General features: G+C 41.2%; 1 protein-coding gene across 1 annotated transcript; it reads right to left on the bottom strand.

Annotated features, from left to right (window-relative positions):
- Positions 1–23574: 23574 nt before the first annotated feature.
- Positions 23575–40631, bottom strand: LOC311152088 (opsin-5-like; the record flags this gene model as incomplete). Its single annotated transcript, XM_084202883.1, has 6 exons — positions 23575–23638; positions 24893–25128; positions 27287–27621; positions 30005–30175; positions 34137–34256; positions 40493–40631. 6 exons carry the CDS (start codon positions 40629–40631, stop codon positions 23575–23577), a joined length of 1065 nt encoding a protein of 354 aa, XP_084059009.1.
- Positions 40632–59242: the final 18611 nt, after the last annotated feature.

The following is a 59242-nucleotide window of genomic DNA, read 5'->3' as shown; positions in this document are numbered from 1 at the left end:
CAGGACAACTACAAACATCAAGTAAGACACATCCTGAGACTTGCCTGAAGCCTAGAAACAAGAGTATTTTTATGACCATTAGGGGGCTTTAGAACAAGCCTTCTGAGAGAACAGTCTGAGAATGTGTTGACAAAGGTATCTCAGAAGAAGTTTGGATACATACAGGGGAATCAGCAATGAGGTGTCTACCAAGAAAAGCTGCATTATTGCTATGTTCCTTGCTGATCCCAACCTTGAAATAATTATTTTCAGTGGAGCTTCCATTACAACCCAGACTTAAAACTGTATGTGTATTTGTAGCCTGGGGGGAGGGGGGTAAAATCATGGAAAATTTTCTAGATAGTGTCTAAAAGTTGGTAATTTAACAGTGACTCTTTCAGACAGTGCAATATACTTGCTCAGTGTAGTAATAAATTATGTGCAGTTTGCCAAGTAATTTACCCAGTCCTCTTTTCATCATTTCAGCTTCAAAATGCTTTAAATAAACTGTGACATTATGTAAATGACTGTGTATTTATTTAACTGTTTCTCTTAGACTCTAATCATGCAAGTGAGAAAATACCGGGTATTAAATGGACTATGCAAAATAGATACAAAATCCCAGACTTTAGACTCTGTTCTATTAATTAGATATGAATGATAAACTGCTCATCATTTTAATGAGGAACATAAGGCAATGTAGATATTGTATATTCATTTTTCATATGAGATTTCATTCCACCGCTCAGAATTCCTCTTTCTAGGGAAGCAGCTGCTTTGTAAACATGCTGTAAAGAAACTTTGGGCCATTTCCAAGTGCCCTTGCATGTCGGTGCATGGGTGAGCTCAGCAGTGATCACATCATTTGATGCAGCTCTATAAAAATGTCCAGAACAAGTCCTGCACCTTTAGTCAAAGCCTCTTTGTGTTGTACCTGTGTGAATTCTCCTGGAGCACCCCGATCCATGGGCATGCCCACAGCTCCTGGGCAGCCCAGTACACCAGCACCACCTTAGCAGCACCCAAGTCAGGTGCCAAATCTGTAACATAAAACTGCAAGCTCGACTGTGTCATCGATTCAATGTTTTCATGCCAGTCAGTGCTCAGAGTTTTCTTTTTAAAAAGACAGTGTTAAAATCATCGAGTTTGGTGTGTGCTCCCCTGCAGGTTGTTGTTTTGCTGAGTTTAGAACACTAAAATTCCATGTATGGGTTAAGAACTAAGCCTGCTGTGTTTCCACTCCTGCCATTTAGTCACAGAAAATGATTAATAAATCATCAAATATTAATATCATCCCTTCAAGTCATAAAAGGCTGCAATATACATCTATGGTTTTTAAATAAAAATTGATGACTATAAGTTTTTTTGTAATTGGGAACATAGTGGGAGGGGGGAGAGATAATCTGATGAATGCTGTTATTTATTTTAACTTTTATATTAGGTTCATGAAAAAAATATTCTCTCTATAACCTACCAAGATTTATCAGCCTGTGAAATTTTATAATAAAGAAAAGACTGATTTTCTAATTAAAGATTTGTCAAATAAAGAAAATAAGTGTGCATGTGTTTTTTGACTTTGGGGGAAAGTCATGTGAAATGAAATAATTGAGTTGCATTTGCAAAGTGCTGTGACAAGGCATTCCCTTGCTCTGTGCACATCCATTCCCAGTGCCATGTGCTGGAAGTGGTGGTCAGTTCATGTGGATAAAATACAGAAAAGGGCCATCTCTCTAAATTATTAACATGGCATTAAATTCAAATTTAGCCTCCCCATTATTTGATGCATGTGCCTGATGCTCTGAAAGCAGCAGAGCTGTGCCAGGGGATTATGCCACTGTTACACTGGTGCATGGCAGATTATCCCATCCTTATCTCCCTCCACCAACTGCCCAGAGAAACCAGGGATGAGGTTTGTGCTTCAAATTTTGCTCTATAAGAGATGGGATGAATCCAAGTTCAGGGTTTCCATGGGTGAGGTGAAATTCCTTATCAAGTCCTACTGAAAACACAGAGGTGCCACATAAGATTTTTCCTGTGGGAGGAACTTGTAAATGCCATCAAGAGTGAATTCCCAGAAGGTACAAATTAAATGTCTAGAAGACAAGGTTAAAACCCTTGACAAAGGCAAGGGGTGTTTTGTTCTTATTTATTAGAATTTCTCTTGCCTTTTTTGTTATCCTTGCAATAACTCACTCCCTCTTTGAAGGTCACTATGGTCCATATAGTGCTGCTGAGAGCAGGAGTTCCACAGACCATAAATCATCTGAAAAAAATATCCTACTCCAGGGTGTGAAATTTGCCACTGCTTGATTTCAATGACAATCCTGTTGTCCTTGTGATGTAGATTTCTCTTTTGCTACCCTGAAATCAGTCACTGACAGCCCATGTCAGAAACTCAGCCTTCCAATGGGATCATGTTAATCAATAAAAACCCTCAAATTCCTATTCTTTTCTTTCCTTTAACAAGGACAGAAAATTCACTCCTGTGGCTCCTGAGACAGAAAGGTAATTTTCAGAAGGACCTGTTTATTTTGAGACTCTTGGACACATTGGCACTTTTGGCCTTTCAGAGAAAGGTTAATCCCATTTTCTATTTTTTGTTTCACTTTTCCTACATCTCTCTGCTCTTGCTTACTTCATCTTTGAAACACACAGGATCAGCCTCATGTGAAAGCCATATCTTTGCAGACACAAATGTCCATTTACCCCACTTTAGAGCACCTGCTATCCCTTATCTCTATCCCATATCTCTGTAAAAGCAGCACAGCTCCATAAACATTCAGGCAGGAATCTCAAAGGAGATGATTTCCCCACACAAAGTTTGGTGTGATGAATTCCTAAAGATGGTCTCTAAATCAAGGGATCTGGTTCCCATCTGTGTAATCATGGGGGAAAGCACCCAGACAGAGTCATATCTGAATCATTTGAAGTTTTTTAGCTCAGTCACTTTGCACCATGGTAAGTGAGGAAGGATTTTTCAGTGGTTGCAATCCTGTGTCTGTAATCTGCGTTGGACACCAGGCCAAGGGGACAAGCAGAGGGACACAGCCACTGCCCAGACTCCCCTGCCAGCTGAGACACTGATGGAAATGTATGTTCTTCAAAAATGAGATCCTCTTCTCATACAGTGCTCTGCTGTCTGCATTTATTAGTGTCAGCATTAGTAAATGTAGGGAAAATTGATAACAGAGCATTTGTTTTCAGCACACCAAATCACACTGCCTCCAGTAATAAGGGCTGCAAATGAAAAACTGGTTCAATGAGACTGCTCAGCACAGCTTTGGTGTGATGACTAAATTCTCTAGGATCTCCAAAGGACCCTAAAATCCACATTTTTCTGCTATGCATTATGTATAAATATGAATTTCTAATCAAGATATGCACTTTCTTCCTGGTATATGTAGAATAGTCCTGAGTTAGTAAGAAATAGCTTTCTGCTCTCTTAAAAAATGAGATTCTTCTCTAGTGGGTCTTTAAATCTTTGTTCCAGGAATTGATCATCCTGTTTTGACGTCAATGGCCCATACTGAGGTTATTGAGTACAGCAATTTTATAGCCAGCTCCTCTCTTTGCCTTCATGTTTTACAATTAGCCAAAGTTTTAGCAGAAATATCAGCTGGGAAGAGAGCCTCTTGTCATTTCAGATTCATCAGCTGCAGAAGCACCAACAAAGGTCAAAACCAAAAGCAAACACGTGTCTTCATATTTACATTTAAAGCAGGCAGCCCAAACAGCAGAGAGCTCTATGCCTTTGTGAAGCACAAACAAAACCTTCTCAAGTAGTGAAGTGTGAAGGTGACTGGTAAATCAACCAACAATATTTTATGTTGAGTGTTTACAAAAAGAATAATTTAGGATGGAAAACACCACTTCTCCCTGAGAGTATCCTGTCCATGACTCCACCTTGAAAATGGCTCCACTTTAAGAAGAAGAAGGAATTATCATAACATCATCATTTCTTTGCTTCTATTGTTTATCTAGGTGCCAATTTTTCCTTTTATTCCATATTTTTACCTCTGAAGATGAACCTTCTTTCCAGATTGATGCCTTTTTTTTTTCTCTGACATTCTTTTCCTTCTTCCTCAATACATAGAGCTACACGGTTGATAAACCAGAGAAATTTTTACCTATTTACCCATTGTTTTATTTTTGTAACTTTTTTTTACCTATTGCTTTATTTATTTACCTATTCCTCTTTCATAAAAAGTCACCCCCAAGATAAATTCCACAATTCTTCTGTTCACATGAAAAAATTGTGCATACCTTTCATAATCTGGGTTTAAACTTGCTGACGTTCTGCAGTGGCCCAAACTCTGACTGAAAAATATTTTCATTTTTTTCTCTCTAGTAGCAGAGCCCATTGCCTGAACCATTTGCACCATGAGAGTTCTGTGGCTGCACACAGCCATGGCTATAAGGTTGGCTCAGGCTTGCAGCACAGTAGGAGATAAAAATGTGATGCATTTGATGGAAATCAGATTGTGTAATGCGGAGTTATATATCTCCCCTTCCACTAAAACAAGGTCATTGCCAAACAGGGGGGATTGCAGTTGAGTGTCACTGAGATGTTCAGGGGACCAGGGATGCGTTTGACATACAGAGACAAACTGAAGGAATGGGGTTTATTCAGATTATTATGAAGAAAACTACATGGTAGGTGTCACGGGAGATTTCCATAGACTAATTTGGGCTAAGGAATTTAGATAAAGTCTGAATTTACAGAGAAATAAAATGAGAGGACAAGAGACACTGGGCATAAAACACTACAAAGGAAACTTTGATGAGAGACAAGGTAAAGATGGTTTCACCATAAGGATAGTCAAATGCAGAATCAGGTTGCTCAGGTAAGTCATGGAATTGCCATCTCTGGAGACACTTAAACTCACGTGGACAAGGAACTGCCCTGTGAAACCCAAGTGGCCTTGAAGACAGCCCTACCTGAGGTTTGGACCACCTGACTTCCACCTTACTGCTCTCCACAGCTCCCTGGAAGGAGCTGGGGGCTGGTCTCTTGTCCCAAGCAACAAGTGACAGAACGAGAGGACACAGCCTCAGGCTGTGCCAGGGGAGTGTCAGGATGGACATCAGGAGGAATTTCTTCATGTCAAGGGTTATTTAACATTGCAATGGGCTGCCCAAGGAAGTGGTAGAGTCACCATCCCTGGAGGTGTTCAAGAAATGACTGGGTGTGGCACTAAGTTGACAAGGTGGTGCTCGGTCAAAGGTTGAACATGGTCTTGAAGGTCTTTTCTGACTCAAAAGATTCTGTGATTCTGTGTGGCTCTGTGGGCTCCAAAGCTAACCCAGCTGAAAATAAAGAAATAGCTACACACATATAGCTTGTGCATTAACCTACACAGACACATTATTGGATTTCTCTCCCCAGCTCTTGTGCCATGAAGGAGACAACTTCTCTGGGAGGGGTTTGGAGCTCTCGTTCCCTTACCACATGGCCTGCAAGTCAGAGGATCCACTGCAAGAGATCTTAGAGCACTCAAGTCCCAAAAACCACTTTGTGTACAACATGGAAACAGAGTATAGAAAAGCTCCGTTACAACTTGGAATTATTCTATGTTTATTATCATTGAGATATTATTTTTTGGATATACCATAATTTATTGACACCACTTAGCTCAATCTTGGAATTATTCTAAGTTTATAATCACTGAGATATTATTTGTTGGATATACCATAATTTATTGACACCAATTAGCTGACCTTGATTCAGTTAAAACTGGAATGACAGAAACATGGTATAGAGCTTTCATGACTTTTTCTAAATGAAGAGTTGGTCACATGCATTGAATATTCAAGAACATAATCATGTGAGATTCTGGGTTTTTTATTCTTTTTAATTTTTTTCTAAAATAGAAAGCAGCACTTATGAAAGCCTTTGTGGTTTTTTTTCTTTTATCTTTTAATCGTGACCAAAAGTTTTCAGAAGGAAATAAAAATAGAAAGACCCTTGCCTAATAATGTAAAAATCCCTTCTGTTCCACAAAAAGGCTTATTGATGCAGATTTATACTTTATATATGTAGTTATATATATAGTTCCATCTATAGGCATTGTGAATAGTCACAGAAGACACGGAAGGAAAAAATAGTCTTCTGGCACCCAGTGCCTAATTTTTTGAGCAGAAAGTCTCTATCTGTACAAGGGTTAAATAGTGTTAGGGACCATTTTCGACTACAGAAGTCAGCTGACACAATCTGAAAAGATCTATGATGTTAAAACAAGGTATTAAAACATAATATTGATGTAGGATGACCCCCAACCAGGGAGTAACGTGCAGTGACTCCAATGATTTCAGAAGGCTGTTCAATTGCTTTATCAAGCTATACTATATTACACTACATACTATACTATACCACACTATACTAAAGAAAAATCCATGACCCCTTACAGACAGTCACAACACAGCTTTGACCTAATTGGTCAATCAAACAAAAAGACCATCACCAATTAACAAATCACTTTTGGTAAACAATGTCTATAACACATTCCACGTGTGCCAAACAACAGGAGCAGCAAATAGAGATAAGAATTGTTTTCTCTTCTTTCTCTGAGCTTTCTCACTGCCTTCCCCAGGAGAAATCCTGGGAAAGTTGTGCCTGCTGCTCTTTGTGAAGAGAGCTGCAGCCACAATATAACGTAAACACTCCCTGACCCACTTGTGCTCCAGACCCTTCCCCAGCTCCATTGCCCCTCCCTGGACTCACTCCAGCCCCTCAATGCCTTTTCTGAAGTGAGAGGCCAAGGACTGGCCACAGTAGCCAAGGTGCTGCCTCCCCAGTTCTGAGCACAGATGGCCATGGTAAAGTGCTTGTCCCAACTTCCTCTTTGTTTTCCTCTTTGCTCTTATTGAGATCAATGTTAAATTTTCATTGGCTTTACCAGGGGGAAAGCTGGATCCACCACAGCTGGTTTGACCACATCTGGATCTACCACAGCTGCATCATCTACCATGTGCAGAACACCTTCAGTGCCTGAAGAATCTGTAAGCTCTCTCATATGTATATGAAGACACACATCCAAGTGACCATTTAAGTCTTTCCCTTCCTGATTAAGACCTGAATCACTGAGGTGGTTAATATATACAATAACCTCTGTGCTGTGCCTCTATGCCCAAGGAACAATGACTGTGATTCATAAGGTCCATTCTGTGCTACATTTGGCACGTTGTCAACAGTGCTCCCTTTTCAAGAGCCAGGATAAAGGGTAATGAAATGGAAAATTTCCTTTTATCCCGTCACTGGGTCAGTCTGGGTGTATCCCATGTATTAACTTGCAGCCAAGAGGCAGAGTGTGTGTCTTCAAATCACATGCCCATTGGGAATTTCTGAAGGGAATACTACTGACACAAGGGGAAAGGGAACAAAGTAATGTTCAGCAACTTGAAAGATTTATTTTCTTTCCATCTTCTTTTCAGTTGGCCTTTCCAAGTTCTTACTAAAAGCATAATTCAGTCAGAGGCTGTCTTCCTTTGTAGTGCCAAATATGTGAGTTGAAAAGCACATATTGTCTGGAATTTGGGGTTTATCATGAAAACCATTCACCTTCCTTGGACAATGCAATCAGTACCTGGCAATAGAACTTGGGCTGATTTTAGAAAAGACTGTAAGAATTGTTTTTAAAAAATCCACCAAAAACCAAAGAGCTTTTTTTATTCAATCCTGAATTTTCAGTCCATCCAAGCCAGTATTGCCATATCTCAGTTATTATCTATTTTTATCTCAGACCTGGCAAACCTCTTTCCCAAATTGCCTGTTTACCCTGTCATGCAAGGCAGTCCAACATCTGTGCCATCTACAACATCACACCTGCAGGCTTGGGCTCTGGGATCAGTTGTTGCTTTCCAGCATTCAGCTTAAGACAGAAAACTTAGAACTGAATTCTCAAATGTTCTAAAAATAAGCATTTTCAGCAATTTAACATTTTATACAAACTGCACTTTTGCCACTGCTGCAGCTTTAAAGATGGAGTTGAGGGCAGTATGGATACACTGGCTGTTGAATAGTCACACCAACAGGTTAATTTCAAGAATTTTGCACAAAATAAACATTGGTGAACACTGATGACTCTGTGGCAGAAAACAACTGGAAAAAAATACCCCAACATTTCCAACATTTTGAAGGGTGTCCTACTGTCAATACTTCTATTTTAGGAACCAGCTATTCCACACCAGGGAAAATGGCATCCAAGACCGTGCCCTTGTTTTTTTTCTGTTCATTTTGTTGCATTTGCTACAGGCAGAAGCGACTTCACATCCAGTCCTTGAAAAATACTGTTCCCTTGTCTTTTCTTTAGCTTTGTGGTAAATTCTCTGCTTCTCTGTCTTTCTAAAATAATGTGCATGGCCTTAGGAATGTCTTTATCTCATTCCTACTTCATGCTAGGCCATATTCCATTCAGTTGGCCTGATCCATATGCATTTCTATTTTCCAGATAATTACATTGTTCTACTTGTATCATTAGTTTTATTGTTGCTTTTTCTAAGAGGCTTTTCTTATCTAACTGATTTCCAGGTTTTCTTTTTTGAATTTTTCTGAGATACTGAGTTAGAGGAGAAGGCAGCAAACCTCTTCTGCTCCTAATCATAATCCCCAGTCTCTGAAACCTTGAGGCTTTCTCATTACTACTCCTAACAAAAAGATTTAAAAGTCATTATTTCCCTTCTTGATGCATTGTAGCAAAAAGTGGCTTTCCCCATATAAAAATTCCAGGTTTGCACTAAGGTCATCAAGGAATGGGGAATCCACCCCTTGCCATCATTATTTGTTTCAACTCATAGTCAAGATTTGTGCCTAAAGCAGACTATGCTAGTTTTTATTATTTATTATAGTTATTTTTTATGCTCTCTATTTGTATACTGCAGACTCAGTCTTCTCTGAAACATCTGCCAGACTCCATAACTGGACAGAGCAGCTTTTTGTTCTGGGGTGGAGGAAAAATGCTCACATCCTGCTCCTGGAAAAAATGTTGTTGTCACCCTAAAGTCCTAAAGTTAGGAGCCAGCTGCCACTGTTCAACCTGCTGGTGTGTGTTGGTGTCTCCCCAGGCAGGAGCTCAGACTGGCTGAGGGTTGGTGTGCCCAGGACGTGCCCATGGCCTCCTCCATCAGTGATGGATCCAGCCCTGGAAGGAGCTGATACACAGCCCCAAGAGCATGGCAGACTTTTCTGGCTTTGTGGCTCTTGCAACACAACCTCCAAAAGGAGAAATGTCATTTTCATGGAGACCTGAGAACATCATCTGGGGTCTGGTGTCACTTTAATCTGATATTAGTCCAAATTTCTAGCTAGCATCCTAAAGGGGCTGCTGTTGGTAATCACATGCACATTAAATATGGGTATTCCCATCTTTGGGAATGATCAAAGTTCAGCTGATCAAAGCTCAGCTTTGATCCCATCTACTTGGCAGCATTTTAACATCAGTGCTTGAATGAACACAGCACTCCCTGTGGTATTCCTCAAAATTCCTTGGTGCTTCCTTTGCTGCTGGCATACACATGCCATTAATGGCAGAGGAGAAAGGAATTTATTTGTGACTAGCAAAGGGGTTTTTCTCTGACAATACCTTTCCATTCTTAAGCACTTCCATAGGCTTGGGAGTATAGATTTTTCCCTTGCAGAAAGACTTTGCCAAGTATCCTTCTTTTAATAATACAAATCTATCAGAGGTGTCACACCATTCCTAACTTGAGCTGAACCTGACCTTGCAGGAACACAAGGCTCCTTTGGGTATTTGGAGACAGAACAACACCCTGTCCTTCCCTAGTTGCCTCCCCACTTCCTTTTCATCCAGTTGCCTTCCTTTTATAAGTAAAAGAATTTCACATGAAGGCAAACAAACAAATATAATAAACCAATATCTTTGAAGATTAACTGTGCCTTCTTTTTATTTTTTCTTCCTGTGAGTCTTCAAGACTGAAATTCTAATAAACAGCTCCTCATAAGATATCTCCTGTCACTTTTTATTTGTCTGGAACATTTTTTCCCCATTGGTATATCTTTCAGCATTTACCCAAGCCAGAAAAATGCTACTTACTGACATTAACAGGCTTGCAATATTTAAGTAAAGCAGATAAGCTATTTGCAAAAACCAGGTTGACAGCAACATTTCAAAAATGAGACTATAATGTAATAAAAACATTATCCTGGCCTGTGTCTGATCAGGGAATAAGAAAATGAATGAAATATTGCCACAAATGAGAACTGGGAGAATTTTCCAGAGAAGGGAAAAATAAAAGTGGAGCTACAGAAAAACAAGGCAAAACCTTCTGAAAAGGCCTTGTTTGACTACAAGAATTTATGGCTTCTCTTCTTATCTCAACGCACCCTCTGTGAAAGCACTCCCCATAACAATCCTGAATGATTTGCCAGCTGCACACTAAACCCTTTTTCTTCAAAGGGCTTAACCACAGTTACATGCCCACTGTATTTCCACAGAATGGTGCATCCATGTTTCAAGCAGCAGAGCTTAATACATCCCTGGAAGTGTCCCTGCCACTGATGTTAGCAGCAATAAATGTGGCAGACTGAGGAGATATTCCCAGCAGTGACAGTGCTTAATATAGATCCCTATATGCCCACCTGTGTGCAAACAAATCTGTTGCTTGATGATGCCTCTTTCTATTCAGCCATTCAGGTGCACACCTTCCTCTTGCTGTCATTCCCTGGTGAGATGTTCTGTGAATTGCACCACAGGCTGATTTCTTCCTTCTGTTCCTTCAAGTCCTGAAGCAAAATCTCTGTAAGCAGGAGGCTCCGGCACCAAAAGTGGGTGAAGTTTCTGATGCCCAACATGACTTTTGTTGTGCTCTGCCCCACCTTGGTGCCATGAAGCCCTTTCTGGCATCAATCCCAGCAGCGTCCCTGGAGAGCTGTGCATCTTCACCCAATCTCTTTATATGCATGGAGAAGAAATGAGAGATAGGAATCTGCACAGTTACCTAGCAGCACAGCCAAGGGACTGTTCCCCAGTCTAGCTGCACAGACAAGTCAAACTGACACTGAAACCGAGAAGAACCTTTGGAAAAAAGGCAGAAGCCTGAGGAGATGGAGAAAATGGCAGCCAATAAGAAAAATGGGGGTGTTGGAGTACAGCTGGAATATTGATGTGCTGCAGATATTTTTGCTTGCCTGTCTTTGAGAGTCACTGGGACCTTGGAAGAGTTTGCAATGGCAGGAAGCTGTCCCACCCTTCTATGCACAGGGCAAGAATAAACTGATGCTAAACCAGCTCAGTGTGTTTTTATTTCTGCTCATCAGAGCTCAGCCAAGCATACCCAGGTTTCTCTGTGCAGTGGGGCATCAGGGAAAAGAGGGGGGTGGTGAGTGTGCAGCTCCTGCACATGCACCCCTGCCCTGCTGGCAGACCATGAAAGGTAGACCAGCAGATAAGGAATTTCATTTTGCTATTTTAAGCCTCAAGTCTAGTTCAGCACACCATTGGATTGGGCATCATCATTATCTCACTCTTCTCTCCCATGAGACTGGGCTCACTGTCTGCTCAAAGATGACTGAGATTCATTAGAGCACTAATGCCTACCAATTTCTATGCAAAACTCCACATGACTGAAATCCAGTGCATATTTTACACCTCTGGAAGATTATGAATTGGATGAGACTGGAGCAGGAATAGAAAACTTCAAAGCTACAAAACTTCAAACTCTCTTATTTAAAGCTGGTGATTTTATCTCTGTCATTCATGATGCCTTTAGCCTTTATCCTACTTCCTTTCAATAATCAAGACTTTAATTTTTTTTTTTCTCTTATCCCCAAATCTACCTTGCTGTACATGTGGACAGAGCAGCAAACTGCTTGTAAGTAGAGTATCATTTTCATCTTTTTTCCCCTCTTCATTCTTCTTTCTTTTTCCTGCTTATTTTTTTCTGTATATAGTAGGTAGTTCATTGTGGGTTCCTGAGATAGGCACAAAACTACATCCTGTGGCTATTGATTTATACAAAACCCTAAACACAGTTCCAGGCACTCCACTAGGGACTTTCAAAACCTACACAGTTATTCCAGGAGAAATTCTAAGTATTGCAAGATTCATCTCTATTTAAATGAATTAGTCCCTTGCTAAAAGACTTTTCTTTCACCTTGATAAGGAAGAACCATTCTAGGAAATAATTCCAGCAATAACTGATCTCATAGTTCAAGATACTGACCATTAAAGTGAATCTGGCAAAAACAACATTCAGAGAAGTAGAAATTGAGCCTCACTACCGTATGAAAAGAGTTTACCTGTGGTTTTGGGGTAGTGGTTTCAAGTCTAGTTCCTTGGACAAGAACCCTCCTTGCAAAAGAATAGTTATTGGAAAGGCATGGATATGCATCCCAATTTCTCCTTCTCAGTCTCTTCAGGTGGGAAACTCACTTTGTCTAAACAGTTAAAGAGCAACTGGGCCAGACAAAAATAGAGAAACTGATGTCACAGGCATGTGACCAAGAGTCTTTGAAATACAGTAAATCCTGATTAAAATCCCTTTTCCCAACAGGAGGAAAAGGACACTTGGACCTCCATCATCCCCTTCCTCTGTGTGCACCCCTCACTGCTCAGCACTCTGGATCCTGAGTGAAGCTTTCAAAAGTCATAATAGAAAATGGGGGAAACATCATTAATAAACTTGGTGTTTAGGTGAGGTATTTAGCCTAAAGTCTGACATTTGATTCCCACTGGATGTGTGCAGCCTTGAAGTCCATCACAGCTTTCTTTCTGGCTGTCATATTTTAAGAAGGAAAAAATTCTGAAAAGTTATTTTTAACCAGCGTCACTGGAATCAAAAGTTGTCCCTATCCATCAGCACAAAATCAAAATTAGAAAAGTCAAAATATAAAATATAATCATCCAGAGAAACAAGATCAGTGACTAACCAACTTCAGACTTTGTCCAATTGAGCCATTCCACTTTCTGATTTCATTTTTGTTCTTTTTTACTGTTAAAACTAAAGAGAAAGAATTGAGGGGGAAAAAACTAACACAAAACTTAATTGCTGTCAATCACCCAGAAACATCCTAAAAGGGAATTACCTTCCACGAGGTGAATATCCATCTGCTTTAAATGCTAGGTCCCTAGGAGAAAACTTGCATTACCACACCACCATCCTTTCTGCATGCTGAACACCTGGAAAAATGGCAGTAAAACTAAAGATGGGTTCACACAAACAGCAATTTCATGAGCCTATTTCTGGCCCATACAGATTGCCACAAACCACAGCCCTGCACCACCAGGGAGTGCAGCTATAGCCAAGCTGGGCTTTTAAAATCTCAGGGGTAGCCCAAACCACTGACCCTGTGAGACTCAGGGCTGCCCCAGCACCCTGTCATAGAAGTACTCATGGTTGACAGTATTTTGTACCTGAAAATCAAAATCAGATAAAGAACAAGTCTCAGTTTAATACAACAGTGAAACCAGTAATTCATATTGAGATTCAAACCCCTGTTTCATTTCTAACTGCAAACCCTGGCTCTTTTAACATCCACATGTAGGTGTTAGATGCACCAGAACCACTTATTTTTTTTTAAATCCTCATTTAATTCTTTTCTTTTCAGCTTCAACTGCAGAAAAAGCTTACCATAAGCAGAAAGCTCCTCGTTAATCTCCAAATCTCCATGGAGAGTGCATCTGTTATGGTGCTCCCTCTGATCTTATAGTTTTCCTACTGATCTAAAAATAAATATTTGCTCATAATTTATTTTAAAAAACCAGTTTCTTTTTCAGGATATCAGAGTAATGTATATGAAAAAAGGGGGAAAATCTGTTCTTTTATTCTGGCTTTGAAGAAAGCTAACAGAAATAACACCTGATTCACTCAGAGAGCTATTTTAAAGTCATTTATAAGCACGACCTTCAAAGAAAGACAAAATTCCTTCTTCAGTGCCTGTCATTGGATCTAAACCTGCCTCAATGAAATCAAAGTGCTCTGTTTTGCTGGACCCATAGGATGTGGGCAGGACCATCCCTCCCTGGGGTCATTAAAAGCAGTCTGTTTCAACATCCTCACCTGCTTTTTCAGGTAACACTCTTTATGTCACCTCTGTGGGACAAGACCCTGCCAGGAAGGACTCCTGTGGCTCCTGCAGAAAAGCCACTTTGTGTCTTTGCCTTTGTGTGATCACAAAGTGCCTCTGCACAGTCAGCCAGCAGCCCGAATTCCACTGCTGGAAGAATGCTCCCTCACCACTTAATGATGTGCTGCCAGGACAAAGCACTTCCTTCCCTTTCCCTCTTGCCTGATGTTTTACACTGGGATGTTTTATTTGGTGCCTGCTTCACCAAAAAAAAAAATCTGTAAATATGATCCTTTCATCTTCTCCATGCTCCTTGTGGGAGCATGGCATCCCATCAGATTCCCTCTCTTTCAAGGTGAGTCCATTTAACCTCCCATTGTAGAGAAGCTGTTCCATGACTTTCACTGGGTTTTGCTGCCCTTAAGCTGTTCTTTCCCTCTTCTGCCATTTCCTGGGACAGTGTGCTGGAGTTGTGCAGGGCTGGTGCAGGTGTGGTGTGCCAGGACTCCTGGCACTCTTTCCCAGCTCAATCCCAGCTCCTCCTACCGAGTTTTTTACTCTAGCCGAGCTCGCTGTGTGGGCAGAGTAAAATGGGATTGAAGCAGTGCCAGTCCCAGTCAGTACCACCCAGCACTCAGGTTTGCACTGATGGAATCTGCAGTTTCTGAGCCTTGGCTGGTCAGATTTACAGGCAGGTTCCTGCTGAGGGGGGCAGGATGAGTCTGGGAGGAAAAGCCTCCCCCTGCCTGTATCTCTGCACCAGCTGCCAGCACTGCCTGGCAAGGCTCTCCAGAGTGCACCTGTTGTCAGATGAACAGAGAAAAGAGGGTGAATCCTTCTCTCCAGTTTCCAACTCTCCTCAGGTGTCTCAGAATAACAGGACAAAGTTACCAGTAAGGAGAAGATCTCACTTTGGTGTCCTCTCAGGTAAGAGCATGTTAAAAGCCTGTCCATCCACTGGGTCAGGATGCCCAAACCATAGCAATTCCCAAACTTTGATTTGTAGGATATATTTGCCAGAGCTGCCAACTATCTTTTGGGGCTGGGGAGAAAATAGGTGGAGACAGTATTTTTTCCTTAATTTAGAGAATCATTTTGATAAGAATCATTTTATTTGCAAATAACTTCTCAAGTGGATGTTTTGCTTGTTTCTCATTAGACTGAAATGGTCCCCACATGCATTTTGCAGCCACTCAAGACATAGAATCATAGAATGGTTTGGGTTGGAAGGGATCCTAAAGATCATCCCATTCTAAGTCCCCTGCCTTGGGTAGGGTATCTTCCACTATCCCACATTGCTCCAAGCCCCATCCAGCCTGGCCTTGAACACTTCCAGGGATCCAGGGGCAGCCACAGCTTCCCTGGGCAACCTGTGCCAGGGCCTCACCACCTTCAGAGGGAAGAATTTTTTTCTATTCTCTGATCTACCCACAGTGAGAGCAAAAAATTTTACTACAGAGAAGTGCAGGTAAAGGATTGCAGTTAAATGGTGCCAAAAGCAGCCTTGATGTAAAAACATACAATTTTGTGATCAAAACCCAAGACAAAACCACAGGTAACAGCATTGATCCATTCTCTTGCTTTATTTGAAAGCACATTCAGATAACAAAGTGCAGAAAATAAAGTCTGCCCATGATGTCATCTATCTGGTTGTGTGTTTAGGGGAATAAAAAGGGCAGAGAAAAATTAAAATCACCACTGTTATACCAACACAGTGACAGTAAAGTGTCCCCTGATGTTAAGTGCAGCCAGTAAGTGAGGTTATTTACTGCTTCATAACACAGTGTTATATATTAATAACATATTAACTCAGCAACACCGCTTGAGAACTTACACAGTTATTTACAGGCTCGCTCCATAAATTTTCTCTTACATTGCTGATTGCAGTTCCAGGACATTGCACTGACACACAAAGTGTTGGAAACATTGATGGACACAAACAATTGAATTTTATACCATGAGTTACAAAATTATAGTAGCTAATGAACTCTCCCACTGCTCTGACCTCTGAGGTTCATTAATCACCATGATCACATCCTCCATTACACTTTGAGCTCCAACCTGCTGAAAAAATTCAGTAATAAATATTCTAGGAAGTTTTCTATTAGTTTAATACAGCTTTGAATGTTGTTTACAACACCAGCATGCTGTGACTGACACCTCAGCTGTGTTCCCAGGGGGTCACTGGGAAGGTCAAGTGCTTCTCTTAAAGACTATAATGAAGCAGAAGGTGAAGGAAGCCAAAATCACTCAAAGCCAGGTGCAAAGTGGCCTTCAGCCTTCCTCACCTTTGTGCTACCAGCCAAGTTAAATTTTTAGTGCAGACCTACTGGTCTCCTTAGCAAAAAGAACCATCTCAGCTCAAGGTCCAGTTGTTCACACCAAAGTTGGAGAACCAGCTCCCAGAGTGGTCAGTACGTCTAGCATTGCTTGGGCCCCAAAAAACTGAAAAGATATTTTCTCCTTTAATTTCTATCACAGTTTCAGAGAAGTATCCTGATTTATTTCTTCTTTAACTGAGAAAGGAGCACACATTTTCCCTACTTTGCCCTTTCCCTATGGACCAGACTCCCTGCTGTGGGCTTTGTTAACCAGGTGTAACTCCAGGAAGGCTGCTGAGGCTGCTGTGGTGGGAGATGAGCAAGGCAGAGGAAACACAAGATCCTTTTTTTACATTAGACACTGGAAAGAGATGTAGACCATGGACTTCCAGGCAGGTGTGCATGTATTTTCAGCAGGAAGGAGTCTGATCCCCTAACCAGAACAGAAATCTATCTAATACATTTCTGTGATTTCTTGCTCTATAATATTAAGCATAGACCAGTATCAGGACATTAAATGTGAATACAGTCCTACTGCCAACAAACTGGAACAATAAATACAGCACATTTACACAAAAAATTACACTTCAAATTATTTCTGAATAGGACACAACTTCAATAGCAGAAATATATTTCTATACAATTAATACAACCAAGCTTTGAGATAACAATCATATTGTAGTTATTTTGGGGTCAGTATCACTAAAAGTCTCTTGGTATCTTTGTCAATTTAACTCTATTAGAAATATAATTCCTAAGAATGAAAATGTAGATCACAAACCACTAATATATGCTTTGCTGAAGGTAATTTTCTCATGTAATTTCCCTGTGGTTGTTTGGTGTATTTTAATTTAATGACTCTGGGATTCCAGATTTATTATCATGTGCTCAAAAGCTAAATAGCACAGCTGAAAATATTTTATTCCAACAAATTGTCCATGGCAGTAATTACAGCACTTTATTTCAGCTTGAACTGCAAGTGTTGCAGAATGATACCTCTCTGAGAAGCTCATCTTAATAACTGTGAAAGCAAAGCTTCTTCTTTCATAATAAAGTTTAACTCTGCATCTGCACATGACATTGCAATGCACCAACTTTGGATTTTGAAATCACTTCATCAGAAGTGAAGTTTCACGTTGTGAGGGATCTTTTGAAGCCAGTTCCAGTGTAAACCATCCAGCTGCCTGTACAGCAAGGCCAGCACTCGTTGCTTCAGCAGCACAGACAGCTCCTAAGGTGAGCTCCTACCAGTGTTTAAATTAGGGAAATGCTCAGAAATTCAGATATCAGGACTAAAAATGACTGTTCAGAAATATTGCCGAATTTTGGCAGTAGATTAAATAATCTATTCTTGAGTATCTAGTTAATCATGTCCCAGCTTCTCCCCTTCAGACCTCTTCCAAAATCTGAATGCTCCTGCAGTTTAGAGTCCCAATCCAGCTTTTCCAGCCTCAGCTTCCAGCTTTGATTTCTCCTCCTTTGTGATCACCTGAGATCACAAATAACTCCCTTCTTTCATTTACATTATTATTTCCTCCAAGTTATTTATAGACTGACATCATTTTCTCTGACCTTTCCTCTTTTAGACTACTTTGCTTAGCCCTGCCACTCCCTCACCTCAGTTTCTGTTGCTTACACATTATCAATTTTCTCTCCTCCCTGTTACACTTTCTCTAAAGCTTCCCTTAGCTTTGGGAGCCAGAACTGCAGACAGACAGGCATGTTCTCCACCCAGTGATAAATCCCAGACAATGGTTGGCAATTCAGAAATGAGGATCTGCAGGTGCTCCAGGAATCACTTTTTGGTGTTGCAGACTGCCTCCATGAATGCAAAGCCCTCAGGTAAGATCCCTTCCTTGGCACATTCTGCAAGATTTGTGCAGAAAGAGCAAGACTTTCACACCAGCCTCTGATTTTAGGATGGTGAGCCTCTGTGCAGCCCCTTTTAGAGCCAAAAACATCTTCCCATCTCTATTTTTATACCTATTTTCTACACATAGCTATTTACTAAATGTTTCGTATTTTCACTAATGTAAGATTATGCTTGATGCAATGTAAACATTATTTATCATTTAAAATGTATTTGTAGCACACATGTATCCACCATCTATACCTGAAATAGTTCAGGTTTTGGTCAGTGCAATGTTCATTTGTTATTTTACAAATTTATTAGCTATACTCCACAAAGATTAGGAGATCTACTCCCAAAACTCTCTTCAGGTGTTGTCTTCAAAATGCAGACCAATGACCACCTTACTGACCCAGGGAAACCTTTATCAGGAACTTCCATTCCTTTGTTGCAGCCACCTGATTTGATACTGGATGTGCCTCAGAACAGATCTCTAACAAACCTGGTGGGTTTTCTGTTCTACCCAGCTGAGACACAAAACTGCAGTCAGTGACTGAAAAAGGCTCCTTATTTAAAACTAATGAAGCATCCTGTAAGTTCAGAAGTAATGAGAGCATGAAAACCTGTAGCTCCACCTTGTATTTCAAAAGGTTTTGCTCTGGTTTGTATGTCCAAGACCCTCTCCCCCAGCTGCAAAGTGAAGCAGGCATAATTGGGGAAGTGAAGATCATTCCAGACAGTTACAAAAACAGCCCTCACCATGTGCACCATGTTCCAAGAGAAGGAGAACAGGAGCCATCCTGAAAAGTAAAGCATGTAGACACGAAAATGTCATGATGAGATGCACCAGAGCTCCAGAACACATGTAAACATGGTGATGATGATGGTGGCGCTCATCACCAGCTCTCCAGAGAATCTAGTTTCAGATAAATGAATGTTCTACATGTTCTTCCTTGGGCCCAGAGACCTGCAAAGGCCTGTGAAACTTGGGAAAATACAGATCTGGAGGGAACCAACCAAACCTTCCTTGAGAAGAGGGAAGAAGAGAAATTGGTGTTATGGTGGACAGCATTTGTCAAGAGCTTCTTACCCAGGGGAAGACTCATGTGGGGACATCCTGAGCTGGAAAATGTGACTAAAAAGATGCCAAAGCTGCTTTCCTGAGGGATACAGACTGACGTGTCTGAAAGTTCCCTGGTGGGAAGAAGAGGTAGAAACACAAACATAACATGAATAATGTAGAGCTACAGGGGAAATAAGTGCCTGGTCATTTAGCAGCTATTCAGGTTGATTCTCATGACCAACAACATCCTGTGCAGTGGAGGTGGGGGAAGCTCTAAAAGACATTGTCAGCCAAGAGAAAAGTTCCACCAAGGAATCCAATTCACTATCATTGTGCCTGTCATTCATTAATCACACTCTCTTTGTGTGAAGACACATCAATTTTCTCTTTCGCTTTCGATGCCACAAAGCCAAAAATCTTCTGCTATCAGCAGTCTTGTGCTGTGGGTGATAAATATTTTTAGCAAATCACTTGTTGGGTTAGAGTATTTTCATTTTTATTACAGGTCTAGAAATAAAATTTGCTACAGCTGTATTCACGTGCGTGGACAAATGCTTCCTACTCTCTTTCAAAACCCCGCAACCATAACTTATATTTTTAGTACCTAATTCTTTTCAACTTCCATCATAAAACTTTGTTAAAATCTCCTATTTCAAGAGTCTCTTCAGGCATTATAAATCTTGGTATTTCTTCATTGTCAACAGATTTCCAAGTCTTCTGAAGAAGGTTTATAGTCATTCGTCATCTATGACTGAAAATGACAAATAAAAAATTTCCATACCATGCTTTGCATAATTTCACTGTCCCTTCAAAATACAGTATTGCTCTCATTACTCTCTTACTCTCAATCTTACTGTCCAGGTCACCTCACTATCTAATTGGAGTCTTAGCCTGTGTCAATTGCTTCCTTCAATTCATGGACAGTAAATTCAAATAGAATTTTGCCTCTTGGCAGCTTGGCCTGAATGCACACAAAAGGTTACGTAATAAAAGATCCTCATTTATAGCTATTATCCTTGATGGCACTATTTTCATTGAAAAACATTTAGCTTAATGTTTATACATAAAAAGAGGAAAATTAGTAATATAACAAAGAGGATGAAATATTGAAAATGCAAGAAAGAAATCTTCCTTCAAAGTCTTATTCCTTACTCATTCATCACACCAAGTAGGTTTGATAATGTTGGTGCTTTGACAAAGCCCAGATCACAAAATGGCATAAGTTTGAAATTTGTAAAACATTTAGAAGTTTTCTAGAACAGGAAAGTGAGAGATTCATTGTCTTTTGATGACCTCAGACTGAGCTTACATATCTCAATTTTATATAATAATCAATTATCAGCCTCAACACAGGAAGAGGAAGAAATTCTGTCCTGAGCATCTGTGGCAAGGCATTATCTTTAGAACCATCTGGCTGCAACCTTCAAATCAATTCAAAGCTGACCTTGAAAATTTGAATCCATAATAAGAGCCCTCATTCCTCTACCACTGTGATCCCAAACAGAGCAGAAATTGTGTGAGCTGCTTTATATACAGGTGAACAAAGAGAGTGCTCCAGTTCTCTTTTGTCATTGAATCCAATGAGATCCATTTGCTCCTAGGTTCAGATTCTGCATTTAAATTAAGCACTGCATGCTGAAATGTGCATGTCCTGCTTGATTCAGGGGAACATCTTCCACTTGAACACATGCTCAGCATAAACTTGTCTCTTAACTCCTGCACAAGCTGGACTCTTGAAGTTTCTCCTGGAGCAAGATACTGTTCAGTCATGGCAAAACTGAGTTTTCAGACAAGAATAGTTACAGCATTGAATAAAAAATTAAATAAATGTAAATAAGATGAAAATAAATAGCTTTAAGTCATATGAAATTTTTGTCATTATTCTGAAAGTTCACATTTAGAGTTTATTTAACTTCTGAATTCTTTAGGTAGCACATGTATCTAGTGTATTCACTATAGTGGAATCCAAAAATATCTTGCACTCTTTAAAAATATAAAATTCAGCCCTACCACAAGTGTGTATCCACTTCTGGGATGAGCCAGCAGCAATTCTGAAGTAAGTACATAATTTTAACAAATAAAGAGAAAAGCCTCCCCAATTTAAATTAGAGGAAAGGCTTGTGCAACAACTGTGAGTTGATCTACCCCTAAATCTGGCCAGAGCAATTCCTACAATTTTACCAACAGTGCTGCTCCAGCTAATCTCATTTATAGGGCCACTGTATGTCTGGCTTGCATCACACCTCAGTTATGATAAACACCTGTAGATACAAACAAAAGCTTGCCTGGATGAAAATAAGAAAAGCCTCAGGATAATGCAGGCAAGGTTGTTAATATCTTCAAAACCAAGCCTGCAGATATTGTAAAAGATGCCTTCTGCTCTGGAACAATTTGTGGACTCAATTTGCAACCAGAGTTAAGGAATGAGTTGGCCTTCTGCTGAAAGGTCTGTAGAAATGAAAGAACTCAACTTCTGGGGAAAAATTAACAGAAAACCATGCATAGGTAACATGGCAGCTCTTTGTACCTCTGCAAGTCCTCTGCTTTTATTCAGACTTCTTTTGCTAAAGCATTGCAGAAGAGGAAGCAATACTTTAGGAAAATTCAACAGAGATCTACTTCTGCAACGTGGTCTGAATATCATTTGGTAAAACAGCAACTGCAGAATGGGAGTGCTGGGACATGCCAAAAAACATCAGATTAAACCTTTATGACATTATTGTATAAAGCAATATTAACATCACCATGGATCAGCTACAAAAGGAGTTCAGTTCAGGGTGGCAGGAAATGCATGTTAAACACAATTCTGAAATAACACTAGAATAAATTAATGTTAAACAGGAAATATTAAACAGGAAAGTAATATAAACTCTTTCACAAATGCTTTCTTTCCTTGAAGGAAAAACTCAGAAGAAATCTTTGCCCTTGTAACTTTGGGGTTTTTTAAACAGTCAGGATAAATGTGTGTGGGAGACTCTTTGATTTGCAATTATCTTATTTTTAATAGAATCATATTACTCTTGATGAAATTACATAGAAACATCAAAATCATTATTTTAAGCATTAAAAATCTGCTTTTACTGAAATGCTAATTTTTGATCTGGAGTGATTCCTTCACCTTAAGATAAATCCAAAGGAGAAAAAGGAGATATTAAGAATAATTATGTCTCCTATCCAACACAACTGTTTCAGATTCCTTACTCTGAAGGTCATGCCAAGACACATTGTTTTTCTGTTGAATGCATTAGGAAGTTGCAGAACTTTGTTCTCTCAAATTGTTACTAATCCTCATCCTTCCAGGACTGAGTGTTTAAAAATCAATCTGCAGCTGCACTTTGGAAAGACTCCTCTGTTACCAGTACTGTAACAACTTCTCACAAACACACCACGTTTCAATCTGGTTTCATGGTTTGGATTGAGGAACTTTTTTCCATTTTATATCTCATTAATTGATCTGATAAAGAATTGTGATGAGTAAAATACACAGTGAAAAATGTTTCTGCTTATTGCCATCATATTTCATTGTAATTTTGGCCAGAGAATGATAAAAATGTGTGAAATATTGGTTTGTTCAGTTTGGCTTGGGCTGACTTCAGTTCTGCTTTTTTATTACAAAGTTATTTATAATGAATCTAGAATTTGAGCAAGAGACTTTTCCCCTCTCATTCACAACTGAGAAAGGATTTGTTATTCTGTATCTCATCAAGTGATCCTGTGTATGAATGTGGCACCTCTGACTTTGCCACAACTAAAATCAAAATATTTCTGAATATTGGAGGACTGAAGTCAAAGTGGGTTTAACACAGCTTGTAGCCTCATGATTTGGGAAGATGCTCACCAGGGAAATCCAGTCAGCTAATGTTTCCCCACTGTGTAATTCAGAGCCCTGAGAAATGAAGCTCTGACTCAGACTTTTCCTCTAAGGAATCCTTTCTCTCATGCTCCAGGTCTCCAGTGGCTGCAGCAGGAATTTAGGGAGATTAGCTTTGGTAAACTAAAACTGGTCTTTGTGAATACTTTCCTTCCCCTGAGGGAAAATATTGCCCAAACTATCATTTCTGTTAGTGCTAAGAACAAAAAAGGGCACTTTAAAGCATCTCAAGCAAATGAAAATTTTTAATAAACACAAATTTTCTCTGTTTCTTCTGCCTCTCAGTACTTAGAATATTTGCCCAACTCTAATGCACTACTTTGGTCAGGATGGAAAGAAATGAACATTGTACGTAGGAATAAGGAGTAAAATAAACCTGTCACCATGCTGTAATTCATTCACAGAAAGAGGAACTTGAGCCAGTAGGGTTTCTTTCACCAGGTTTTCATTTGCTGTAGGTGAGATGTGCCCTCAAGCTTCCAGCTGGGTTTCATTCATGGCTGTGGAGTCCCTGTGTGCAGATATTGTGTATGTCCTGTGGGCAGAGAAGGTACCATGGTCATTTTGTCCCACCAAGATGGAAATTAAGTTCCTACTTCTGGGAAGTGATTCCTCCAGATCATTTTGTTCACTGCACAGCCTAGAGAAGCCAACTTGCATTCAGCTTGAGGGGCTGGGTGAGACCTCCTTCAGATGTTAAACACAAATCCAGCTACCAAAAATCCACAGAAGGCTCTTTGAATATGTGTCCCATTCTGCACTAAAACTGCAGAAGGGATTTTGGCAAACTATAAATTCAACACCTTAGACATTTACAACATATATAAACCCTGCATGTTCTGCAGATTAAATAAATCTTAGTGCAAGACTATGGAATGACCTGCTGCAAGAAGCTGTGGAAGCTCAAGATTGACTCACTGAGCAACACACCAAAAATGCTGGGATTGGTAGAGGAATAACACAAATGATAAAATGGTCCTTCATGCTTCTATCAAGGCACCTGTATTTTAGACCTTTGGAGCAAATTACTGGAATTCTATTGTTTCACAGTCACTTATGTGTGCTATGGTGTTTGTGACAGTCTACACTGTCAGATTGACATCCATCATTATCTCGTTGTTCAACCACAAAAGTAAGGCACTTGTCTGGCATAATACAGAACTACACTTTTCCTCCAAGTGCATAATTAGTGTTTTCAGGAATTCCACAGGTGTGCACCACAAACTTGGCCCAAGGGTTGTAAATGAAAAGAAAAAAAAGGAGACATTCTTATGAGATAATTACACTTTGATTTGTCTGGTTTGAGGTGAATTTTCTTGGTGTGAATGGTACCTGAAGGGTGGTTGGGGAACTACTGTCTCTCCCTGTTGATTCTGTGGCTGAAATGTACAGTATTAACAGGTTAATTATGGAAGGAATTAGCACAATTCTCTTCCATGTGCTTCACTGGCAATAGAGGTCATCAACACCTTCTGGAGGAAACTCATATGATGATGTGAAAGAAAAGGATTAGGAAGACAGGATTGATCCAAAACCCATTAAAACCAATAGGACTTTTTTCCAAACTACATTAATGGCACTGCAGCTGGATCTAAAAGTAAGGACTGGCTTCTTTCTTCTCCTTATACACCTACAGTGACATTACAAATTCTCATGGCAAGAAAAATCCCAAATCAAAATGGTCATGGTGAAACCCAAGAAATTCAATGAGCTGTGATTCTTGTAGGATCTCATTTTTTTTGTAACATGGTGTTCTTAAAGGTATCCCACTCCCCAAAGAAGAAATTACCTTGATTTCTTGAAAGAGCCCTTGGCCTTCAGCCCTCCCGGCCGGCAGCAGGCAAACTTGCAGTCAATGACCTGGTAAATGATGGGGTTGTACATGGCTGCTGACTTTGCCAGCAGTGTTGGGATCACTGAGAACTGGATGGGGACAGAGTCTGGCCGTCCAAAGGCTGACCAGACCGAGACCACGGCGTAAGGGATCCAGGCAATGAGGAACCCTGCGCAGATCACCATTGCCACCTTGTGAGAGCAGAACAGAGACAGCAGGGTTTATGCAGAGCAGTCAGACACTGGCAGAGCAGCACAGAGCCAGGCAGAGTGCAAGGGAATTGCATTCCACTGAATGGAAATGAAAAATGATAACTTGCTTTTTCATGTAAATTTACAATATGAACAAAATCTGCCTCTTTATCTCGTGCCTGTGTTTCTTTTGCCTGACACAGAGCAGTTAATGAGTCTGCTATCAGACCTTTAAAAATACAGTAAAGTCTGGCTAAATATGAGGAAACTAAATGAGATTTCAGAAAATAATAATAGCTTGATATTGAATTCAAATTATTTAAAGAGGGGATTCCTTTCGAAATGCAGAATCTCCTTTTTAGGATAATATACTGACAATAGCAGAGCGTGAAGGTTCTTGAAAAAAGATCTTTTGAAAATTGGGAATTCAACTGAGAGTGAGAATGCTAGTAAAATGTCTAGATTTATCCCCCCTAACCCAAATCACGGATTTTCACTCCATTAGAATATGTAAATACTTTAAAAAGCAAATTTATATTAAATATTTTAGTTCTGATAAATGAGTTCCTGGCAAATTAGTAAATTACCTCCATATAATGTAATAAAATGTAACCATAAGAAATTTTAGTATAAATACCAAAGAAAAACTGTTTGAGGCCAAAATCTGTGATTTGTATACTTTACCTGAACCAGCCTGTCTGCTCTTGGTCACAGCCTGCTATCACTTCAAATGATGCCAGGCCATCATACATCCTGAAAAACATCTGCCTTTATTCTGCTGCCATTGACAGATTAGTGCTGCACCCACACTGGCAGCAGCACATGTGCACTCATTTGGAATAAGGCGATTAGCAGGATTAGAATACAAAAAAAAAAAAATCACCAGAAGGCACAAGGGGTTTGGACATTGCAGAACCTCTCCTGAAGCCTGTTCTTTTTGTTGTCTGTCACTGAAGGAACAGTGCAGGTGAGCCAAGGATCTCAAACACAGCCTGTTTGTTATGAATTGTGCTGTGGAGTCAAATGGGTTATAAGGGAGACGAATTTTCCATTTTTATATTTACCCCAACATCATGTTCTCCAGTGTAGAGCCAAGACAGGAGGGAAAATTACTGGTGTTTCTACTCAGATAACATTGAATTTCTACATGATCCTTCCAATATGCAAAAAAACCACCCCAAACCTGCAGGCTCAAATTAAAAGTTTCCATTTCTCTTCCAAGGAAATTTGATGAATTACCACCAAAAAACATAACAATTTGAAACATCCTTTTGAAAGGCAAGTGAAGTTGTACCAGCTGTACTGGCAGCACTGTCTGGGCAGGTACATAGCTGAGGTTTTCAGATATGTTTAGACAAAATGTCCCTTATTGCTGCATGTTATATAACTCTCAGTTCAACTCAGAAAAATTGTAATAAAATTTGATCAGCCAAGCAAAACTTGCTGCTTGTCTCGCTCTTGGCCTGTCTTACAGAGGCTGATGAATAATTTTACAGCTAAGGAATCTGATTTTGTTCAATACAAGCCTTTATTTTGAGAGATTTCCTGGCACAATAACCAGCATCAAGGATCATGGCTGTCACCACTGCCAAACAGAAAATAGATTCAATCAGAAAGGGAAAACAGGATATGGTCTGAGAAGGAAAATTAATTTTGGCAATTCAGTGCATTTTTATCAGCAGTTCATGGCTGAGCCTAACTGATAAATTATTTACATAAAAACAATTGCAGTGTCACAGGACCAATTTTGGTTTATATCTTCATTAACAGAGGAACGTAAACTGTCTGAAAGTTTTATTTCCCTGCTACAATAATCTGCTCTCTATCTGTTTTCTGTTATAATTCCTATGCATATCAGTCACCTTAAATTACTGTTTGCAACTGTTTCTGAAGGCAAAGGATGTTTTATGGCGGGGAGCCGGCCACAGGGAGATTATATGACTTGTAAGGTCATAGGGGAAAGCGGTGGCAGAGCTTCAGAGTGGATCATGATCTCAGTGCCTTAATCAGCAAATTATGTTTCCACTCCTGTTTTTTCCCTATCTTGACAGTAACAGAGGAGAAAGCTACAAAAACCACCTTCAGAGCATTGTGAGATTGTCTCCAAATCTGCTTCTATGACCCAACACAGCAAACTGAGGAAAATGTTCCTACCTACCTTGGTCAGCTTCATTTCAAGTATGTGGCTGTTCTGAATCCTGGTATCGTAGTGAGAAACTTCTTTGGTGGATGATTTGACTTTTAAAATTATTTTGACGTAGGAAAACACAATCACTGCAGTTGGGAACAGGAGGCAGAAGAAAAGGATGCTCAGAACAAAAACCTGTCCAGCCACTGAAGCCTGTGCCAGCCACCAGTCCAGAGTGCAGGAGGTCCCAAAGGGCTCGGGGGCGTAGTTCCCCACCCCAGCAAAAGGCACTGTAGCCCAGAACGTAGCATAGGCCCAGATTATTGCCAGGCAGATAAATGCATGGTGTCTCTTAAGCCAGGTACCTGGAGGAAAATTCAAGAGTTACAAGTTCATGTCCAGATGTGTTTGGCACCATGGAATATGCCGTGTCACGTGGAAGGGTTCGAGGCCAGGCTGGATGGGGCTGTGAGTGATCTGCTCTCCTGGAAGCTGTCCCTGTGGGACCCTTGGAACTGGATGGTCTTTGAAGTCCCTCCCAACCCAAACCAGTCTATGATTCTGTGAAATATGAGGTTTTCTGACTGTTTGACAACAACTCTGTCACATGTTCATCTCGGCTCTTTCCAGGTCCACAGGGACCCTGAGCTCACATTGTGCCTCATGAAGACAAAGGCACACTCACATGGAAGGCTCCACCTGTCCTTATTTCAGATCTTTGCTTTAATTTGTGATGAATTTCAACTGAGAAGAGTCCAAACTAAAGAAATCCAAACAACCAGCTCAGCAACAGTCATGGGAATCTTGTCAAGTAATTTTAATTCTTCAATGACACTTAGGTTTTTTCCTGTTCTTTCTTTCCTGTTACTTGACTAAAGCTCAAACTCAGTGACTGAAAAGCAATGCTTTACAGTGGAAATAAGATATCTAAGATTTAATTTTACTTTTTCATTCTTTTCCAGTATAGAAAATCACCATGTGTATCCTGTCAGAAGTATCTGTAATATGTGTTTTCATGTATCCTTACCTTTTTTTTTTTTAATTAAACACAAATAGAACTCCTGGAGATCAGAACATTGTGTCTCTGCTTATCTTGTATACAGCTCTAATTCATCTATAAAAGTTTCAGTTTGCAGGGTTTTCATCACCATCTACATGTTCAACATGTAGGACTCAGATAGGACTAACAAATTTAAATCTTTCATTTTTGCAGAAACTCGTGATATGGTGTAATAACATCTCCTTCCATCTTGGAACCCCCAACTCATTTGTAGTTTCTGACTCACAGGGGATTTTTCACTCATTTCACACTAAAATTAGGAAGATTTCTTCATGGTTTCAGAGGGATTTAAAATAAAATCAAAGCAAAGAAACCCCTGTCATTTGGATGTGCCCCCTTCCAGCTGATTTTAGATGTCGAGATCACTGGAAGGAAAATGAACATTTCCTGACAAATGATGTATTCATGTATGATGGCTGAGAGACAGAAAGGTGCTTTGTTGTTTTCAGGGGTAGAAAAAGCAACAATAGCACTTATTAAAAGAGAAGCATTTTAAACCACCTAGACCGAACATGATAAACATGCTTGTTTATTGCCCTCCATCATTTTGTATGGACCACCATGATCAAAACCCTTGAGATTAAGGGTTTTGAAGAGTTTCTCTCTCATGAACTAAGATGACCACAGTTGGTGGCACAAATGCAGCCAGCCATGAAATATTCACTTCAGGTCTCCACCTGTGAAAAATTGTCTGTGATTTGGGTTGCCACTGAATTATTTTGATAAGACTTCAATAGAAAAAACTGAAATCCTGCTTAATATTTTTGGTGTATCTAACACTCAGCTAAGGAGACCTCCCCTGTACTTCCATTTAGGGTAAAAGTATGGACACACAGGGGTCTGTGATAGCACATCTTAGCACAGTGCCACAGCTTTTATCTGCTTGCACAGCCTGGCTTATTTACACTTCCTAGCTGCAAACCTTCCTTACAGCTTAACATGATCGATATTTCATGTCATCATAAAGAAATCTGTTGTGTCCCTCAAGTCACATGGGCAAGGTGTTTATTGCTTTAAAGTCACCTTGAGCATTCCCTGTATTTGTATGGGAATTTAGTCCCTTACAATGCAAGAGGACCATCTTTTCTGAACTGTGACAATATCATTTATCTGGAAAGGATTAAGCATATAATACATCATATTCCAGAGCTACAAGATACTGATGGATATGGTGGCAACACCTTACACTGCAAAATTCATTTCATCCTCTCAGGTTCCATTTCCATATTTGAGAGACTATTTCACATTATGACTTATTGCCCTTCCAAATCTCTTAGGTGCTTTAAATAGCTTGCCACACACCACAGAGGAATTTAGGCATTTAATAAGGAATATTTTTATGTTTTGGTACATAAGACCCTGCAATATGTGCATTACTTGCATCTGTTAATGCAGATAGGCCTTGATAGACGTAAAGTGATTTATCTGTGAGGGGTTACAAAAACTCATGACTTCAATAGACTGCAGTGGAACAACAGTGAGGGTATTATGTCCAGCAAAATTAATTTAACTGGGATTTCTTGGATCATGATAACATGTTTCTCTTCTCTGTGTACTCCCCTCTATATTTAGGGAAAGTATTCTGAAGAGCTTAATTACTTCAGTGTAGTAAACCCCAGCACTTAAAACAGCTTTTCTACAGTCATAGATAATACAGTTATCCAAATATAGATACATATTTGTCTTACCATAGGACAAGTGGCAGATTTTCAGGTACCTGTCCAGGCTGACAGCTGTCATGGTGATGAGGCTCCCACAGCCAAAGAAGAAACCAGCCCACCCATACCAGCGGCAGCCCATCCACCCAAACATCCAGCGGTGGGAAAAGAAGGAGATGATGCTGAAGGGTTTGCCTACAACTTCAAAAGGAAGAGAGAATGTCAGAAACCCATCCTTGAGAAAATCTCCTTTTATCAGAAAGGCAAACCCTCTCCCTTGTGAAAACTAATACCCATAAAAGTGCTCAACCTGGAGAAAGGGCTTCAGGCAGAGTAGGTGATGACTTTAAGCTGGAGAGTAAATTTAGATGGGATATTTGGAAGAAAATCTTTACTCTGAGGGTGGTGAGTCACTGTCATGGGTTGCCCAGAGAAGCTGTGTATGCTCCATCTCTGGAGTGTTCAAGGCCAGGTGGGATGAGGCTTGGAGCAACCTGGTACACTGGAAGGTGTCCCTGGCCATGGCAGGGGTTGGAACAAGATGGTCTTTAAGCATTCTGTGATTCCATGGCTTGTGAGCCACCCATGCACAGGACTGAGCCTCAGGCAGCTGTGGCTGGGTCCCATGATGAGGTAGGATGAGCCAAGCCTGCAGAAGGGCTGGAAAGAGGTGCTTTTGTATAAACCACAGGAACCAGAGGTAAACAACACTCTGGAACCAATCATGGGCAGGGTCTTCTCATTATGAAACCTTCAGAGTATGTGTTAGGTTCACAGGCCAGCATCTAAACACGATGGGTGAGTCAGAGCCTGAAACAAGCACAAATCTACTTAGTCTACATCCCTGTAGCAGAGGTGGACTAGGTGAGGACACCCAGCTAATCAGGTGTCTTCAAGCACAAGGTAAAGAAATTTGCCTTCAAAAAGGACTTTTTCAAACCTGTCAAGGCCCAGCAGTAGGATACACAGAGAGGTAAAGAGTTAGGTGGGAAAGACATGGACACTTGAGCTGCAGAAGTGGTTTCAGCTCCTCTGCACACCACACATTACTTTGGTGTCTCCTAGTAAGCCACTGCACACAGATATCAAAACATTCTGAGCTTCCCCAAAGAGATGGGAAATGTGTAACTATTTTGAGGCTTTCTCCTGGTGGCACTTTATCTCATTCCTCCACAGGTAAAAGTGAGTGCTGCATTATGGAAGAAGTGAAGTTTGGTCAAATGATATTCCATTAAAGCAAGTTTACATTTTCCATATTCTTTTTAAGTATTGTGACAAAGAAAAAGTTTGAAACTTTTAATTATCTATTTGCAAATCTCCTTTTTTTTCCCTCCCAGTTATTACCTTTTTCTTGGACTCAATTAGGCAAAGAAAATAAACCAACTTTAATGGAACAGAAAACTCAAAAATTTACAATCTAGGGACATCTGTTTTCCAAACACTTCAGTTTTACTTACCAGCCTGATCTTAAATTCTCCCAGGCCTCAACATTCCAACTGCAATATTCAAACAACATTAAATATTGAACTCCACATCCCTGTGAGTGCATTCCTTCCTGCACAGGAGCGGCCAGAGCACCTCAAGGATTTGAAAACACCTTAGCTTCCTTGGGCTGGTTTCCCTGGCTGAACCAGGGTCTGTAATGTCATAGAAGCTCAGTGAATTGATTTATGGAGATGACAAAAATGATCTTGCAAACTGTATTCCCCACATGGTAGCCTATTCATAGAAACCAGGACAAAAATCTCTATTTTGCTGAAGTGATCTTTTACCTAAAAACATTCAATTTCACATTGAGCTGATGTAAAACCATGCATTCTCTTTTCTTTCTTAACAGAAAATTAAAGCATTTCTTCCGAAACCAAATCTTGCAGAAAATTACCTTTGTTCCATCTTCTATGCCAGAAGCACCAGGATTGAAAACCTACCTTTTTAAAAAAGGTATATTTGGATAAGCCTAAGTCTGTAAGGAAAGTTCTGCCTGGACCTGCAGGATGTGCTCAGGTCAGTGTATGACGTGCTTTTCTCCATTTTTAATTTTTCAAGCAAAAGCTGGCCTCAGTGATTAAGGTGTCAAGAAAAACATTAAATATGGCAATGTCTAGGTGATGGGCTAACAATCAAGTCAGCAACTTTAGGCACATAAGTGACTGACAGCTTTAAAGGCTCACACATTTCTTGGCACAAAAATCGAATTTCCCTTCAGCAGCAGGACAGAGCAGCCCGGAGCACGATGTCAGTGCAAAATCAGTCTGATGCAGCTTTGAACAAGGCGCTGGTGCCACCCTGTGGAAATCTGCAGGAAGCAGAACTCTTCAAAAAGTTGTTAAGACAAGTGTGTGAAATATGAAGATTTTGTGAAAAAAAATGTCTGTCTTCAGTTTGTTCAGCAGACAGAACCCATCACATTTCTCTACTTAGCACGTTCTATTAATTAAAAATAAAATAAAAATTAGAGAATGGAAAAAACCAAGCATGGCTCTGGGAACCACTGTTTTTACTTCCAAAATGTAAACCCCAGATAGATTGAGATCCCCATGGAAGAAAGCAAGGTGACCAAGCAGTGTGCTGGTGAGAGACCATAACAGGGACATCTCCAGCCCTCACACTAAGAGGGGTCCCAACAAGCTGTAGTTTTTGGTTGGGGCACAGTTTTATGGTTAGGAGATACCTAAATTAAAATTCATCCAACCATAGAATCACAGAATATTTTTGATTGGAAGAGATCTTAAAGCCCATCTCATTCCACCCCTGCCATGGGCAGGGACCCCTTCCACTGTCCCAAGTTTCTCCAAGCCCCATCCAACCTGGACTTGGAAACTTCCAGGGATGGGGCCACAGCTTCTCTGGGCAAATTTCAGAATATAATGGTGGGGAAATTCTCCTGAAACACTCTTTCTCATTGGAATGACTAATATGAGCCTTATAATACAAATTCTTAAAACACAAAGAAAATGGGAGCGTCACAGAGGAGGGAAAAGCCAGTCTGGGGTTTCTCCTTAACTTCTAAGTGGTGAGAGATGGAAGCAGTGTGTCCATGGCAGAAATGCCAAAGAAATCATTGGGATTTCTCTGTGTGGTAGAAGTGATATTTATACTAACATCTTTCTTCTACTGAATTAGTACTTCCTTCAAAAATCCATGTTTACTGACCAAAACTACTGGAATCTGCAAGGATGAGCAGATCTTTGGTCTTGTGCTGTGAGAGTTCAAAAAAGCATCAGTCTGGGGAGGCTGGGAGACATAATTTCATGTGATATTTTTGGAATTTAGATGAGAGCAAAAGCATCTGGCAGAGACAAGGGTAGGAAAAGGGTACACTGGAGCTGAGGGCAGAGGTCTCAGTTTATACAACACACAGGGGACAGATGACCCTGCAAGCATGGGAATATAATTCCATTTATATGGCAGCGGGGAGATCCCATGGTCAGCTGGGTCCTGATACCCATTGGACTGTCTGCCATCCAAAATATCCTTTTCTAAAGGACATCCAGCCCTTTCCCTGAGAGCAGCTGAATCAGTCTCACGTCAAGAGCCAAAACAACCATCTCTGCAACTCTGGCTAAACCTCTCCAAAGCTCCCTCCTCCAATGCCAGGACGTCCAGACTGGGGGGTTGAAATAAAAATCCTCCCAGCTGGCTCATACTCTACAGACTGACACAAAGGTTTGATCCAGAGACAAAGGAGGATGGCCACCAGAGAGAAAACTATTAGCTTTGATGGGCTGATGGCCGCTGGCATTTTCCAATTATTTGGCTAAACTTGTATTTTTGAGGCATTTAGATCCATTCTATTCACCCTATGGCAAGAAAACCATCATTTTCTGCACCTGTAATACTGAGCTATTTTGTGGTTATTGTGCCAGGGTGCACATGGCAGCTGCCTTTGGAGACCTGCCCAGTGCTGGGGGGAACAGGAGCTCTGCCTGTTTGAAAAAAATCAACCCTAATTTTTCCTCTGTACTGTTCATTTCTTCCCATCAAGTTGTTTGGGAATGTTGTTTTCCATCCTCCCCTATTATTTACATGCAAATAATAGAGCAGAAATATCTGCAGCAAAAGGCATTTGATGCTCCCATGACTTCCAGAGGAATGTCTCTTGCTGCTGCCAGGCAGAATGGTGAGATGATAAAAACAAGGGAAAATAAAAACATGAAGTTACCTGAAATGCCCAGATCACACACTGCTAAATTAACAGTCATTATCTCAGCAGGTCTCAGCTTCTTTTTTCGCTTTGAGGACATAAAAATAACATACCCATTTCCCAGAGTTGAAAGGATCCCTGCAATAATGGAAAATAGAATAACATTCAAATTAGAATCATCCCCAAAACCAGCAATACTCCATCTTCCTGATGAAATTCCCTCACATTTTCAGCCTGAACTTGTGGTCCCTAAGGCTGGGCATTTTACCCTGAAACGTGATCCCCTCGTTGTCTCTCTGCAGCTCACAGACCTCACTGCAGACACATCCCTCCCACAGTAAATGCTGTTTTCCCCTCTGCAGGAGGGTGTTGATTTCACCAGCTGAACCTGCACAGACATTGACTGAATGCTCTCAACAGAAACCCCAGAATCCCTCTGCCCTGACCAGCACAGTTCTCACTCAAAGGTTTATACAGCCACAAGAATGAAATTCAGCTCTCTGTAATCACAGGAACCAGAACCTGACCAATTTCAACTTTATTAAATACTCCAATCAGATGTTGAGGGATAAATTTCCTGTTAATATATTAATATCAAATCTTAAATCTTACATTAAAATGTATTTCTATCATATGAAAGAATTATAAAATAAATCTGATTAATCTGATTTTAACTTCCAAGTGGAATTCAGTGCATGGGATCCTTCTCATATTGGCTGATTTATTTTTTTCCATATCACCACACAAGGACCTGCAGGTACCAGCTCTCCAAGTGGTGCCTCTGCCATGGAATTAATCACACCAGTACAGAAAATTGTAGGGTTTCCAGTTCCCTTAAAGAAAATGTTTCTTCACTAATTCATGTTTTAAAGAGTTTAAGGTCAGAGGGAGAGATTTGCAGTGGAAACACAGGACAGCACAGAACATCCTTCTCATGGAGCCAGAAGGTGAAAATCCCAAAGGAACCACGGCCCATTGAGCATCACACCAGATCTGGGGAGACACTTAAGAACAAGGGAAAGGCCAAAGAAAAGAGTGAAAAGCAAAGAGTGCCTGTGCTGCCATTGCCTCACAAAGGGGACCCACAACAGCACTGAGGGAAATGCTGGAGAGAAGTTCAGCCCAGGAAAGGGTGAGGAAGGGTGTTTGCCATAAGTATTTTAGGTTTAAAGGGTGAGGAAGGGTATTTGCCATAAGTATTTTAGGTTTAAAGGGTGAGGAAGGGTATTTGCCATAAGTATTTTAGGTTTAAAGGGGGAGGAAGGGCATTTTCCATATGTATTTTAGGTTTAAAGGGTGAGGAAGGGTGTTTGCCATAAGTATTTTAGGTTTGATACCTTTGTTTCTCTCTACTTAAATCAGTAATTAAACTTGAAGCTTTGGGGGTTGGAACCACGTGATGAAAGTTGGAATGAGATGATCTTTAAGGTCCATCCCACCCAAAGCATTCTGTGATTCCATGATACTGAATTTATTCCCCTCAAGGAGCCTGTTTGCCCACTGCACAACTGGAATGGATCTTCCTGTCTTTATCCCCACCCTGTCTTCTCCTCCACTGCTTTTTCTCTGCCTGTTTCCTCCCTGTCCCACTCTGAGGCTTGTCCTGAGTGCTTGGCTACCTGCTGAGGCCAGCTCCTCACACTACTCCAAAAAAAGTCATGAACAACCCATCTTTCCTCTGTTGATGAGGCATCAAAGTCACCCTCTGTGCTGCCTTGTACACAGGGCTCTGCTGGGGCAATTTCTGTTTCCAGAAGGCCCCAGCACCCTCCAGCCCCCCAGCACTGCTGCCCTCTCCAAATGTTGTACCTTTGGATACCACATCATTTTCATCTGAGTCACCTGGCAGGCCAGACCTCAGGAAATGTAGTTTGGTAATTAAATGGGAATTTAATTATTTTGTGATTAATTGGGTAATTCAGTAATAAATAATTCAGTATTTAAATGGGTATTTTGTTATTTACTCTGATCCATCAATGGCACGATCCCCTTGCAAGGGTGCCTTGTCCCCACAAAATCAACAAACCCAACCTGGGAACTTCCATGAGGCAGAGATAGAAATGCTAAAACCAAATTATTTATCAAGAAATATGAGTGAATGAGAAACAAAAAGTTTACCAAACTCAGGAGAAAAATACTTTGATTTTGAATTTTTCTGTATTAAATGTGACACATTGGAAATGTTTTATTTTTATATTGACAGTATTGCTTTCTGCATTGTTTTACAAAATAAACAGAACAACAGAAGCTGGCTTATTATTGATCTTAGGTTTTCTCATTAAATTTTATTTACCCTGGGTGCATTAAATTCTAAGAACAACCTACTCTTATGGCTCTGCAAATTTAATCTGAATTATAAGCAGATAGAGGTATTCAGATGAGTCATTTTCTTCCTCACAGCTGAGTGAATGAATCTCAATGCTGTGAGCATTTTTCATATATTTTAATCCTTTTCTCTCTTAATGCCATTTTCCTCTCCAGTGATATTTAGGATAACTAGAGTGCCAGCATCCAGTTTGAAATACCTTTTGAAATAATTTGACATTTTCCTGAATCTTTTTCAACTGACTGGCAGTCTAGAGAGACATCTCTATCAGCCAAGTGTCTCTGAAGTTGCCAAGCTGCTCTGAAACCACTGCTCATTATTAATATCAATGTTCCAGAGAGCCCCAGCCCACTGACCTCCTAATCCCATGGCTGGAAGGGGTCCACTGATCATTTGTGCTGCATTTTGTCTATGCCTGCACCTGAAAATTGCTTATCTGAATCTTTTTTAACTCCTTGATCAAAACTCTATAATCTCCTTAGGTGAGGCATCTAAAGCTCCATTTCTCCTGCTGTGAGATGACTTTCTCAGCAGGCAGCTGAAGCCCTTGCTGGAGCTGTGATAGGTTAGAAACAGGGGAAAAAGACTCTTCAGATATAAAAAAAGGCTCTTTTCCAGGAGAACTGTCCATGGCACCATGGCACTATACATATAGACAAACAAAGAGCCAAGGATGTGATAACTAAAATAGTGACACTGGCAGAGAGAGCCAGGCTGAGACACACAACCTGCAGTGAGAGGGGAAAGTGTTTATAAGGAGCCAACTGGAGAAATAAACTTCCGCTTCTCCAACCTGACAGTGGCACTGAACCATCAGAGAAAATAAAATTAAAAAATAGAAAAAAAAATGATAGTTCAGGATTTTGTTTTCAATTAAGCTGTTTCATAACAGGCTGAGGAAGTGTGCACACCAGTTTGTAAATCAATAGTGACTTGCCAAGGGGTTTCAGAGGAGCTGACAGCCAGCAGGTCCCTGCTCAGTAGTTTGCCACCCTGCCTGGCTGTACAGTGAATCAATCAAGGCAGTGATGAAAAAAGCTGGTGGGGGAAGTGACAAAGACAAAAGAATTGGATTCTCATAACCATGTGCATAGTCTGATTTTTTTTTCTTAGACAATTAGAAAGCTACACATGGAAATGAGCTAATCAGAACAAAGGATCGTGCACTCACATAGAATTTATCAGACTGGTCATGACTCCTGATTTTCTTCAAAGACAAAAAAAAAAATTATTTTTCTATTTCAAGCTGGAATACTTCAGCTGTACACCCAGTCTGACCCTAAAACCTCTGCAGGGTTTCCTGATAAGATCCAGCCTTGTTCACTCACTGTTCAGCTTCTTCTCCTTTTCGAAAGAAATTTTAAACTCACTTGCACCTTACACAGCTCAAGTGCAAAAAGATGCACAAAAATAGTCCTGGCTTCTCTCCTCCTGCTTCCCTGTCCCAGCTGTCAGGGTGTGCCCACAGGCCATCCTCAGGAGGGGCCACAATTTCTTGCAAAGGAGTAGGGAATGCAGTTCAGTGGAAAACTGTGACAGGTTTAGTCTGAATCACAAGTCATGGAATCATAAACTCAGTTAGGTTGGAAAGACCTTCAAGATGATCAAGTTCAACTTTTGACTGAGCACCACCATGCCCACCAAACCACAGCACAAAGTGCCACCTCCACTCATTTTCTGAACACTTCCAGGGCTAAAGATTTCACCATTCTCTGGGCAGCCCATTCCTCTGCTCAACCATTCTTTCAGGGATTTTTTTTCCTAATATCCATATTCTATAGATCCAAAGAATATGCAAATAGAGCACTTATATAGATATGGGAAGACCATAATTAGCTCCAATAAAACCCACAAGTGAAGTTTGTTATGCACACAAGGGCAAAGCAATTAACCAAGTAAAATGCATTTCAAAACACACACTTCAAAAATTAAGTTGATTTAGAGCTAAATGTGGGATATGATGTGTACAGTAATATACAGGAACAGCAGAGCTACCCTGACCCAGGCCACTGGATACAATGAGTTCACAAGTCCAACATCAAAATGATTATGAGACATTTTAAAACTATAATTTCACTTTCCCCACATTGCTCACAAAATTGCTCTCTGCCTTTATGGTTGGCTTTTGGCTTTTCACTGGAAATTTTTTGATTCTTGTTTCTTGCCCTGATTTGATTATGTCTGTGTTGTTCAAGATGTTTCACACCTGACAGGTGTAATTTTTTGCAATTTTTTAAAATACAGTGAATATAACAAGGCAACAGAGTGTATATTGTGAAGATTCATCCATCAGACATATTTCCTGGGATCAAAGCTAAGTTTACATAACCTAGTGAAAAAAGACCCAAAGAGGGGCTGTTTTTTACAGTTCAATGAAAACTTCTGTCTGCAGAGCAACTGAAAAAAAATGTGTGTGAAAAGTGATGATACATACAGAACAATGCATGAACACCAAGAACAGCACTGAGATACAGCTTCACCTGTCACCTCTGCTGCTCTGAATTCTTTTTTCAATAAAGGCATTATCAGAAGAGAAACAAGAAATAAACTCAAACATAAATAGAAGGGAAATAATAATGAAAACTCTGCTACCTCCACTATGGAAAAGATTACATTACTTAGATCAGTCAGAGGAAAAGCAGTAAGACAGAGTAGGGGGGATGTAAAGCACTGAATGAGAAACACAAAGGTAGGACTGATGGACAGATCTTGGTATTTTCTGCACAACTCATTGAACATGACAATGAATCAAAACTGAAATAAATGTCAAGGAATCACTGTACACCCTGTGTCCAGCCTTGTCTTCAGGCATCTGACACCTGCAGCCCAGGTTTCTTGTAGAACAGTTCTGTCCTCAGATCAGTTGTAGTGAGAAAATTGTTGTTGAACTGTGAGAAACTGTGTAAAGACCATAAAGCATAAAGGAACTTAAATTATATAAAGAAGAATGGAATGGAATGGAATGGAATGGAATGGAATGGAATGGAATGGAATAGAATAGAATAGAATAGAATAGAATAGAATAGAATAGAATAGAATAGAATAGAATAGAATAGAATAGAATATGGAATAGCCTGAGCTGAAAAGGACCCACACGGATCATTGAAGTCCAGCTCCTGACCCTGTAGAGGACAATTCCAAGAATTCCACCCTGTGCCTGAGAGCTTCTTTGCCCAAACACTTCTGGAGTTCTGTCAGGCTTGGTGCTGTGACCACTGCCCAGGGGAGCTGCTCTAGTACCCAACCACCCTTTGGGGGAAGAACCTTTCCTGATATCCAACCTAAACCTCCCTTACTCAGCTTCATGCTATTCCCTCGGGGGTTGAGGCGAATATGGATACAAAAAGACATAATTCTGCCCTCCTCCACAAAGTAAAGAAGGCAAATAATCAAGAATAGGGTCCAGTTTATCCCTAGAGGAAATAGAAACCAGGATTTTCCTGCTGAATGATAACTCCTTGGCATGTGAATACTTTAAAATGAGTGCACTAACCAGTAGATAATTGTATTTATTCTGCTTGCAAGGTCACTTTGAACCTTGTTAAGGACTCCAACACAAAAGGATGGGGAGGGTGCTAGGCAGAAAATATTGTTCAATATGATGTGTAACAGAGTACAGATGATGCCAGGAGCTGGGCAAGGGTCACATGAACACATCTGAGGGCGTTCAGGCTGTGAAAACAGGCCATAAAACCCACAATGAGGGAAACCCTATTCTGCCCAGGGACAAATTAAACTGCTGAGTAGCAACCTATATCTTATCAAAAACAATGAGTATTTCTTCACTTTTTTTCTAGAACATCTACTGCTAGTCACTTTTGGCTATGTATGTTTGGCTATGTATGTGCATTATCTGTTGATATTTACTGTTGGCACCATATTTCTGACACATTATCCCTCCTCCCTCCTAGATTTTTCTTTCTAGTATGAAAAAATGTGTAATTACACATCTAATGAACAGAAGTTTCTGCTTCTTTTCTGAGAGCTTCAAGGACGCAGCAGCGCAGTCATATTTCAAAGACCAAATATAAAATCCATATAAAATTACCAATTATTGTCAAATAAAAGCCAGCTATGATGTCAGCTTCTCTAGAGAGCTTTGATGCAAAGGGGTCTTCCTTTTGGAGATAGTGTGGGATGTATTCTTCCTGGGAAGAATTGTTGTGATCTGATGCCATCCCACTCATGTCCAGTGAAGTGCCTGAAAAACAAAAGAACAGAGTTTGCAACAGATCACACCTGCTGTTAGAAAATGTGAAGATATTTTTGTTCATACACAGGATCCATCTTCCCATTTTCAATTCTGCTCTGACACTTCCCAGGGCATTTCAGGATACCATTCAAACTTGCACAAAGCATCGTGGCATGATTTGGGTCATGACTTAATTTATCCAAGAACATCATAATTAACATGGGGCCACAACAGGAAGAAGGCATTGAGAGTGTCCAGAGGAGGCCACGAGGATGGTGAAGGGTCTGGAGTGTTGGAACCCAGGACACTCCTCTGATTGCCCTGGAAGACTCGAGACCCTGGCAGGGGCTCAGAGACCTTGGCACAGAGTCAAAGACACCTGTGCCTTTGATTATAAACCATGGAAACAACTACCAACTTTGTGTGAAGATTTACAAGCCACAAGGGTTTGAGTAGAATGATAGTGAATTTATCACAGGGTGAAAAAGTAGAATTTTGGGGGTTTAGAATGGGAGTTCAAGAGGCAGGACGGAGGAATCTGGATGTGTCCTGTCCTTCTCCTTCTTCTTCTTCTTGTCCTCCATCTTCTGCTGTGATGGTGACACTTCTGGATTGGTTTAGAGTAGAGACAGACTGTCTAACAGAGGCAATAGGTACTGGAAAATTATTGTAAATAAAGTACACATAGTTCTCAGTATAAAAATTTAACACCACCCCAAGGGCAGTCAGTGTGCCATGAACCGACCTGCCAGACAGAGCTCCAAAGGTCAGAATAAGAATGTATTAGATAAGAGAAAATAAACAACCTTGAAAACCAGAGCTGAGGATTCTCAACTTCTTCTTCAGTTGGGGGGCTGGGAAAAAAGACTCTTTAATACCTCAGGAGCCTTTTCAGCAGCACAAAACCCGAGACTGGAGGAGAGGCCTTTGAGGAGCAGCTGAGGTGATGTGGTCTGTTCACCCTGGAGGAGGGGACACTGAGGAGAGACCTCACTGAGGAGGAGCAGGGGCTGATCTGTTCCTTCTCATGAGCAGTGAGGGGACTGGAGGAAAGCTGGAGCTGGGTCTGTGCTACTTGTCTTTGTCTATACCTGCTTCTCACAATGCCAAGAGACTGGGAATTATCTGCAAGAGAGTCCCAGCAGTTTCTTTGTATCCTGAGGGGCACTATGTCTGCAGATGGCAGCTCTGCAACTTTTACAGCTAAGTGAAACATTACATCCATAAATTCTCCTTAGGTGTTGTGTTCCAATGCAAATAACTTGTCATGGCCACAGTTGTAAACAAGAATTGGCCAGTGGAATTGGGAAGCAGCAGGAGCATTAAATAGTAGAGTCATCTAGAAAGGCTTGTTGGGTTTTCTTTCCATTTTCTTTTTGCATGGAAATGGGTTATTGAGGTCAAACATGTTAATAGAAATAAAGGGAACCCTGGTAGGGAGAAATGGGAATGTGGCAAACACCCATGAAAATCATCCCTCAGGACAATGGAAGGGATGTAAAGTGAGGAACTCCTGCATAAGATAAAAACATTTCTGCCCTGTTTGAAACCACCCAGCCAGGATCTGTTTAGGGCATTCAGACACCCCAGTTCCTCTTGCTGGTCCTTGCTGGGGCAGGAATGGTACTCATGAACTTAACACTTGATTCAGGGCTTCCATAACTTCTGCTGTGGGACTTGGGAAAAGCTGTGAAGCTCTAGATTGTCCCCTCAAAAGTCCAACTTGGAGGGAGACTAAAGGAGAAACAAAAATTATTTCTGTATTTTACCCATTTGCACTCTCTTCTGCATCTTGAAGACAGGCAGCCTTGTCAATAAAAGACCTGTGTGGCCAAGTACACCCAGGTACACCTGAAGTACTCACAACCCTCTCTCTGCTGTTCTTTTAGCTTTGGAAAAAAGAAAAAATAAAGATTTTACTGAAGGGGATTGAACCATGAAGACACACTGCTACTCTAGAGTAGAGAAAAAAAAGGGAGAGAACAAAAATCGTCCAGGCATATGGCTCCATGCATCATCAGCAGCCTCATTGTCTTTTGGGGTTTTTTTAATTAAAAAAAAAAATGCTGATTAATTTAAATTTTTTTTTAAACAAAAAAATTCACAGCAGAGAAACTATTTGGGTTGGATCAGGTACTCTGGTACAACAGCCTGGACAGTCTGAAAAGACCTTGTCTTGTACAAAAGGATGGACTAAAGCATGAATCTGGGGAATAATCAGGATCATCCTGTCCATCCTATCAAAGCCACAGGTCCTGATCCAGGTTCCACCTGGCCTTTAAGAGGACCCTGATTCTTTTCTGTCCCCCAGCTTGCAGAGTCCCTCTGCAGCTGCAGCATTTGAACCCTGTGGGTTCCTGAAGTGATGCAAATGGAAAAGCACATCTGGGACCTGTCAGCACAATTTGGGTTTGATGCAAATATCAGTGTTTAAGGGCATGTTCCTCCCTTGAGCCACAGCTGAATCTCCCACTCCAGTCAGTATCAGGTGGCTCACAAGGACAATATTTTGCTATGTACAAGCATACAAACAAAGTAGCTTTAAATAGGAAATTTCAACTTCTGTGTATGCCAAACCCAGCCAGAAGTGCAGACACTGTGTTTTCGAGCTGTCTTAAAGCAAAGGGGCAGATTTGCCAGACAAACAGCCTTGGGACAGGAGTAAGCCCTCTGTGGTCCACCTAGACATGGAAAAATTTGCTGCTTCATTTGATATAAGTTGTTTACCTGCTTGAAGATGTTAATGCTGTGAAAAACTATCCTCTACAGTTGCTGAAAAAGAAAGACTTTATCTCAGCTTTATGCAGAGACAGCACATTATTTATTGAAAATTTTCAACAAAAATAAAGGGAAATTGTCTAACTTCCAAGTATGTAGATAAACTTATTATTATTTTAAATCATATCTGGTCAATTACAAATAAGTTTCAAATATAAGAAGATAAAAACCAACTCTACTTAATTTACACAAAAAATTGTTGTGACATATAATGCAGGGGGTTAATACTTGATTATGGCTTTAAAAGATGTTCATTATCCTGATTAGAAAGGAATTAAAAGTGTCCCCCAAAATAAAGCTTTATTCCAAAACCAATCTCACTTTTAGAGTGCCTAAGACAGAAAATTGTGTAATTAACAGGGCTGATCATTAGTCCTCTTATAATTCCAAGTCAAGAAAAGCCATAATCCTAATCAGCATCTAATGTCTAAATATTGAGTAAAAAATGTGGAGAGGGATAACTTTCATACTGGTAGGCAAAGCCTAGCAAATGTAGGGGATGTGCATTTTCACAAATGCATTATTTCAGGAACTAAGATTTGAACTGCCAACTCTGTTGGTTTTATTTATACTTGTGTTTTATAAGGTATCACAGTATTAAATGCCTGATAAAGGTCATAAACCATTTGATACACAGCTCCTAAAAGTTAATGAGTCAGCAATAGGGACTATAAAATATTGTTTTAGTAGAAACACAAGTGATCCGTGCTTGTACCAATCCTCATTGCTTGCAAGTTCCTGGGAACCCCTAAAACATTTTGGGAAGCTACAAATGGGAGGTATAGCAACCCAGGTACAAATTATTGTGTCCTCTTACATGGGGTTTAGATAAATATGGGTACATAGTAGCTGAATCTGAAGTCCTTAATCTAAGTTAGTAGGAATTTAAACTAGTAAGAAATCTTAATTAGTAATTGATCTAAATTTACAAAAAACAATCAGCGCACCTATGTTAGCCAGCCAAAAGTGGATGTACCCAATTTATGTATGACAGCCAAACTGGTATGAAGTGGGGAATGCATTTTTGTAAATTTGCAGGCAAATTAAGGAAACATTAATGCCAACCATTAAAAAAAAATCTGAAAAACTAAAAGCATGTTGTAGCTCAATGACAAAAGTTATTTTGTATGGGAAAGAGCAGTGTGTAGGGAGTGCCATAGGAATCCCAGAAACTGAACTATTGTCAGAGGCTGTCAAAATCCTCTGTGGAACTTCCTGTGTCAGGGATGCTTTAATGTACTTGACAAGAGAGCACAAGAAGTCAAATATTATTTCCAAAGTGACGGCCCACAGACGAGAGTAGCAATTTCTGTAAAAGCAGATTAATGGCAGAGATAAATGGCAAAGTGAAACAAAAGATGTCCATGGACCCAGAGTCACCTCATAGAAGGAGTCAGTAGGGCTTGTTTGAAAGATTAATACAGCTAAAGTGATAACACTATCCATTGTGTTAATTAAGAAAATAATTTTCTGCTCACTTATGTTAAAAACAATAAAACTATTAATAATTTTATCTGAGTCAGTTAAAGACAAAAGGATAAATTAATGCCAGCAAATATTATCTTTTTAAGAGGAAAGAAGGTAATTATCTCCTAATTTGTCCAATTACATTCTCAGTATGTCCACAGCAAAGCTATTCTGCTCTCAGTGCCTGCGGGATCCCAGCTCACACTGTCAAGTGTCCTGTTTATCCTAAACTTCCCCTGGGTGTTTTGAGGAGCTCCTTTCACAGACTGGGGCTGTGGGAGCACAGGCAGAGGTCCCAGTGGTCATTGCCTTGTCCTGTCCCACCATCCAGGCTGGGGTACTGCTGGCAGAGCCTGGTGACTCAAAACTCACATCTGTGACACACATCCTCAGCCAAGCACTTCCCAGTAGTCCAACCAGCCCCTCTATTTAGGGACAGAAATAACAAGGATCAGAAATCTTATCTCAAAGCAGCTACAGCACATCACCCTTTCTATTTTCTTTCTTTCTTTTTTTTTTTTTAATCTCCTATTGTAGTAAAAGAAATATTTTTAAGAAAAATGGGCTTTGTCTCATCTCACTTCAGGAGTAAATCCTAAAGATTCAAGCTATGGACTGGAAACCTTTCTTTTGTCCTCAGCAGGCTTACTCAACCAACAGGCTGCTGGTTATTTTACAGTGGATTCCCTCCCACCTGTTGAAGAGGAATCATCACTTTGAATGCACTAATTAAAAGATGAACATTTTCTACATTTCAGGTGCACTGTGCTGCATCACATCACATCTCACTGCTGCATTTGTAATAATGATATCAACCAGTAAATTTGGTATGACTCACGTTTCTCACACAACAGAAAAAGAGAGAGCTTTTGAAACAGCTTTTGGTCTGTTGATACCAGGAAAACACTTCATGTGTACCTGTCACAGAAGATCTGCCCACAGAACCTAATGCAACATCCCACAGGAGCACTGGAGCAAGGGCAGGGGTGAGAGAACAGCTACACTCAGATCACAGAACCACAGAATGGTTTGGGTGGGAAGGGACCTTCAAAGATTATTCCATTCCAACCCCCCTTCCATCAGCAGGGACACTTTCCACTCTCCCAGGTCACTCCAAGCTCTGTCCAACCTGGCCTTGAACATTTCCAGGGATGAGGCAGCCACAGCTTCTCCAGAACCAGTTCTTCACTGCCCTCTGTGTGTGTGGTCCCCCTCTCAGGCTAAACAACACTCAGCTATTTTAAATAAAGCCCTGGTTAGGTGCTTCTATTTCTTTTCAGTTTCAAGACTATGCAGTAAGACTTATTACTGGGCCTTGAAAAACATGCAATAATTTCTAAACATAATAACTTAGTGTCTGAAGCTGCTTTCACTTTCCTAGGCAGTGCAGACCCACAGCAGTGGACTTGCAGAGCAAAACAGCTGCTGTTGAGGACTTTCATTTTACCAAGGCTGCACACTTTCCAAGACTAAAAAGAAAATAGAAAAACACAAAGAAAACATAAAATGATAACCCTGTTTATAACTGACTCCTTGATTCTGGTTAATAACCATAGATGAAAACCCAGGCTCCCAAAAGGTATTTTGTGACATAAGCGCAGTGTGGTAGGAACACTTGGACAAGCCCTGGGAAATAACCCAGTTATCAGGGACTGGTTTGTTTTTGGCTTTGCTACCTCAGAAGACCAAAAGATTCCACACTGGTCTGTTTCTGCTGCCCAAACCTGGGGGCAGAGAGCACAGCCCCACAGGCTGCCATCCAGCCCATCTGCTGACCCTCCTTCCAGCACATTCTCTGCTGGAAGGACCTCAGTGCCTGTGAAAACAGATTTAAAACCACAACAAAAGAAACCAACTCACTCTGATTATTAGAAATGGGTTCAGGCTTATATCAGTGCTGCAGACACTCATCTTTAATTAATACACAAACAATTCCACTTTTAAATAATATATTCTTTAAAATGGAACAGTTCCACTACAGCAAACCTCAAGAGATACAAACTCCTGACTCAGACACCATAAAATTTCAATATCAAGCCTCAAAACTTCTGAGATTAAAGAAAAAATAGTGATTTGAGGTTTCTTGTTTGGCCCAATCAATGCAGTTTTGCCAGCCCTACATCAGTTTTGTTCCCTGCTCTCTCCTCATCTCTCTAGGAGTGTTTCCACCTGTCCTTCATGGCTTGGCCAGGCTGTTCTCACCCTGACAAAGGCCAGGACACCCAATCCCCACCTCCTTCAGGACAGGAGTCACCACATAACAATGGTTACCTTCCTGACCTCTTCCTCCTGTAGGGAGGGCACAGAAGGAGGGGGAAAAAATCTTGGTTGTTGCTACAAAAAACCTGATGTTTTTCCTCAGGTTTAGGCAAACCCAGAGAATTTTCACATAGAGTTGCCAAAAGCATGATGTTTTGCAGGAGATGAGTGACAGCCACCAAAAGGACCTGAGTGTTACCTGTCATTTATCACAGAATCACAGAATCGAGTGGTTTGGGTTGGAAGGGAGCTTAGAGAGCAGCATGTTCCACCCCCTGCCACGGGGCAGGGACACCTTCCACTAGCCCAGGTTGCATCCAGCCCAGACTGGGACATTTCCAGGGATGGGGCAGCCACAGTTTCTCTGGGCAGCCTGTGCCATGGCCTCACCACCCTCACATTAAACAATTCCTTCCTGATAGCAAATCCAACCCTGCCCCAGTTGGTTTATTTCCATTATTTATCTGGCACTGATGTTTGGTTTCAGGGTTTTGCAGAGCCCTCAGTGGCTGGATCACAGCAGGCCCAGCCCCAGATTTTCCATGCCCCAAACAGACTCCAGCCTGTGAAGCCTTTAGGTCCCACATCCCTCTACAGCATCACCTGGAGAAGGTGGAACTCCAGGGTAACTGCTGCCCCAGCAGCTCCAAACCACTGACACAGCCTGTCCTGGCTGGGCTTTTGACCATTTGTATTTCATCAGACACCAAGGCTTTGGCACACCCACATTTCCATCCTGGTGTACCTGTTTTCCCATCTTCTGAAGGAAATTCTTACAATCCCCTAATTTTCCGAGGGAGCAGAAAGGTCCCCAAGCACAGAGCAGCCCCCTGGGTCCTGCCAAGTCTCTCCCCTTCTTCTGCTTGATGGGGAATTTGCAGCAAATTGCTGAACCTCTTCCCCTCCAAAGAAGAACAGAGGGAATTTGCATCCACAGGGGAGGGTGGACCAATGGATTGATGTGTTCTGGTGCAATGGCTCCCAAGTCAGTGATCCAAGCAAGAATAATGTGTTCTGCTGGTTTGGAAAATCATTGTGAGCCACAAGGTGTCCTAAGGGATGGGGAGGTACAATGAAGTACAAATGAAGTTCTTAGCTCTAACAGACTAAGATTTTGCAGATATACTCTGAGATCTGAAGTTGTGGGCTTTTTTTTTCCCCAGGGCAGCATCTTCAGAAGAAAACTGATTTATTTACTATAAAGAGATCAAAACTGAAATTTCAGATTAGTCTCGGCAGCCTGATATGTTTTTAATGTTTGATGTGAAAAACCAAAAGCATTGTTGTTTCAAAATTTATACAGTTAGTCCTCAATATCCAGAGGACACCTAACAACATCCACAAGCCTGAAGTCATCCAAATGATTCCATTTATTTGCGGGTTTGTTTTCCCATAGCTCAATAAAGCAACGAATAATGTTCTCTGCCCTGCAAATATCCCTGAAAATGGCCATATATATATATATATATTCTTTTGTCCAGGAACAGAATCTGAAGTTGCTGGGGCATGCAAATTATGGAATATTTCTTTCAACCTTTATCTGATTTCACAGCAGGTTAAATCCTGGTTTTGTAATTACAGATGAGTGTCCAGTCTGTTCCTAATAATGGAAATTTCACAGCCTCCCGAGGTAAATTTTTCCTGAGGTTAATCAAAATTTTCAAAGAAAGAAACTTGAGATCACACACTTCTTAAACAACTTATTTCATTAGGTCAGAGAAACTCATTTTCCTCTCAAATCCTTAATTGAGGTAGGTCCTTTTGGGGAAGAATAATGTTAGGGATTCATGTCAGTATTTTAGGGGTATAATTATTGCAGATCAAATAATCTGCTGAATTCAGCCTTGATAAAAGCCTTGTTAATGCAAAATGGATTATGAGCAGGGCTGTGTGCGACAAAGGGAAATTCAAGTGTCTTGAATGGGTAACACACATGGTGAAGGGTAGGAGAATATTGACTTGGCAAGAATGGGGCATCAAAAGCGCTTTTAATGACTTCAAAAAAAATTTCAATTCATCATGATAATATAGCACAAAATATGCATGAATTGCAAGAGGTTTAAGTACAGGAAGGTGAGTGGAAAGCAGTAAGATAAATTCACAAGAACCTGAATGCAAACCCAAACCCAATTATTTTTTCTGTGAATAGAAATCATTTAAGAAGCACTGAAAGCAACTCAATTTGGGATATTAAAATTAAGAACCATATAAAGGTAAAAGTTTGATAAACAACAATAGAGATTTCCTGCTGCTTTAGGCCATAAATCCAACCTAACTGCAAAACATCTTAGGCAAAAACCCTACTACAAGATCTGATCCCTCTTTGCCAAGTTCCTCAGTGATGACAGCCTGCCTTTAGGAGGAGAAGATCTGTGTTCCCACTGTATTTCCAGTATCTCCAGGGATCCCTTTGACACAGCAGAATTTCCTTACATCCATGTTTGAGCTCACCCTGATTATGAATTTCATGGCACTCACCTCTGCTCTTGTCTGGGGCAGAAAGGGCCACATTTTCTTGCAATATTTTTCCTGGGAGTCCTGGGAGTCACCAGGTCAACGCTGTGACCCTGCTACAGCAAAGTAATATGACAAATATCTGGCCCTACCCCTCTCCTCATCTTGCAGAGGGAACCTGGCTGTCTCTGTAGACCTGAGCCAAAAGAAAGCTTAAGAAAACAGAGGCAGACATTTCACAGCATCTGGAGAGGCTGTAAAGGTTTTATTGAATCTTTCTATGGTAGCGACAGCACAGCATTTCACACTCCTGCTTCCCTGAGGCTGACTTGTGAAAAAAGCATGTGCCACTCAAATGTGGGAGCTACATAATCAGCAGAGGCTGTCTAGACAAAAATGGAAAGCAGTCACAGCCAAGCATCATTTAGAGAGGAACAGAAGATGGTCTCAGTAACCCAGCAAGTGGCATTTTAACCAAGAGAAAACTGTACCCCAATTGTAGCACCACTGGGGAACAAACAACAAGGAAAAACCATGAAAACAAGACCAGATGAAGAACAGAAAGGCAGTGCCAGATCACAAGATACAGCACCTGAAATTTTGATTTAGGCTCCTGGAGCACTTCTCCATAGAATTTTCCTATTGCAGAGGAAATTCTGTCACTCTGCTTGGACACCACTGCCCATTTGTCCACTAAACAAAAGTCCTGGAGGCACACAAATACCTGGCTCTGTCCCAGCAACTAACAAGTGGCTTCCTGGCAGACCAGCACATGAAATCTCATCTGATCCTTTCTCATGTAAAACATAAGGTTTGGAGTAACCAAATGCACAACTATTTTCCAGCTCATAAACCTAATTAGAGAGGCTTAGTCATCATGTGCAGTCATGTAACACGAGTCAGGGGCTGGGAATGCAACTTTCTCTCTCTGCTAGGTCTCTCTCTCCTTGTTACAGGCTGACCCACCCTGACATTAACATTGTCCTTTTGCTGCCTGTTTACTACTGAGGAAGTTCAGCACTGCCGATTGAGGTGCAGGCAGGCACACAGAGCGGGTGTCTGCATCCAGCTCAGCAAAGAAACTTCCTCCAAATGCATGTAAATACAAGGATTTGCTGGTGCCTGATTCTCAGGTAACTACTTCAATGCTATTTTATTATTAAATGAAGCTTGGGGTTCTGCTAAATACAAAGATCTGCATTTCCTTTGGTGCAAAATGCCATCACAGCCCTGTGCTGACTGACAGTCGTACAACTCCAGGCAGTTCCCTTCTGTCTGAGAGCAAAGTTTCTGCAAATACTTTCTTGTTGTAAGGGAATGTTTTGGGATACTAATTTTAATTTCTTACTTTGAAATTAACTAATGATCAGCATAAAATCAATACTAATAATATAATCAGTATCAAATCTATCAATGTTTTAAGCTCCTGGTATTGCCCAAAGACACAAATGATAAATTTTTCTCCAAATTAATTCTGTAATAAAGACAGCGCCAGATTTGGGCAGAGTTTCAGAAAGACTAATGGAAACACCAGTCCAAAAAGGACAATATTTATCAGAACTGCATTAGGCTGGCCAGTCCTGTTACATCAAGAAATCATCCCTGGTTATATCACACATGCCTGGAGACTCCAATGCCTTCAGAAGGGGTGGAGGAGAGAAAAGAATAAAGGACACTGTGCAATATCAAAACTTTCAGGAATTTTTTTCTGAATTTCTTAAGAGCATTTCAGAAGGCTGCACCCTGACAGCTTCATTCCTATGATTAAACATTTTATTCCACAGGAAGGAGAAGATAAATAGAATAGAAATCAAAAGAATTCTCTGAGAAACTACGAATGGGCAAAGATAATATGAAAATGGCCCTAAATTAAGAATACAGTGAAAATGGGTAAGGTAAGCACCCTGGATTTTATCTTTTTGCCATTTTGCACCTGCAGGTAAATACCCACACCTTCAGCACCTTACCAGAGCAGGAGAAGAAAAAGGACTTACCTTATTAATGAACTCTGTATAGAGCATCCCCCCTAGAGCTCCACAGCTGCTTTTGTTTCAAAGTCTGGACCACAGTGATCTGTAAAAGCATAAATCCACAGTGCTCTTGGTGTTTCAAGTTTTAGAGTTCAAGAGGGAGAGGGGAAAATCACTCTGTTCCTCAGTACGAGCCAACCTCCTTCCTTCTGCCCCTTCCCATCCCGGGCTCCCTGACTGTGGATTCTGCGCTGTTCCTCCCCCTCTCTCTCTCCCCGGTGCTGCTGCTGTCCATCATCCATCTCACCCCGTGAAATTCCCTCTCTGCAGCATCCTGCCCCTCTGCCTGTGCCAGGCAGCTTCCCAAAGGGCAGGGGCTCCTCGGAGGGAGTGCAGCAGGCAGAGGAGGGGGCTCAGCCAGAGCCAGGCAAAGTCTGTTACAGCCCATGTGACACACTGCTGGGTCCCTCCTGCCAGCACTGCTGGAATCCTGCACATCACCCCCCCACAACCTTTTAAACTTGAAGGTGCTTTTTCTCATCAAGTTATTCTTACTTTTCTGGTAAGAGAGGGAAAAGATCTGCAGGAATAAAAGTTGCTTTCACAGAGGTAATAAAAGCTTCTTTCAGTACTGCATTTCACTTTTCTTCACCAGCACCACCAGGCACTTAATAGACTGGGCTGGATGGTAAAAAGGTGTGTGTGTACATCATCATCACTACCCCTCAGAAACTCAGAAAATTTTTACATTAGGTGGAGCTCTTTCAATCTACACTGCAGCAAAATAAAATCTGAAGCCTGCAAAAGAAATTTGCACAGATGAAATAGAGGGACTGATCCTCGATTTTCTTCACTGAGGCAGATTTCTGAGTCTGTACAGATGAACCTCAGAGTCAGCTCTCTTTCATCAGCTCTGGTCAAGAATCACTTTCCTAGGTAACACAGCAAAACTGAATCCAGTTCTGAATCCAGAAAGAATACCGCAGGAAACATTTTTAGATGCTTTGTAATTCAACACTTACCCTATCACCTTTCTGGCAGGGGCTAGGAATTAAGAGGCTGCAGAGGTCATGGAAAGATTTTAATAAGTGGTTTAAGTGTTAAAAATTTTAGTGTTAAAAATAAATAGAGATGATGGGTTTCATTTTTTAAAATATTGTCATTATTTCATGGGTGTCTTTCTATGCTTGTCAAAGGTGAAAGGATTGTGTTCTAGCAGTAAAAGACAAAAAAAGGATTCTGTCCTAAAATGGTAAAAGATGATAAGAGGCAGCAAATGATTTCCAGAAATATTGAGATTCCTCTGAGCCAGGGCAGAGTCTCACAGTAAGGCTGGGTACTACTCTCCAATGGTTACATAAAAAAAGAAAAGCAACTTGTTTACTTATTTCCTTATGAAAGAACTGGGAGTAGCCCAGTTTTTGGGTACAGACTGGCTCCAGTCAGTTCACCCTTCCTTGGCACACTCAGGTCCTTCAGCCCAAACGCACTGCATGCACAGGAGGAATCATGAAACCCCAGACACATTCTAACTGACCCAAAATCCAGGGTGCACCATCAGAGAAGCTGTGTGGCAAGTGACTTGAGGCCAGTTCACTGCAGGATTAACAGGAGCACAGAGCTTTATGCCCAGCTGCTTGGAGGCTGCTCTGCAGAACACGCTCATCGTTAATGCCATGTTTTATTCAGGGGGTGAAGAACCCTGGCAGGGAAAGGTGAAAAGTACATGATTTGCCAATGAGAAAACTCTGGGTAAGAACTTTAAGTCTTCCAAACTGTCAGTGCTCGCCAAAACAGCTGCAGACACCAGGAAAGCTCTGGGCATGTGGAGGTCTGAGCCCCCCAAAACCACCCCTGTGCTGCTGCCCCACAAGCCTGGGGAAGAGCCCAAGGTAACTGCCTGCTTTGTAGGGTAAGTCCTGAGGGCAGGGGACACCTGGTGTCCTTTTCACCTCCAGTCCTTCACATCAGCATGGAGCAGAGCAGCAATCAGCATTTAGTGAGGGCTAAAGAGAGCAGCATAAATCAGGATGGGCAGGACTTGGAAAAGGCACAGGTGAAAAAGAAGGAAAAGATGGGTGTAATTTAGAGCGCCATCCAGAGCCCCTGGCACTAGGAGAGAGCAGGAACATGGTTCTCCAAACAGTAATTGCTTTAAAGAGGACTTTTTGATAGTTTTGACCGAGTCAGAAACCAGTAAATGTGAAATATAAATCAAAGACCTTCTGGGGCATGTCACATATCTCTAGGAAAGAGTTTGCAGAAATCATGGCTAGCAATTCATGAGGGATGGCAATGGGAGGAAATTTGGTTTATTTCCCAGTTTATAGCAGGTGGTGACATTGTCATTATTAGTAACAGATCAATGATGTTGTCCTCATCTTATCTCCCATCTTAGCTGGTCTTACTGACTGGTCCTGACTTGCTTTCCTTGCTCAAACAGCAAAGTAGTCAGGGCACTAAAATCTTAACAGCAAAATAAGAAAAGTGGCGAGAGGGTTATTTTTTTAAACTTTGTCCAGTAGCTTTAAACCTTGGACTTGCTCATATTTGGTAAGATTCAGTCTTACTACATATGGCAAAATCCCAGCAAAAAACCACGTGTGAGTGAAAATCTTGGCACAGCAAGGGTTCATAGATGGCTGGAAAAGCAGTTCACTAACAAAAATAGTACAAAAATATCCCCAGGCAAACCACAAAACTGAGGAATTTTAGAAGATTTTGGTTGTGCCAGGCCAGGCTGAGGATGTAGTTGAACATTGTGAACTGTCTCATGAGCTAGTCCAGGCTTAGTGAAGAGGTGAGACTCAAGGATTCAAGTTGTTGAACAATTTTTTCAGCAATCTCAGAGGAAAAATCCCCACAGTTTGGAAAATATTTCACTGATTAAAGAAAACTAAGAAATTGCTGGTCTCCCCAAGCTTGCATGAACATAAGTGGCACGTACCATGAGAAACAGAGAAATAAAAGCCAATATTGAACATGCTTGCAAGGACAGAAAACTGAATACTTTATTGATTTTTTAGAAAAAAAATATATACAAGAAAAAAGAAAGGTACAGAGAAAAAGATCCTTCAGCCTACCAGTTCATTTATTCCATTATTCTATCTATTTTTAAAGCAGCTTTTTTAAAAAAATATTGATTTAATGCAACAGGAAATAAAGAATAAATTGGAATGGCAGCATTTCCATTACAGATACCCCACAGCCCTGCAAGTTGTCTTTTCAACACACCCCATGAAGCACAGCCAAGCTCCACACTCGCTGCTCAGCACGGTGGGGAAATCCTGGTGCAGCACAAAGAACACCAGGGCAAGGCAAATGTGGTCGTGTGCCAAGGGCAGGGTGTCTGAAATGCTCAGTACATTTGCTCACATGGTTATTAAAAAAATAATAATTGTGGCTTGATGCTTAATGTCACACTGGTCAGCTGAGATAAAAATTATCTCCCTGCTCTGCTTACATGACTTCATCCTCAGCTACAAGATCTGGAACGAAAGAAGGGGATTTGAGTGCAAGGCTTCATCCATCTGGATGTGTCCAACAAAACTGTTCCTATTCCTGTCATTGTCTCGTTGAGAAATAGATGCCAGGACTCACTAGGGGCCAGGCTGTGCAAACCTCCCTGTCACACACTGCAGCATGTGACACAGTCAATTAACACCGTTCCAGTGCCAAGCCTGGGGCACAGAAGAGCTGGGTGAGGTGGGCACCATCCTCCCCTGGGGGCTCATCTTCTGCCTGCCAGGGTGTGTTAACTCAGCCACGGACTCTGCTGGGTCTGCTCACTCCATTCTGAATGAGATTTTAAATATCCCTGCTTGGACAGGATTTGCCAAGTGGAGCAGTTGGGCTCATGTCTGGGACTTCCCTGCTGGCATGACACTGGAGGAGCTCTGCTGCCCTTGAGACCTTCTCCACAGTGCCCAGCCTCTGGAAGGGAGATGCCTTGCTCAGCAAATGTGTAGGGTAATAACCAAAATAAAATCTCAAAACACTTTTCCTCCACCCCTCTCTTCTTCCAGGGCTCAACTTCACCCTGGATTTTCTGGCCCTCCTACCCTCAGCAGGGCACAGGGAAGGGGGCTGTGGTCAGTTCATCACATGCTCTTCCTGCTGCTCCTTCCTCCTCAGAGGGAGGACACCTCACACTCTTCCCCTGCTCCTGTTTGGGCTTCCTCTCCCAGGAGACAGATCCAGATCCCAGTATGAACTGCTCCAGTGTGAGTCCTTCCCACGAGCTGGAGTTCTGCATGAACTGCTCTGGTGTGGATCCCTCCCATGGGTTGCAGCCCCTCAGGAATGGGCTGCTCCAGTGTGGTCCCCTGCAGGTTCACAAATCCTGCCAGAAATCCTGCTCCAGCCTGGGCTCCTCTCTCTCCATGGGGCTCCATGTCCTGCCAGAACCCTGCTCCAGCCTGGGCTCCCTGCAGGGTCACAGCCTCCTTTGGGCATCCCCTCCTCTGTTGTGAGCTCCTCCCTGGCTGCAGGGGGATCTCTGCTCCCCAGGGACCCCCATGGGCTGCAGGGGCACTGCTGCCTCTCCGTGGTCCTCACCAGGGGCTGCAGGGGAACCTCAGCTCGAGCCCCTGGAGCAGCTCCTGCCTCTCCTTCTGAGCTGACCTTGGTGTCTGCAGAGCTGCTCCTCTCACGCATTTTCACTCCAACAGGGAGGCTTTTTTCCTTCCTTCTTAAATATGTAATCACAGAGGCCATTTCATCTCACTAAGAATGAAGAGCTGAGAGTAGCCAAGTGAATTGCCCCCTAAAAATGCCAAGTTTTCTAGAACTGGAGAACTAGGTCTAAAATTAACTGCTAACTAACTTTTCCTCACACATCCCTCCAAAACACCTTGCACCAACCTCCACTACAAACATAGGCAATCTCTCCTTCAGCACGCCTGCATGGAGCACTGCGTTTCTCTTACTAAGGCATATAAAATATGTGTGATCAATCAAGCCACTAATTCTGTCCTCTGGGTGTGCAGAACCTGCCAAAGACAACTTCAAACTAGGCCACCTGCTGGCAGTTCTCTCAGGCCATCTGGATACATCTCACTTCAAAAAAGGCCTTTCTCCAGCACTGAGGACACCTTGGGATCCTCTGCCTTCAGCCACCTGTCCCCAGCGTCCTGAGAGGAGGGACAGGGATGGCACAGAGCAAAGAAACAGCCAGGAAAGTGCAGGTGAGCAGAATTCCAGAGGTTATGCTATGCCATATAAAGATAATTTATGTGCAAGCTCAAATCCATCCCACCTAATGGGAGTTGGTGAAATGTGAAACATCAAAATTTAAATATCTGTCAGCTTTTTATCTTTAAGCATGAGGGAAAAAAAAACCCCAAACATACCAACCAAAAAAACCCCAACAAAATCAGAAACCACTTTTATCATGGAATCATTCAAAAGAGAAAATTGGTTAAAGAGAAATGGGAAAATGTAGTTTGATTAAAAAATTGAAATTAAAATTTCTGATGTTAGATCCTTCCTAAAACTAATTTTTAATTTCTTCATCTCTGAAAATACATATTAATTCTGAAAACTGAATGAAAGTTAAGCAGTTACTTGCTTCTCAGTTTCTCAGGGGAATGAGGACTACACAATTACAGTGCCCACAGTTTCCCCAATACCTTTTGAACTTGTTGATTCCCTCAAAAAGAGAAACTAGTGTAAATCTCTAATTATATCTCTTTTAATGCTTTGTAAAAACAGCAAAAATGGATAAAGGAGATGCAGAACCATAGGCAACACAAGGGGAACCACCAAATTCACTTTTTGGAGCAGCAAATCCCTTCTTTGATAGCAAATCCCTTCCCTTGTCCATCTTTATCTGAGGAGATGTGCTTGGGTTTGTACCTGCCATTTGTTCAGCTGCCAACCTCCCTGCTATTTGTGTAAGTTTTGTTAAAGTAATCCAACTTATGCCAGTTGGTTTAGCAAGTGGTTGTGATAAGACTCCATCCATCCATCCATCCATCCATCCATCCATCCATCCATCCATCCATCCATCCATCCATCCATCCATCCATCTCCTAACTGGGAGAAATTACTCCACTTGTGGAGTCACCACTGCTCCAACACAATCCTTTAGAGATAATGATGATTTTAGCTGTGTGGTTCTTATTTCAGCTCCTGTTTATTCAGTTTCTGAACATACTGGCAGCCTGGTCTGACTACACCCTTTGAGTCAGCAGCAGAGAGAATTGAGACTGCTTTGGTATCACATTCAAAAAAAATACAAACTCTTTGCAGAACTTGGCAGAAAGTATGAAATTAATCAGGGTTTGGTTTTGGTTTGTTTTTGTGTTTTTTTTTTTTTTTAATTTAATGAATGTGATCGGAAATATTTCTTCACCAAAAGGGTTGTCAAGCACCAGAACAGGCTTCCCAGGGAAGTGATGGAATCACCATTCCTGGAGGTATTTAAGAGACATGTAGATGTGGCATTGAGGGACCTGTTTAGTGGTAGGTTGCAGTTCTGGGTTAATGGTTGGACCTGATTATATTCACCTTCCAACCCAGTCTTTTCCAACCTAAATGATTCTGTGATTACATGAAAAGTTGAATTTTTTGATAGACTCCATATCCTTGGAGTAATGTTCTATCTTTCCTATGGCTCCAGGAGGCTTTTTTCAGCTCCTTTGTCCTGGGAGAAAGACAGAAAAGAAACAGATGGAATTGTTTTTGTCCACCTCTGTTGACTCATGCTCTATTATACATGTTCATTTAAAAGCAAAATTTGGTAATACTTGATTCCCAGGATGTCACATAAGTCTCCCCTGGAGTCACTGGTTTATTCACCACAGTGAGAAGGTTTGATTGATGCCTGCATGACCTCCAACAAGGAGCAGAGACCAAGGAGCTGCAGCAGCCACATCAGGCAGTTTAACACAAGGATGACTCAGCTGAGGCCACCAGCTGAGATGTCCAATGGCAACTACATGTGTAAATTGTATTTTCAAGTAATTCTTTATGCTGGGTACACTTTGGGCAGAGCAAAAGGAGAGGAGAGGAGAGGAGAGGAGAGGAGAGGAGAGGAGAGGAGAGGAGAGGAGAGGAGAGGAGAGGAGAGGAGAGGAGAGGAGAGGAGAGGAGAGGAGAGGAGAGGAGAGGAGAGGAGAGGAGAGGAGAGGAGAGGAGAGGAGAGGAGAGGAGAGGAGAGGAGAGGAGAGGAGAGGAGAGGAGAGGAGAGGAGAGGAGAGGAGAGGAGAGGAGAGGAGAGGAGAGGAGAGGAGAGGAGAGGAGAGGAGAGGAGAGGAGAGGAGAGGAGAGGAGAGGAGAGGAGAGGAGAGGAGAGGAGAGGAGAGGAGAGGAGAGGAGAGGAGAGGAGAGGAGAGGAGAGGAGAGGAGTTGCAAAAGAGAAGTTGCAAAAGAGAAGTTGCAAAAGGGAGGAAAAGGAAAATAAATGAAGACTATGCAGTAACAGTAGTAGAAGGTAGGGGAAAAAAAGAAACATTTTCAAACTGTTAAAAGCAAGAGAGAAAAGTCTTGAAGTAAAATGGGTTGGAAGATGAAAGAGGCTCAAAGGAATAAAAGAAAAAAGGAGAGTTTCTGAAAATAAATCCTCATTTATTTAAACAGCATCTTCTATGATGCAATGATCCCCAAAATCCCCTTTAGGGTAGGGACTTCTCTTTTCAGCTCCCTGGGCAATTCCTCACCTCAGCCCTGTCTATCA

The sequence above is a fragment of the Fringilla coelebs genome (assembly GCF_963513975.1).
Source record: "Fringilla coelebs genome assembly, chromosome: 3".
In the NCBI taxonomy this organism is placed as follows: domain Eukaryota; kingdom Metazoa; phylum Chordata; class Aves; order Passeriformes; family Fringillidae; genus Fringilla; species Fringilla coelebs.
The sequence above is the reverse complement of the archived record's forward strand: the minus strand, read 5'-3'. Positions and strand labels throughout refer to the sequence as shown.